At 38.8% G+C, this 72089-nt stretch overlaps 4 protein-coding genes across 4 annotated transcripts; 3 read left to right on the top strand and 1 right to left on the bottom strand.

The window, feature by feature from the left end:
• The first annotated feature begins 7932 nt into the window (after window positions 1-7932).
• Window positions 7933-13187, top strand: FGG (fibrinogen gamma chain). The gene is made up of 9 exons (XM_026088253.1): window positions 7933-8004; window positions 8098-8142; window positions 8588-8771; window positions 8885-8978; window positions 10482-10612; window positions 11265-11398; window positions 11508-11692; window positions 12361-12635; window positions 13000-13187. Exons 1-9 carry the CDS (start codon window positions 7933-7935, stop codon window positions 13185-13187), a joined length of 1308 nt encoding a protein of 435 aa, XP_025944038.1.
• Window positions 13188-20408: 7221 nt separating this feature from the next.
• On the top strand, window positions 20409-27289 carry FGA (fibrinogen alpha chain). Its single transcript, XM_026088263.1, has 6 exons — window positions 20409-20459; window positions 22201-22326; window positions 23385-23568; window positions 23860-24005; window positions 24979-26050; window positions 26434-27289. Exons 1-6 carry the CDS (start codon window positions 20409-20411, stop codon window positions 27141-27143), a joined length of 2289 nt encoding a protein of 762 aa, XP_025944048.1. The 3' UTR covers window positions 27144-27289.
• A 5938-nt stretch (window positions 27290-33227) lies between these two features.
• Window positions 33228-40497, bottom strand: FGB (fibrinogen beta chain). Its single transcript, XM_026088258.1, has 8 exons — window positions 40423-40497; window positions 38449-38652; window positions 37025-37208; window positions 36202-36429; window positions 35459-35572; window positions 34842-34964; window positions 34372-34657; window positions 33228-33456 (listed from the first exon to the last, which is right to left on the bottom strand). Exons 1-8 carry the CDS (start codon window positions 40495-40497, stop codon window positions 33228-33230), a joined length of 1443 nt encoding a protein of 480 aa, XP_025944043.1.
• Window positions 40498-48578: 8081 nt separating this feature from the next.
• On the top strand, window positions 48579-65516 carry PLRG1 (pleiotropic regulator 1). Its single transcript, XM_026088214.1, has 15 exons — window positions 48579-48673; window positions 50226-50332; window positions 50565-50707; window positions 51340-51393; window positions 53018-53111; window positions 53473-53563; window positions 53751-53852; window positions 54550-54642; window positions 54974-55123; window positions 55239-55340; window positions 55840-55942; window positions 56612-56720; window positions 57838-57977; window positions 60867-61060; window positions 62093-65516. The coding sequence occupies exons 1-15, from the start codon at window positions 48665-48667 to the stop codon at window positions 62150-62152; spliced, it is 1551 nt and encodes a 516-aa protein (XP_025943999.1). The 5' UTR covers window positions 48579-48664; the 3' UTR covers window positions 62153-65516.
• Window positions 65517-72089: the final 6573 nt, after the last annotated feature.

Raw genomic sequence — 72089 nt, 5'->3', positions numbered from 1 at the left:
AATGCAACATTCAATGAGACATTGACATAATTCTAAGTATATGATGATGAGAGGCGGTTTTATTGGTGTAAAAAGTAGCCACATTGAAAACATTTAAATAAATACTTTTTGAAAATTGTTGATAAATACGGAGTCCAGTTAGACGAAATTCTAATTGCAGTTAGCAGTGATGCCATACTTTATAACCCAGGAATATAAATAAAAGTTCCACTGAAATCAGTTGCGCTGAGATTTCACACTACAAAGCTGAATTTCTGGACATTGAAAGACAAGCCTACTCAAATAAACTAAACTACCCTGCTGTGGCCAGTAGATGGCTGTGTTGTCCCGGCTTCCATATCCTTGCCTCCTATGCGACATAATTCCCAGCCACAAAAAATGTCAGTGGGAACTGTCCTCTATTCCAGTCAGCATCAGGTGTGCTGTATGTAGCATACACAAAGACAAACGTATGCATTTCTTCCCAGATAAACAAATACAGTTTATTTATATTAACATATAAAAATGCACATATACACACACTGACAAATGCATATGCATTGGTGTAGCAGTCTTGGGATGCAGAAGGGACCTTCTTCTTTTAACTCCTTTCAAATATGTTTGTAGCATGGATTTTGACAGCAGCTGCCCATGGCTCTATGATGGGTTGGGTCTTGCTTTGTCATAAAGCATCTCAAAGTCCTTGTGGAGCATGAACACAATTTCACCAACCTTTGCATGGGGTTGTTTATATATGTGCGTGTGAGAAAATTAATATACAACATATATAAGATACTATATAAAATGCTAATAAGATACATAAGATGCTAATACACACCTATGACTTAATTTGTCTGTCAACCATTTAATTAAATATGAGGAAAGGGTTTAAGATTGTTTCCATTACTTGTAACGGTACACTGAAGAGCTGAAGGGGTCAAAGATGGCATTTTGTTGGTTTCCTAAGCAAGTGCTTTTCTTACTYAGTTTAGGCTTGTCCTTAAGTAAGTAGGCCATTTAATAGGTTGTTAAGGCTCTGGCAAAATCATCCATTTTATCAGTGAGAATAATTTATACACTCCTTGGATTCTCTCTATCTGATTAGACAGATGATTTTCTTTGGATCTTCAATAATTAAAATAATTATAAAGGCAGTGCAGGTGCAGGTTTATGCAGGGGCGTTTATGAATTATGACTGGTGCCTCATCCCAGATTAATGTCATGTGAGGTGTCTTGGTTTTATCATGAGGAGGCAGCTATACAGCTGCATATCCCTACACTGGGGCCACAGCTATACCCAGCAATATATATGGTGGTATATATAGTCCTAGAAAACCTCCTCTTCTTATATTTAATACAGATGAACATAGCTGTGGAGGTGATTGTGGGTTATTGAGACAACTGACAACTGATGTTTCTACTGAGTATTTGCCCACCCTCTAGTTTCAGCTGTTTATCTGTTTAGTAACCCTCAATACAGTAGTTCCCTCCTTTCCAAGTACATGCCCAGTCTCCCCTTGTGCCCATGTAAACATTTTGCACCCAGAATATCCTTTGGTAAGGAGTTCCCAAGTCTGATATCTGTCACATGAAAAACCTGCTGCTTTCGTTTTGAAGCTGGCTCCTACTAGCTTCCTTTGCTATTCTCTATTTCTTGTATAAAAATAAAAGACAGACATGAAATAAAAATAAAGAGCCAGCCTGCGCTACCCAGGTTGCTCTTGATTTGGCAGACTTCATGGTGGCCCCTCTGAACCATCCCTTTTCCCAGCTGAAGTGTCCCAGCTGACTCCACTGTTCCCTGCTCCGTGATGTTTCAAGTTTTAATCTTGAGATTTTGGTTTCTTAGGTGACTTAATACAGATTTTAGAAAAAGTTCATTGCTCACTGAGGACACTGGGTGGCACTGGGTGGTTGTCAGCGAAGCCCTGAAGAAACTGCAGTTAGGAACAAGGGTACAGGAAATTAATACATGGAGCTGCTGGTAAAAGCTTAACGCTTAGTGGCCTAGTTAGGGGATATTAGCAAACAATAATAGACTCTATGACTCTGTCACCTGGTAAGGATCACTGCCCATCAGCTCTGTTGCCTAACATACAATTTTTAAGCCTAAACCAGGTTTTGAATTCCTTTGCTCATAAATTATGAAAGGAAAAAAAAATCTTTTGGCCTGAATTGTTATGCTAGGTGGTACTGCTGCAGAAACATAAAGGTTACAGAGTAAAACATAAAGATTAAAGAATATTCTTTCTTTCTTGTTCACAGTTCCAATGCAGGTCTGTCTAAGATTCACAGTGTCCTACAGTGACCCTGAATATATAGGTTTACTTTTATTATGTTAGTGCCATTAATGTTTCAAATTTTGGCTGGTATTTCCCTCCCTATAAGCAGATTTGTGCACTAGTATGGAGCACAGATGATGTGTAAAGGAAATGAACATTTCATTCTCCTACTACCATGATCCTGAATTAATCTTGTTCACAGCTAATCCTGGAAGTCAGGGCRGACATTTGAAAAAAATACGAGAGTTTGTTGTTCCAAATCAAATACAGTTTCCACATATTTTTCTAGGACTTTGCTGACAGTCAGACTTCCTCAGGTTGCTAAAAAGTACAAGCAAAGTATTTCACAGGCCAGGTTTTTATTGTCAAATAGATTACATTTTTGCTATGTTCCCGTTAATGTCACTGAAAATAAGTTCCTATCCAAAACAACAGTATAAACAGTTACCAACAAGTATTTTAGTTTATTGAGARGGTTCTGCTTAGTTTATTGAGGCTTTGGCCTCTCAACTGATTACAAAATATTCAGCAAATATTTGAATTTATTACTTATCTTATTACCATAAATTAGGGCAAATCTTTGTTTAACAAATGGAGTTCACTGCTCTTGTCCTCAAGGTAAAGTAAACATTGCAATCTCTTTTTTGCAGATAGTCTAAAACCCAACCTTTTCTAAAGGAATCAACAGCTGAAAATGATCTCTGTAAATCAGTAAAGAGAGGGAATTTGCAGTGTTGCATCTAATGCCCCCAAATAAGGTACAAACCACCCAAAACTCAATACCGATGTTTAACTGTTCCCAACCTATTGTTTGGGTTTTTTAGCACGTTTCTTAGCTTTCTAGTGTTTTCAGGTATAGCATCATATGTTCAAGTGAGAAACCTTGACTGTGACAAAGCAAGAAAACAATCTTCTGTACTCATGGATTGTATTGGTTTTGTTCCTTTATATTACATTTCTGTTGTTTTTAGAGATATGTTCTCTCTTAATTCCTCAACATTTGAATGAAGTTTAAATAACATCTAAAATGTTATTGCATGTGAAAGCAAGTGTTAAAAGGAAGACTATATGATTTTAAAAAATAAACCCATCAAACCATTATCCAAACCATTAAACAGCTGACTCATGGACCTGAGGTATTTTCAAAAACAGTTAAATGATAGGGCACCTGGATTTTTGGCCTTTTTAATTGTTAAATACTTCTGAAAATTTGTATGTAATTACATTTATAATCAAAATAAGAACAGTGTATTCAAGTAATGAAGCCATATAAAAACTCTGTTATTCTTTGTAGAATTCAAAGGTGTTTCTTCAGAGTCTTTTCATGGCTATATTATGTAGAAAAAGTGCTGGAAAAAATAACCACGAGAACATTAGTCAGAAATCAAAAGGCATTTAGCAGTCATGCATCAGTGTGGTTTCCCTGTGCAGATTTAAAAATACATAATATTCCATTCTTATTTAAGAATACATTCTAGTGGGAGTGAATGGGAAGCGGAAAGCAGTMGAAAGCCTCTCGCGTGCAAAGCAAGTGAGAGCCGATTGTTGCTGACTCAGGAGTTCCCTGGGCCYTTCACTCCCAGAAGTGTGAGGAAGCGTGTTGGCTGGAGAGAGGGGACTATTGAATTGGCAAAAATGTTGCCCTGTACTTTTTGACCAAAATTTAAATACTGAAAGAGAAAGAGAAAGATGACATACAAAACTGTGTTTTTGGTTTTTTTTTCATTTTCACTTTTCTATTTCTGTTTGTAAAGCGGTTGGTTTTCTAGCACACTAGCAGCATAATTTCAATACTACACAGGTTTTTAATCATCTCTATTTCTCATTCTGATTATCAACTCACTCATTGACTGGCCTGGCAAAAGAGACTGTGCACACCAATCTGTATAGCTTAGTAGTAGTGCAAGCAGCAGTAATGTATATTGGTGATGGGTTGCAAAGTAAAATAGACATTTTTTTCGGTATTTACTTTCTTTTCAATATTTATTTTTGGTATTTTTTTTAGTAAGAAAATTCACTTTAGGAGCACCTGAAAAACTGTGCAAATCCGACTGAAGTCCACTGAACTCTTTCAGTTAAACCAATAACAAAGCCCTTCTGGAAATGTTAAAGTATCAGTCTAGCATTTCTGAAATTGTATGTATTGATTGTTCAAGTTTGATTCATAAGGGCACATGAGTATGAGTCATAAAATTTGGAAACAGTTGTTTTTCCAAGACAGTTGTAAGAATGCCCTGGTATTCAGGAACTAATTTACAAATATAAACACATTTCTTTTCCTGTTTTGTATTTCTGAGGAAAGATTTACTATGAATAATAGGAAGGTATTGGATAGTTTCCCAGTGGCTCTTTGACAAGAATAATAATTGACTAATTGAATTACCGCTGCATTTATATGGAGGTATGGAGACAGAGAAGATGAGGGTGTATCTGACGAATAAAATGCTACTCACCTATTGAGCTACATTAACAAGGCTCTTCTAAACAAATAATGATTCACCTTTACTATCTACTCAAAAAATAAATTGCAAGAAAAAAGGTAAACTGCATTTGAGAATTCTTCCTTCTGTCTGTGCTACATTAATCATTCCTAATTTGTTAGCAAATCAGCAAATAAACCTACCAGAAAGATAAAATTGGTCATAAAATCAACACAGTCAAATTATGTTGGGCACATAGCAGAGTACAACTGGATCTCTAGAACATTTGTTTTGGGTCAGCTATTTTGCAGCCAGGACCAACCAAGAGAAAATGTATGTAAGGCAGAAAAATGACTACATAGCCGTTCCACGAAGAATACGTATTGTTTTCAACCTAATGAGAAAGTAGGAATAAATTATTTCTAAATCATGCCCAGTGAAACCGTAGAAGGAAAGAGAAGGAAGCAAAGATATGGAAGGATTAATGACTCAAGGCTAAATCATGACCATGTAATCAGCAAACATTTTGTGAGGTTTAAATATCTGTATCTCCTGCTAAGAAGTACAAGAGGTTGCAACAGAAATACAACTAGACAGCACTTATATAGTATACAGGTATTTGCTAATCATTAAAGAAATGTTTCAAAATGATTCCTTTGTGAATGTAGATCTATAAACTGATCCTAGAAAGTTGCCTAATATAAGCAACTTGCTGAAAATTCCAACTTCTAACCCATTTGTAGGCATAATGATCCTCTTGTTTTCCAAAACCAACTAGCCAATTATCTAGAACAATGAAACTCTAACAATGTCTTTTGTTACCTAAGATATTAATGACTTGAGTAAAAATTGTTGCATTATACATTGAAATTATTTCATTACAACCATCATCATGTTTTAATTGTAAGATAGACATTTTATCTCAAGATTAACTAATAGCTATCACTGGCAGTACTGACTTTTACCATCTTTTCTGAATCCTGAAATTCCTGCCTAGGAATGCAAGACCAAATTTTCTATGCTCTGCTGCCAAGTACAGTTCTGAAAGAGTCTCAAACCTATATGTACTGCTATTAGTGAAAAAAGGAAAGGGTATGTTCTGGACACTGTTAAGGGATAAAAGATACCGGAGTTGTGTTATGTGGTTCACCTATCGTGTCGTGAACATTGTGTGCCCATCTGTGCTCTTGAGTGCATGTTTGTGGTTGAAGTTTGTCCAGTTATTTTGGGAAGTTCATGCCAGTGACCTACTTACACTATAAAATCTTATCTCATGGAAGCCCGGTGGTGCACAGCCGCTGAAATTGTGTCTCCAGGACCCTCTGGCCCCAGCAGCAGCCTCGCTCCAGCAGATGACCTGCAGCCTTCGAAGCAGTAAAGCAAGCTCAAGCAATGTGTGAGCAGCAGCGGCAGGGAGATTCTCTCTAAGCTCGGTGGGACCTGATGGTCCTTTCCTGAGTCCATGTTAACAGCTCCAATGAAGCAATGATAGAAAACACTACAAGATCAGGTTGACTTTTTATCCATTTTTATTTATTTCATCTTCATTATGTAGGAAGCAGAACCAACCAATGCAAGATTTGGAAGCATAGACTTCTAGGGTCACCCCTTGGAAAGGATTTATGGCAGGCAGGCAGCTGACTCACTGGTCATCAGTACAGTCACTGAAGAGTTGGTTCTCCCATTCACAGTGCTTCAGCTTCCACTTAAATGTCCCATAAGTTTGATTTTTAGTATCATAAATGCTCATATATGATTCTGGTAGTGTGTGGTTGGATCCTCAAACATGATGGGAACTTTCCAGTTGGCAGATGAAAAGATGATATACTGGCCAGGGACTCTGCATGTTTCACAACATAATCGTATCTAATTTCATAATAATATAACATCTAACTTTTATACTGTGCTTTCTTTTCTGTGTCTTTTAAAAAGCTTGCAAAGAAAGCTGAAGATCAATACGCCTGTACAGAGGTGAAGTCATTTGCCCATAATCACAAAGCCAGCTGGTAACAGATCTAGTAACGACACTCAGCATTCCTGAGACCCAGTCCCACCTTTCTTCTCATCATTTGGTCAACCATGCACTGAAGTCAAAAGCCTCAGTCAACACTGCCCCATCACTCGTGATATTGCATAGGCACAAATGCAGGCTTTCTCTGAAGAAGCTCTAGCCTAAAGAGAAGATTTAGGTGCAGAACATGATTAGAAAGATATTAACACTGGTATTTTACAGAGAGTGCCCAGAAGCACATACAGAAAATAATTTGCCTGGGATAAAGTCTGTAGCAGAACAGGGAACCTGTCACCAGTCCTCTAGGTGTATTGAATGAGGCAGAGTACAAATGTAAACTCAGTCAGCCTCTGCCTCCAGGGAGGCAACAATTTTATCTAGAAGCAATATGTTTCTGCAAACACTAGTTCCAGACTTGTGGCAATTGGAAAGGAAACCTTCCTGATCCTGATACTGACAACATTAGTTCCCCGCAAGGAAGCTTTGATCAAAGTTGTTCAAACAGACCCCTTGGACTGAGGGATGGAAAAGAGCCACATTTTCATTGCCTGTGAGAAGCACCATGGGCTTCTTTTTCCAGATATGGCACTGCCCAGTGTGAGTTCATATCTTTCTCTGCCTCAGTTTTGTCATTTGCAAAATAGGGAGAATGATGGTCCCCTTTGCAAAGCATGTTGAGATCTGCTGAGGAAAAGTACTACATAGCAGCAAATTATTCTTTGCATTTATTAGGCTATTGATCGGTTAGTATTGATAGTATACTGATAGTTTGGATAGATTGCATTTGCTAGGCTATTGGTAGTTCTTACACATAATTCAGAGGGTTAGTGTGCCCTTATGCTCATTAAATAAAACTTTCATCAGGCCCCATTCCAAAAACATGTGCGAGTTTTCTTACTCCCATGTTAGTGGAAGTGGAGTCTCCGTGCCCTGTTTCACCTTTCTGCCTGTCTTAAGACCACCTGGCTGGAACAGAGATAAGGTGGGTGAGTGGGAAGCAGGTTCTGAAAATGGGAGGAGGAGGAGATGTGTGCAAATTCCAGGAATTTACCTCAACCCCCCACCCCGCCTCTTCCCGCTACCTCCCAGTGCCCACCCCCAGCTCCAGCCTGCTCCGTTAAACTGCTGCTCTGATGTGCCGAGGACCATAAAGGCGCTGCCCGAGGCGTGGGGTTGAACGTTTTTGGCTGCTGCCTGCACTTGCCCAGAGCAGCTGGCAGCGTGCGGTGGGGTGGACGCGATGGTGCTCAAGTTGGGCAGCTGGGCGCCTCTGGGGCCTCTCTTCTCCCTGCTCTTTTCGACTAGCATGGCGGTAAGTGGAGATAGAGAGTGTTAGGAAACACGTCCGTGCCGAAAATGCTGTCAGAGAAAAATCACTGAAAATGATCTCCTTTCTTCTCTTCAGTACATTGCTACCAGAGAAAACTGCTGCATATTAGATGAGCGATTTGTAAGTATCTGAATATTTTTCTTCTGTGTTAAGAGGCTAACTAACACTTTGCCGCACTGATTATGCTTTTGTATGCATTTGTAGCTTTATTTGAGCCTCGTTGCTATTTTTTATGCTTGCTAAATGCTCTGTGCTTTAGACCCATTATTAATAGCAGTACGCATTTGTTAAAAATGCACAGGAAGTTGCACCATTGATAAGAGCATGTATCAAGAAGACACTAAAAGTAATAGCATGCACTATTTTCTGTTATGTGTGTGTATGTATACATGTGAAACTAAATTGTCCCTATAAATTCAAATACTGCAGACAAAGTGGCAAATGCCTACCCTTTTTTGTCCACAATCATTTGTATAAACGGTGACTGCAAGTTTTCCTGCCCAAATGTTCTGCTGTTTTTTTTTTTCTCCTGAAACATTATCAATTATTATTCTTTCCTCTTTAGGGTAGCTATTGCCCAACTACCTGTGGCATTGCAGATTTCTTTAATAAATACCATCTCACTATGGATAATGAACTGCAGGAAATTGAGAGAGTTTTGCAGCAAATCATTAACTCCACAGTATCAACAGAGCAATTGATTCAACACATCCAAACCATCAGTCCTCCTGAGAAGCAGACACTTCCAAGTGAGAATATAAAAATAACTACGCCATTGAAAAAATTTCATTTATGCAGTTTGCTTGTTTTTTTCATTTGCTTAATTAGTTACATTAATTTTACATCTTTACCTGTTTTACAGATTCAGTTGATGGATTTACTCAAAAGTCCAGGAAAATAATCGAAGAAATTATCAGATATGAAAACACTATTTCGTCTCATGAAAGTACTATACAGTAGGTATCTTCCACCTTTTGTATCACAGTCCAGATCATTTCCTTTCTCTTCTTTTATCAACTGTAGTTAAGGCTTTCTCAGAAAGATTTTCTGTGCTCATGTGGCCATTATGCCCACATTATTAATAGCTGCCTTGCAAGCCACAATGTGGATCTGATATTGCATTCTTTGCTCATCTACATAACCCTTTAATTGTGCAAGAAATGCAAGATGAGAATCTTATGAAGGCTGGCAAACTTTTTATTTATGTTTCATTTGCTATGCCAAATATTCATACCAGTTTTGTCATGAAATTTGGAGATTTTATTAACGTGAGTTTGTGCTGTAATGCAGAGTGTATTGAATATCTGTACAATCACTGACCCTGGCTAATTTTGCTGCATATATCCATGCAAATTGGCTCTTCATTCCACTGATATAAATCATAAGTAACAGTGACATTCTTTTGTAAATCGACTTTGTAAGTTAAGATTGAAAAGATCATTAACTTGTCTAAATGTTAATGATACATTTTTTGACCTGACTGTAGCAATATCTCCCCTTCTCTATAACATATCAATGATGACTTAGGCCCTCTGACTTTTGCATCAGTTTATTTGCATAATCTATGTTTCACAAATGTRTCCATAATTAAAAAGCATAATTTATCATCTACTTCAGGAGAACAAAGAAAAACTTTCAATAGAGTTATATTCATGTATTAATTACTGGTTTGAGCTTTGCTGATTAGGGAGACAAAGTCAAGTCAAATTTGGCGTAAGATCAAGCGCATGCTTTCCTGTTTCAGCCAGTTGGGAACGAAGTATTGAATACAGGGCAGGAACAAGTCACAGCAAAGATAAAGGAAATGAGGAACCTTTTTTCTCGTGGTAATCTAACAACAGAAAAAATTACAGCCTTTGGAATAGAATTTTGTATTAAAAAATTATGCCTATGTGAAAGTTAAATTCCATATACTTATTGGCATATGTATTTACACAGGGCAAGTGGGTGGCAAGCTCTAATCTCACTGCTTGGGAGATCATAAGGAGGACAGAGCCTACTGATACTTGAACAGCCTGCTGAGAGGCAAACTGGAATAGTGGTGCTTGCACTTGGGTGAGCTTGCTACTCAATCGTGCTTGGTACTCACTCGCAGCCCGTGAAAACCATGAGAAGAAAGGGGCCAGGGAATGGCAGGGCATAGGCTGAATCTTTTGCACCAAACAATAGCTGACAGTGGAAAATTCATTTTCTTGCAGAGCACTAGCTGAGGGGAGCTGAGGGCTGTAACGCCTGCTCTGCTGCTTGTAGAGGAATGCAATGGCACTTCTCTGCCTGGTGGTAAATGCAGAGGCTGCTTTCCTTTCTTTAGRGGTACCTCAACTTTAAATACCAGTGCTAAGAAAGGCAGCCGTTTTGGAAGAGCATGCCAGATAAGTAAGGCATGTGTGTGTTGGAAAATGTTTATTATTGTCAGTAAGAAACAGCTGAAGCAACAAGCCATTTTTATGTCTTTCCAGACAGTTGACAGATTTACATATAACGAACAGCAACAAGATCTCACTACTAAGACAGAAGATTGCTCAGCTTGAAACACACTGTCAGGAGCCATGCAAAGATACTGCTGAAATAGAGGAGACAACTGGAAGAGGTGCACAAAATACTTCTTGTATGGTGGAGGGATAATTCAGTTACAAGTACTGCCAGTAGGCATCATCGTGCTGAGTTATTTGTAATCCTGCGGGCCACAGACTTCTGCAAAGATGTATGAGATTGCAAGCTATGCCACTTGCACTTGGATCAGCATGAGCRATAGGTAGATGCTCTGCAAAAACGACATTCAGTTGGAACAGAAGTCGTACTTGATCCTTTGGCCTAGTTAGCCAAAATATGACCAGCCCAAAATGTATGCTGTACACCAGGGAGGGGAGGAGAGTTTCTGTGGACATAGGAAAAACAGAACTATCATTGTCACATTTCTGCAGTCACCTGAAGAAAATGTAATTATTCCATTAGCACCAAACGTGCCGTTTTTGTTGCTGTAGAAATTAATGCAATGATTGCATTTTACATTTAAGTTGCTTAAACTGTATGTGAAACTGAAGTCCTGCTCATCTTACACAAGTCCTGTGAACTTCAGTAGGATTTTTATGGTTAAAGGGTGTAGACTGAATAGCTAACTTTGCAACGATGATATTTAGATGAATTCTAATTCTTGCACTAGGAAAGTTATAAGATCAAATAAATATGAAGACAGAACAGTAGCTAAATTAATAACAATCCTTTGAATATCTTTACTGCAGATTGTCAAGATATTGCAAATAAAGGTGCCAGAAAAAGCGGTCTTTACTTCATCAAGCCTCAAAAAGCCAAGCAGATGTTCCTAGTCTACTGTGAGATTGACTCATACGGCAATGGGTGGACAGTRTTACAGAGGGTAGGTCAGTTGTTTAGTAACAGGAGCAAGCTTATTGCTTCAGCACTGTGTTAATTTACTTACACATGATACATAACATTTTTGTTGAGACTTTTTTTTTCCCCCCCAGAGACTGGATGGGAGCCAGGACTTCAGGAAAAATTGGGATCAGTACAAGGAAGGATTTGGACATCTGTCTCCAGATGACAGCACAGAGTTCTGGCTGGGCAATGAAAAGATTCATTTAATAACTACACAGTCTACTCTGCCATATGCCTTACGAATAGAACTGGAGGACTGGASTGGCAAAAAAGGGTATCTGCTAATGAAGCTTATGAAAGTGACAGCTTAAAACACACTGTTGTGTCAATTCATATAGATTTCTGAAAAAATGATGGTGCCCTTAGGTCTGCTAATACATGCATAGGAAACTTCATCAGTTCCTGAATCCACAGCTGTGACTGTAGTCGCTGCATGTGACTTGCTGCCAGACGTGTGTGTGTCTGAAGGCCGTGCACTGGCAGCCCTAGTTTATTTAGCAGAATGAATCTGTTTCTTCCCTTCAGAGTTTCTTCACATCTTATATATAATGGTTAGGTTGTTTCCGTTTTCCAGGAAGTTAGCAGGGCGTGCTATCTTTGCTATTTCTTGAGATATCTATTCCTTTCTCCAACTGTGAATTTCCTCATGAGCTAAGTAAGCCTAAACAGTATGAGCCTGGGCTATATATATGCATATATAACATAGATCTCTGGTACATCACTGAGTTGTAGTCAGAAAACATGTCTAATGCTGGAGCACAAAAATTGGTTAGACATATTTCATTGAAGTGAGGTATGCAATCTTACAAAGAACAACCTCTTTTCAAAATTACATGCTAGGATGGCAGAAATGCCTTTCCTGAAATGCATTGCCTATGTATTTTTCAGTCATGAATGTGGGAGTGCAATGTGCTCACATTCACCATTATTCTTTGTTAACAGCACTGCTGACTATGCTGTATTCAAAGTCGGAAGTGAAGAAGACAAATACCGAATGACCTATGCCTACTTTATTGGTGGTGAAGCTGGGGATGCCTTTGATGGCTTTGATTTTGGAGCTGCAAGTGACAAAGCGTCTACCTACCATAATGGCATGCAGTTCAGTACCTATGATAACGACAACGATAGGTTTGAAGGCAACTGTGCTGCGGAAGATGGATCTGGATGGTGGATGAATAAATGTCACGCTGGCCACCTCAATGGCAAATACTATATAGGTAAAACATCTTCTAAATACCTATTTTTATGTAGAAAAAGTAACCCAGCAGTTCTACACCACATTCCAATGACAAAGAAAAATGTGTCACTTCCATTATGTRTGTGTAGCCATCTGGTTTCCCCAAAGCTGGCATCRCTCATTCTTAGCAATAGCTGTTAATAGTAACACCAGTAGTAGGAACTTCTGGCTGTCTTCCAGTCTAAAGTGAGAAAATCAGTCCTGACAGGAGCAAACTGGTGGGATAGGGGCAGGGAGCAGGACCTGCTGGTGTGCCCAAGAGGTGTCAAGCACCAGAAAGATGCACAGACACATTAATCATTTCAGAAACCAATTAAATATTTTGCTGCAACTACTATTTTTAGATGGTGTGTACACATCTGAAGATGCTGGTCCAGCTGGATATGACAATGGGATTATCTGGGTAACGTGGCGTAGTCAGTGGTACTCCATGAAGAAAACTGCAATGAAAATCATCCCATTCAACAGACTGTCAGTAGATGGACAGCAGCACAACTTAGGCAACACCAAACAGGTTCGACCACAGGGCTGAGGAGATATGTAAAATGACAACCTAACAGAGTTATTGTTTCAAATTATAGAACATATACAGTTGAAGTGTTAAGCCCACTATATCTAAGAGAAGTCAGCTTTGTTTACCATTTTGTCACAGAAATACTTGTAGTTTTGTTTTAGTATACCTACCTCATTACTGTTTCTTTTAACTGACAAATAAAAGGATAGTCTTATGATCAGAAATAATTCTTTGCCTTCATATATTTTAAATGCTACATTTTTAATTTCCAACTAATATAAATATGTATGAACACTATCAGCATGTCATCATAGCCCTGTATATTCCATCCTTCTTTCAGAAGAAAATTATAATGCTCTCTTTTTTTTTTTCTGTTGTAGGTTGGAGATGCATAAATAGACAATTTAACAAAGACTTACCTGAACAGGGAAAACAAATCTTATACCTGTGGGACACAGAACTTACCTAACCTTCTTCAGTTCTGTTTTGACCGTAAAACACCTTTGACTGTAAAATGTCCAAGCCTTTTTCTTGTGCAGGCCATTACTTACCTCTGTACATTGTTATTTTTTCTGTATCAATTTTCAATAAGTTTCTGATTGTTACAAAATTCTGAACTTGCTTTTTGTGTTYTACTGTTGGCCAAGCAAAGCTAAGTAAACATTATCATGGTTGGAAGGTTACTCTGATCAGATCTGTTTGATTCACTTATTCCTGAATTGCACACCAGTAGTTTCTGCTGTTTTTTTAGAGGTGTGTGTTGGAGCTATTTCTCCATAAAATGTTGCTCATTTCCAAAAGTTTTCATTCTACTTGCTGATGGAATTGTTGATTTGTGGCACAGATGAAAACAGCAAGTTGGAAGGGGCCTAGTTTACTTCTGAAGGCCACTTAATTGAGCTTACCATCAAATAATGCATACATTTTCAATCAGTATATGTTAGGAAGTATCCTATCAATGACCAAGAACACATATTTTACTCCAGAGCATAGAAATTAGCAAGTTTCTCAGACAGTAATCAGAATAAAAGTCGCAAGTTTGGTTCGCTACCTGGTGCATAGTACTATACTAAATCACTATAGTAGTACTATACTATACAACTGTTATTCCTGAATACTGCTTTTTTATCATAAATATTTAAAAATAAATAGAATTTGACATTTTTAGTGTTAGACCAAAAAATGTTCACGTTTCTGCTAGCAATTCATTGTATTTTACTTGCATTCTCTTTTTTTTAATATGATAATTCATTCACGACAAAGAAGTAATACCATGTAATTCACATGAGCAAACTCACAGCACAGATCAAGAACACCAAAGAAATTTCTGGGTAAGAGATGCATTAGCAAATCAAATTAGGTCTGTAGATAAATTGCTAGACAAAAAGTATATTCAGAACTAGAATAGAGAAGCTGTTATACTTTTCAAAGCATCAAGTTGATACACTAAGTGTAATATATACACTAAGAAATAAATATGAAGTGTTTCCCAATCTTCATTGTTAGCTACTATTGAGAGGCCAGAAGTTTGCCTGGTATTTCTGAACAGCACATTGGAATGGCTTATTTTAAAGACAGGGTGATGTTACACTAATAAGACATATCTTAAAGGCAATTTAAGCCATTTTGGCACTCTTCCAGTTCTGGTGTCCAAGGTGAATAGATAGGCTGTGGCTGAGCCTTCTTCCTTGGATCTCCTCAGAGTCTCCTCAGCACAACAAGCTGCTGTCCTTGCATCATTTTTACTGAGGTTGTTTTGACTTGACTGAATTTTACCCTTAAGCTGAAGTGTAAGAGAAAGGCAGATTTCTCAGGAATTTGTCAGAAGATGATACAAGCCATTGCTAACAAAGGGCTAGCATTGACTTAGCAACTGTTTGGGTGAGGGACAAGAAGGACACAACTGGCCCACCATGTTTGCATGCTGTTGCATCTGTTCTGTTGCATCCATGCACCCAGCCACACTGCGTGGTTCAGTGCCAGGCCAGACACCCAGGTCCTCACCAAGCAGAGCACCATCTTCCTGAATGTTTTATGTAGTGAGGCCTCTTCCATGGTTCCTTGCAGTTGAAGAGAAATGTGTAGAGAGGCATGTGGGAAGGATGGGGAGCTGGGAGCTGGCAGGCCTGGAGTCTGAGCCCGGTTCTGCAAATAGCCAGTYGAGTGGCACTGGCCAAGTCACTTCCCCTTTCTGTTTTCAGTTTATCCCACCTCTGACATGACTTTAAGGTTGGGGTTGTTTGTATATTTGCAACAAAGGAATTGAAAAGTACTCCTTTCATCTCTGCCACTTTGACTTATATGTCCAGATTCCTCTAGGTCTAAACTGTGTCTCTTCCAGTTTAGCTTTTGGTTGCAATTATTTATTTGATGAGAATCTGCCTTAACCACACACGTTTCTTTGATGTGGGCTGTCATTTTATGGGTTCTTTGCAAGAACTAAGCTTGGTTTATTCTCCCAGTTGATGTGTTTATTGGTGTCTTAAGGTCTCACAAATAATTTTGAGTTTCTTTGGAGAAAACTATTTGCTCCAGCAGTCTGGAAAGGCAGATCTGTTGAATGCAAGAAGCCTGATCTTTCACAGCCTTCCTATGCCAGAGCTCGTAAGAGAGTCTGTAGGATCACAGCCTACAGTTATATTCCCTGGGTCCTAATGGAGACTGGCAAGAATCATGGTTTTCGAGACCCTTTTCACTGTTATGGCCCCTGTAGCTATCAGAAAGGAGTCTGAAAAGATCCGTTTCTTCTGAATCTCAGAGAACTTTTGCCTCAGTGCAGTTTTTTGCAAGTAAATACATTGCATTTTGACTTAATGTCCCTAATTTGTATTCTGAAAGGTCTTGTTTCTCTTTTCTAAATCTTTCTAAATCTGTCTTTATTGTAGATCACTCTCAGAACACAGCCTATAGTGAAAGCCCTTTGTACTTATAACAAGCCTGTCCCCCTCTGAGTTTATAAAAGTTCATTATAGGATTTGGTAGCTACAATGAGCTTGCCTTTCTTTCACACCTTGTGCTTGCAATCACTCTTCCTATTTGCCAAGGATCACTGTAGCATCAAACAGGAATCAAGAGCAGAAATATTCTCTCTTTTGCATGCTCAATGCTCCTTCTAACAGGAAGCAGATCACCCCAAAACAACAAAAAAAAAGGTGAATGAGGAAGTGATACATGCAGAAAGAGGCAAATAAGGTGGACAGAGTAGCGGACTTGCTGGGTAAGGAAATTAGGACTGAGAGAGGAGAGAGAAGGGACTTACTAGTACTGACTGGTGTGCCAGTGGGAGCAGGCAAGAAGACAGACTAGAGGAAAAGGATGGTGCAAAGCAGAAAAACATTGACATTGACTTAGGTGCTGATGGGAAGCTGAAGCCTCCAGGGCTGTTGGATGCAGAGATGTGGGACCAGATGCTGATACTGGCTGGTAACAAATCCAAAAGAGATAAGTAGGCTGAGGAACACGTGAAGAGAAACTGGAGCTGAGAGCTGGGCCTGAAGGAGGACTGAAACTAAGACACGGAATCCAGAGGAGGGGCAGGAACCAACAGATGAGAGGAGGATAAGGCACCTCTAGGAAACTGGTAATGAGGATTGATGATAGAAGAGGAGACAGGGACAGTGCTGAGTCAACAAGAGCTGGCTGCCATCTAGGACACATAAATCAGAATTAAATCCCAACCTCTCAACTATTGCTGTGATGACCTTCCAAGAGCAAGGCAGCTTGACTAGCAAACTGCACCCCTGTCCTTTAATCATGAATTAAAGTTAAACCCAAAGTTTATCTAGCTCTTAGCCTTTTAAAAGACTAAAGCCTTTTAAACAAACATACGGAGAAGTGACTGGATGATTGCAACATGAAAGCAAAGGTACAGGCTGAAGGTCAGGCCCAGATCCAGATCTTACCTGGAGAGACTGAGACTCTTTTACCTCAGCTTCAGTCAGCAATCCCCTTCAAATGAAGCAGGAGAGCTTTCTTAACTTACCTAATGTTTATGATTGGTTACTGGCTTTTTCCAGTCCTTCTAGCCTCTGGTGACTGAGTTTTACTTGGATCTGAGCCTAAGTGAGTGTTCTATGTTTGAAGGTCACCAGAGAATTTATCCTTCCAGCAGGGTCAGAGGAGGCCTGGCACATTTTACTACAGCATCCAGTCTTACACTGGCAGCCTGTATGCGTGGAACCAGCTAGCAAGTTGTCTTATCCTCTGCTAGTGTGGTTGATATGCTCAAATTGCAAGCACCCGGGCATCCACAGAATGGTATTGATTTTCGTTTTCTTCTATATCCTTCATTCTTTTAAAGCCTTATAAATTACAGACAAAAATAGAGAGTGTTAAAGATCACACAATCAAGCTCTTAGGAAGTTGGAAAAAGCCAGAACTAAGGTGAGACATGCCGCCTGAATTATGCTTATTTATCCATTATGGTTCAGTCTTAAAGATGTAATCACCTAGTCTTTTTTTCCCATTGCATACTTGCCTAACCAGGTTTGAGACTGGAAACTGGTTGCAAGATAAGTAAAGGATGCTTTTGATTGGAATACATGTAGTGAGTAAGAGCAGGCAGGGCCCAATTGTCTCTTACTCATAGCTGAAGGTTACCCTGCAGAATTAGATAGCATTCCTGCCCTTGTCACCATGTTTCTGTGGGACCACAGGCAAGTCGCTCAGGCTTTTCAGAGCTGGCTGCTGGATATTCCTTAGAGACCCTAGAGCTAAGCACAGAGATATAGCTGTTGTCATTGTGATCTGCAGATGTAGCATGCTCTGAAGTCTCAGAATATCAAAATCGATCCCCCAAATTAATACCTACTTTCAAACTTAGCCTTTCTCTTTCTTCTATAAAGCACTGAGATAGCTGAGTGATGAGCACCACAGGGAAATCCTTGAGGTTTTAAACGGTCTGCAGAGCATGAAAAGAAAATACAGCTTTGGGCATCTGCTCCTTCATGGAGCACCAGCCATGCTAACTGTGATCAGAAGGAGGGAGTGATTATGTGGGAAAAACATCACATGTGATCATGTGATAGAGCATAGTACCCTAATGCATACACAACGAGGGCACGTAAAGGTTGTATGGGCAGTTCTATATCTATTTGTTACTACGGAGGGCCTGAAGTTGAGATCTCTGAGTGGAGTTTTGTGTCTGATGTGGAAGCTGAGTAGGAGCTTGCTGGCTTGAGTGGGAGACTTTCCGTGGACTCCCATAGATTTTGGGCAAAGCCCTTATTACTCTGCTCTGTAAAATAATCAGTCCTAATCCTGTAATATTTTCTCTCATTGTCATTGTTCCCTCCTTTAAGCATTTTATTGTTCTCTAAGCTTTTTATAATTCATTTGTAGTACTGTTACAACAGAATGAACAAAACTGCATAGGTCTTGGAGTGGGGAGGCAGGTCTGATCCTGCCAGTGCTGAAGTTAGCAGTGGGGCATTTTGGTGTGTAAGTACCTGATGTGCTTTCAGTTAAGGAGCTGCCTTATGTACATTTATCAAAAACACAGCCCTGGCTAGCTGCTGATCTTCAAGCTGAGCAGAGGTAATCTGGTGTCTGGAGATTTGTTGCCAAACCTAGCTGGGCTGTTTTGTTGCTGAAATCAGAAGAGGTTGGTTGCATCACAGCATTACCAGCACTGCATGGGATTTAACAGAAGACTTTACAGAGCATGCTGTAGGGAATGGAGATGAATGAAACATCTTGTTTCAGAATGTGCGGCAGATAAGATTAAGCATAAAATAAAACAGAAACTCCTTGTCATGCAAAACCAGATCCTGGTGGTGTACGTGTAAATCAGTGATGTAAATCAGTGTAGCACAATTCTTTTGAGCCCTTCTGCTTTCTGCTACCTGGAGGAATGACTCATTATTTCTGAGATCAGCATAAGTTCTCTTAAGTTTAAAAGGCTTTTCCTAGGTAAGAGAACAGGGCCAGCATGAAATACAAGGCCAAAAATGGGAGGAAACAAATGATTCAGTCTAACTTCAGTGAGCTTTATGGGGAGAGGGATCAAGCATTTTGAAGGCAGAAAACAAGAAGAAAAGCAGAAGCAGAGGAAAGGAGGATAAAAGAAAACGTAAGAGACTGCTGGAATGGATCCAAAGCTACAATCAATTATTTTGGACTAATTATGTCCTACAATGCTAGAGTCGAGTTTAAAAACACCACTCTAGGTCAGACTATGATATAATGTTGCAACCCTTGGATGATGGCGAGTTTTGTGAATTTGATGCTGTTTTAAAAATCCAAGCAACAGTTTTGTTCTTTCAGCTGATTAGTCCCTCATGTGCCCAAGCAATGGYTTGCTTGCTCATTTCTGCTCATAGTGGTGGCAACTTATGAGAAGGGCAGCAGCTTCAAGTGTTTGACAGTCAAGTGCAATATTCCCCAGTAATCATASGGTTTGTTAGAGAGCTCACAGCAGCAGCAGTAGTACATTATCAAGTGCCACCTACAAAATACATGATCCCTTTAAGAAGATTTGAATATCCTTTACATTTGTTCTGGGACATTTTGAAGTATCACTATAATATGCTCTTCATAAATATGTGTTCAATTCAAACTGTTCATTTTAAACAAATCTCACTTTCTAAAAGCATATGCTGTTCATGTAAGAGACAGCATAACACTAAACATGTCATATGTTAAATAGCAGTAGAGTTCAGCTCTAGAACTGGATACACATTCTAGCAACTGGACTGAGCTCTGCAGTCCTCAGGAATAAATTTCTGTTGATGACCACATGGTCACAGACAGCCTGAATTAACATTTCATAGACTATTACTTGCTTTGGTAAGCCCAGGGGACTTCACATCAATGGTACATAGACACACAGAAAGGACAGGGACTTCCTTTTTTAAATATCAGCTTTTTGATTATATTGGTTAAATATCAGGTACACAGAGTGCGTGTCTTTGAGTGGTTAAGTACTTCTGGATCCTATTAGGTCCTGTATACACCTTAGTTCAACATCCAGTTACCAGAAAGTACGCTTTAGACAGATTCCTTCCTGGAATACATGGTGTTACCAACCTGTTGGTGTTGTACAAACTTATTGGAGTAAATAACTTCAGTAACTTGTGCAAGAGACATTAGGTAATCACCTGGGGGCATCTGGCATGTTTTGTCTGCAAACAGAAGAGAGCATAATGATTAATCTCAGCTCTGCATTAAGGTTTAAATTGTACCAAAAGACAGGTGAAAAGCATCCTCTCAGTCAGAGTTCTGTTCGCTCTTCACCTGAAGATGATATCAATGAGGATCCTCTGTGTGTTGCTGTGCCTCTGCATGGCCTGGGTATGAGTTTGCTTGCTTGATTCTTTTCATGTCTTGCTGATTTGGAGCATGAACATTTATTTAATATTCATTAACTAGATAGATGTATTTTGGTTGTTATCTAGCTCGCAAAATTCAATGCACCCACAGATGCATGAGCTTACTGTAACCATTTCACTACTGGCCTTTCACATCAGTAGTTTYGAATATCCGGTTCTTTAGTTTTGCTTAATTCAATTTTGCTGAATCTGCCTGGCTTCAGGAGCAGCAAAGCAGATACATTAACATGAATCAATAGATTCATAGATGGTGCTGTAAGTCTTAAAACTTACTCACAAGATGCTGATGTTTCCAGTCGGTTAGGAATTTTTGAGTTTATTAGATGAATTCTACTTTCCTTTGGACTGTACATCCCAGTTTTCTTCAGCAGGATTTTCCAGCTACAAATGACACACAATACCTTTAATATATAATACACATAAAAAACCCCAGTAATGTCTGTGGCAGCAACATCAGGTTAAACTAGAGCTAAGCAAGAATTGATTTGTAAATAAGGAAAGTGGTAGTTTTGATTTTCATCTATGTTAATTTAACCTTGTTGTTCTCTCCTTTAGGTCTCAGCCCATAATCTTATGCTAGATTCTCTTTGTGACTCTTTTTTGAAGAACATAAGTGTTCTAACAAATCACAGAAATTACAGGGAGCAGATCTGGCAAAACAAAAGCAGTTTTACTGGAGCTGTTAATGCTGAAAAGGCATAGACTATATAAAAGCAATGCTTTTACTTGTTACTTTTAAGAGCCACTTGGGCCAGATCCTCAGGATGAAGTAAACCAGCATGAATCTGGTGGTTGTACTAGTGATGTGCCAGTTCCTGATGGCTGAAGTTCTGGCTCTAAGGCTAGAATTAGGAAAACTGTCTCAGAATTAATTACAAATCCTTTCAAGCATTAATTATGCTGCTTGAAAAGAGTGTAAAGTGTGCAGAGAAGTCCAGTCAGATCCAGTTACATTGCAAGTCCTAAAATGGTCTCCCTCACCATTTTAGAAAAGGGAGTATTTTGCAGCCCTTTACTGCACAGTAACACAGCGAGGAATCTTTACAGTGTTTTGGTTTAGAATTAGTTTGTATATACGCACTTTAGCCTCTTGGGTTACAACAAAATCTCAGTATTTCTCCTCTTTTCTATTAGCACAGTAGAATCCTTCCAACATTATCATTATTATTTTTATTACTGATGTTATTACCTTTATTACTCTTTAAGACAGGCAATACAGTGCTACAAGCTTATAGATAGCTTCTGTGATTAAAATCAGAAACACTAATGGGACAATCCTACTCATTTATTTTTTAAGCCCAGTTCTGTGCAGACTGAAGGTGACAGAACGAAAATAGAAATTGAGGAATATAATAGTAAATGTTAATAGAACTTAGGGACTGTAAAATATTTCCTTTAAGTTAAAGCAAATTGAGTGAATATTATGTTTACACAGAGTACAAGATTGCCATGTAATGGTATGACCATTAAATACCCTGGGCATCATCCAGCTCCTTAGATAGCGGTGTTAATGCGAAGAGAAGGCAAGCCCTATTTTGACAAAGCAAACGGGAGTGTGTCTTCTGAGACGCGCTGGGAACAAAACCTGCGTGCTGCCTGGTGGTGCTACCCACGCGGGGTGCCGGGTGCCCGAGGACTTGGGCGTCTGTGCCCTCGAGCCCTGCGCCGCTAATCTCAGTGTTGCTTCTCCCCCGCCCCGGCAGGCGCAGGCCGACCAGAGCTCCTTCGAGAAGGAGGGCGGCGGGGTGCGCGGCCCCCGCTTCGAGCAGGTGTCACCGTCGGCCTGCAGGAGTGACAAGAACTGGCCCATCTGTGCTGACGACGACTGGGTGAGCACTACCCCGCGCCAGTGGTGGCCATGATGGCAGCGGCGGCAGCCATGATGGTGGCGGCAGCCATGGCGACGGCGGCCATGGTGGTGGCAGGCAGCCGTGGCCCGCCTGGGCCTCACCAGGCTCTGGGRGGGCTCGCACGGTGCGCGGGGGCTTGACCCCTCCTCAAGGGGCCAGTACCGCCTCCGGGGTGGGCTTTCCTGGTGTGCGGAAGTGGGAAAGGGAGCTGGGGAGGCATGGGGCAGCGGCGAGGGCCCATGGCGCCCCCAGGGCCTGGGGCCGGCCCGGCAGCGCCAGGCTCCCCCTCGCTCTGCTCACCAGGCCACTTTTGGAGTTGGTAAGGAAAAGACACCGCAAAGAAGCACRTGTGACAAAGAACAGAAATGACTAGTAATAACTTACATTTCAGCTGTTACTTTTTAGGAAGTCTGAGGGGAAAATGTTCAGTAAAATATTCATAAGGATTGACTGAATGTTTTTGTGTATAAACGGTTAATTTATCCCTTTCTTGCCTTTTACATCTCAGTCCATCTCTGTGCTACATTTATACAGGGAAATCTTGCCAAAGAGCTTTAATGTGTAAGAACATTTTGCTTTCCTGAGGAAAATTTTGCTTACATAAGTTGGCCTCTAACATCCTTGCTCAAACTGGACAACAGATTTATCCTTCCAGCAGCTTTTGGGGATTTTTCTTGTTTTGTTTTTATTTCACTGGCGAGGAACTGAGGAAAGGGAAAGTTCAAGGCTTGTTTGTCGTCCCCCCCCCCCCATTATGACAAGTTTCTGCTGATAACACTTCACTAACTCCATCACACCACTCTTACCGGAGTGGTAAGAGGTAAAGAATCAGCCCCAAGGTGAATTGCTCTAAATCACAGCAGTCCTTGGCAAAGTCCTTGGATGCACAGGAGGCAAAATCTGAAGAGAAGAAGCAGAATCTTGCCCTGAATTTTTCCAATGGGTTTTCAGTGATGGCCAAAAATCTGTAAACATAACAGTAAAAAAGGTATACTTGTTAAGATTTCAACACTATTATCTACCTCCTCCAATTTTAGGGTACAAAATGTCCATCAGGTTGCAGAATGCAAGGACTGATTGATGATACTGACCAGGATTATAGTCACAGAATAGACAAAATTAAGAAGCTGCTTGCAGATAACCAAAACAACTACAAAACATCTAATCGGATAATTGTGGAAACCATAAACTTACTAAAACCAAAGCTGGACAGTGCCCAGCGTAAGTATGTCACACCCAGTTTTATTAACTGTTGCTAAAATTCTATGTTTTTGTGCGTAAGCATTATTTAGTGAAAATACATATTTCAGTGGACTTCATCATCAAAAACTAGAATAAACACTAATATGAGACTCTTAACTAGTAAAAACTAGTGTAATTTTTTACCTGCTCAGTATTATGAGAAGTATGTTCTTAATTACATATTTTACTTTATATATTTTAAAATACACTACTATTTTAGGAGAGAAAAATTACACATGCATAGCTGACAGTGATGGGCTTCTGTTTCAGAGATTGATGAGAATTATGGTCACGTGACAGCAGAACTGAGAAGGAGAATTGTGACATTAAAGCAGAGAGTTGTCACCCAAGTAAACAGAATTAAAGCTCTGCAAAACAGCATCCATGATCAGGTGATGGAGATGAAGCGCTTGGAGGTAGGTAGCTGTTATGCAATTTCCATTATTTCCAAAGTCTAGCTACAGAAACAGGGTCTACCCATTCTACCGTATGTGGTGAGCTGTGCTCTGTATGGAAAAAAAAAAAACTTGATACAAATCTCACAGAGTCTGACCAGTTGAAGCAAATTCCCAAATGAGTTGCTCTTTCTGTGGTCTTGTTTTTCTTTTTCTGCTATGTGGGAACCAGTGTGAGTTCACACAGAGTGGTCCTGTCTGCTGCTTTTGCTTTGAGACAGGCAGCAAGGATTACTGATGTTACATCTCCTTGTAACTGGCTCCGTACAGGGCATTTCTCCTCCTGTGAGGAGCTTGCAGAGCAACTAGGACTGGAGGGACATGCCCTATCCTTCTCTGGTGCTGTCACCACTGCCCACAGCCTGTGGTGGCATTAACAGCCCAGCTTTCCGGACTGTGGCTGATTTCTCTGATGGTATTGCAAAGAAAAGTCCTGTCACAAACGGCAGTTTTGCTCAAAATCCCCTTTTGACCCCTGGCGCAGAGGTCCAGCTTTACCAGTCATTAGGGGAAGCAGTTGGGACACCCAGGACACAGGCCTCTCAACAGGGCCCCAGCAGGCTCTGGGGCAAGTACGCTGACTCCCCCGCTCCTTGGAGGACCCCTTTTCGCCCCTGGCCCCCAGTGAGCATACCCAGCTCTGTGGTACTCCCACCAAACCCAAGAGAACTCCCCTATTCTCTGAGAATTAAAGGGAGCAGAAAATGGGAACATGCCATAGCATACGTGTCCATGGCACTTACCGCTTTGTGCTATTGCACGTCATCTTTATGGTGGAAATGAACTAGGGGAAGACTTCAAAACTGAGCTTTGGAGAAGCTCAGCTGTAGATGGCATGTACCAGGGCAGCTGCCACCTTTCCACTTAAGGGGTACATTTGCTTGAGAAAGTCAGGAAAGCCCCCTAATCAAGTTATTTCTCTCTGTTTATGTAGGTGGACATTGATATTAAGATACGAGCTTGCAAAGGATCTTGTGCTAAAAGTTTTGATTACCATGTGGACAAAGAAAGCTATGACAACATCCAGAAGCAGCTTACCCAGGCCAGCTCTGTCAACTTGCACCCAGAGATTCAAACAACTACCTTGAGCATACTGAAAATGAGGCCAGTAAAGGACTCAAATGTTCCTGAGCATTTTAAGTATCAGACTGTACCAGAAATGCAAGCTCTGAACATTTTTAATAACATGAGGCAGATGGAAGTGGTGTTAGAAAGACCAGAAATAGACACAAGCACCTTCCGAGGCGAGAGCTCACATCACGTGACAGGATCAAGGGGAGACGGACCTTCACGCCCTAGCATAGTAGTTCCTCCTATGCACGGGAGAGACAGCCCTAGTCTGGGACACAGAACCTCCACTGTCCATAGATGCACCACCACTGTCACCAAGAGAATTGTTAGTGGCCCTGAAGGCCCTAGAGAAGAAGTAGTTGAAAAAATGGTTTCCTCTGACGGCTCAGATTGCTCCCATTTACAAGGAGCAGGAGAGGCTAGAGGGGAAGGGAGCAGGTACCACACCAGTGGGACAGGTGACTTCCACAACTTAGAAAGGTTTTTCCCTGGTCTAGAGTCATTTCTTACTCCTGGGTCTGCAACCACTACTACTAGGTTTTCAGGTGGATCTGGCAGCCCTTTAACTAGCAGCCATGGAACTGGCACAGCCAGTGGTCGCTTAGGTAGTGGAGCAACTAGTCATTCAGAGACTTATGGGGGAAAAGACAGATTTACAGACTTAAGAGAAGGGGAAGAAGATGATTTTGGAAGACTTCAACCATCTGGATTCCCGTCAGGCAGCGCAAGTCACTCCAAAACAGTAGTGACCAGCGCCTCTTCTAGTTTCAACAAGGGAGGCTCCACTTTTGAAACCAAATCGCTAAAGACCCTTGACATAACTAAGGAGCTAGGTGAGATGCAGCATGATCAGAGTGCAGAGGATACCCCAGACTTGCAGGCACGCAGCTTCAGAACGAAAGGAGAGAAACACGGGACAGTCTTCACTGGGAAAGGTACACATATGCATCAGGGAGATGGATTTTGAGGTAGCGGAGCAAAACTCTGTCCATATACAAACTGACACATTGGTTTTAGATACTGCCATAAGTCAGTGTGATGAAAAAAATGCAAGAACAGTGTCTGTTTGTTGCCACCTTGAAAACAAAAAGGAAAATATATCGTTAATACTCTGTTATTACGTAGACCATGTCATCTGCAATTTAAGAAGTATGTAAAATATATTTGAATTCTTTTTAATGTTGCCTGTCACTATGCCTAGTGTAGTCCAAGACGTTTAACAAATTTTCCTCAGAACTATTGCTACTTGGATTCCTGTGAACCTTTTATTAAATTTTACTGATAACTCCTGTCAAACCAGATCAACTTTTTTTTTTAGACTGTGATGATATCCGCCAGAAACACACTTTTGGTGCCAAAAGTGGCATTTTCAAAATCAAGCCAGCAGGATCCAATAAGGTTTTGTCAGTTTATTGCGACCAAGAGACCACTTTGGGAGGATGGCTATTGATCCAACAGAGAATGGATGGATCAGTGAATTTTAACCGGACCTGGCAAGACTACAAGAGAGGTTTCGGCAGCGTGGATGACAAAGGTCGAGGAGAGTACTGGCTGGGCAATGAAAACTTACACTTGCTAACTCAGAACGACACTGTCCTTCGAGTGGAATTGGAGGACTGGGATGGAAACGCTGTATATGCAGAGTATATTATACAGGTAGGCTCTGAGTCAGAAGGATATGCCCTTGCTGTGTCCTCCTACGAGGGGACTGCCGGGGACGCGYTGATCACTGGCTGGCTGGAGGAGGGCACCGAATACACATCCCATGCCCAGATGCGGTTCAGCACTTTCGACAGGGACCACGACCGCTGGGAGGAGAGCTGTGCGGAGGTGTACGGGGGTGGCTGGTGGTACAACAGCTGCCAGGCAGCCAACCTCAATGGCATTTACTACCTGGGGGGCCACTACGACCCCAGGTACAATGTTCCTTATGAAATCGAAAATGGAGTGGTGTGGATACCATTTAAAGCCTCTGATTATTCCCTCAAAATTGTTAGGATGAAAATCAGGCCCACAGAAACCCTGTAGAAAGACAGGCTTTTAATATATATGTTAAGACTACAAGATTAGAAGCTCTTTTATACACATATGTGCATGATGTATCTTTACCCTATGAAATTGAAGGCAACCGGACATACCTGTGGCTTAAAAAATAAACACTGTTTAATTATTAACAAAACAGTTCTTTCATCTTCTTTTTAAATGCCAAAGCTTTTCATGGAAATGTTGATTTTAAAAATCTTTGTATATAAACCTTGTCTGCAGGCTTTATATAGATGCCTTAACTAGACTTTGGTAAACATGTCTCTGATAGACACACTGTTTCCTGCTAGCATATTTTACACATTTTCACATGCTAAACACTTCAAAGGTCACAAACACACAAAATGAATATCCCTAACTCATGCCTAGATAAGCAAGTGTTCCAAAAGTGGAAATGAACTTTATGAAAAACAATATGTTGTGCAGTGATTTTCTAAAATGCAGCCTGAGTGTATCTTGATCATGATTGGGAAAGAGATTCTTGGATATTTTCCTTTTGGCAATCAATAGTAGGTCTACTTCCTAAATCAATAGTGACATCAATCAAAGGAAAAAAAAATAAATCAGAGTGACAAATTCCAGCGCTCTTTGCAGCATGTCAGCTGGAGAAAATCTCTTCACAGCCTGGATTCCTACTTAATAACATTTGCCAAACTTAATCATTTACTTCAGCTGACGAGAAATATCTAAAAGTTAGTGATACTCTATAAAATTTCATCTCAATTTTTTTCACAATATTTTAAAATTTAAATGTCAATCCTGCACCTTCTTCCTGCGAATTGAAAATCCTTTTTTTTTTCTCTCTAGGTTATTCAGCATTAGCAGCATAAGTGATTATGCAGATGGACGGTTTTGTTATTGCTGTACTAGATAGACTAGGATATACAAACTGCACTGCTCACATTTCTGCAGCTACACCATGTATGCAGCACTATGCAGAATAAAAGGTGTTCAAAATAGATCCTAATACAGTTCATTGTTTTATGTGAACACAAGAGAGAAATGGGGATTGAGATCTGGCCATGCAAAACAACCTGCAAGGGAAGATCCCTATTTTAATAAAGTAAGCAGATATACACTTGAAACAATGTCCAGGTTTAGATCTTTTCAATACAATGGTACTATTTTACCTGATCTTTTTTATGTTACACTTTCAATGTTGAGATTCATATTTATAGATTACAGATAACCAGCCTTTTTGTGAGGAATGAATAAGGTATTCCTATTGCAGCATTTCCTCAGCTTCTACATTTAATAACTTACCAGTATTTCCCCTGTATATTAACAGTTCTTTTTATAAACTGATTAGCCCAGCCAGTTTAAATCCTTTCGCAATAAAACAGCTTCAGTACTGCTGTTTAAAAACTGGCCTTCCGCATAGTGAAAACAATGTGAAAAGTGCTAGCAGCTCACACCTTGACTTGAGATCAAAATACTCAGAATTTAAACTGTTTTACGTTGTTTAAGAGCATTAAAGAAGTCACATATTTAGAAGTACATTCACCATGAACTCCTCTTGCCACTAACATGAATCATGAAAGTCTTCTCAAATTCAACAGTCATGCTTTTGAGCGTGACTTCCACAGAGTCACAGAATCACAGAATCACAGAATGGTTGAGGTTGGAAGGGACCTCTGGAGATCATCTAGTCCAACCCCCCTGCTCAAGCAGGGTCACCTAGAGCATGTTGTACAGGATCGCGTCCAGGCAGGTTTTGAATATCTCCAGAGAAGGAGAYTCCACAACCTCTCTGGGYAACCTGTTCCAGTGCTCTGTCACCCTCACAGTGAAAAAGTTTTTCCTCATGTTCAGATGGAAKTGTCTGTGTTTCAGTTTGTGCCCATTGCCTCGCGTCCTGTCGCTGGGCACCACTGAAAAGAGTCTGGCTCCATCCTCTTGACACCCTCCCTTCAGATACTTGTACACATCAATAAGATCTCCTCTCAGCCTTCTCTTCTCCAAGCTAAACAGGCCCAGCTCTCTCAGCCTTTCCTCATAAGAGAGATGTTCCAGTCTCCTCATCATCTTCGTAGCCCTTCGCTGGACTTGCTCCAGTAGTGCCACATCCCTCTTGTACTGGGGAGCCCAGAACTGGGCACAGTACTCCAGATGGGGCGTCAGCAGGGCTGAGTAGAGGGGGAGAATCACCTCCCTCGACCTGCTGGCAACACTCTTCCTGATGCAGCCCAGGAGACCATTGGCCTTCTTGGCCACAAGGGCACATTGCTGCCTCATGCTTAACTTGGTGTCCACCAGCACTCCCAGGTCCTTCTCCGCAGAGCTGCTTTCCAGCAGGTCAACCCCCAACCTGTACTGGTGCMWGGGGTTATTCCTCCCCAGGTGCAGGACCCTGCACTTSCCTTTGYTGAACTTCATGAGGTTCCTCTCTGCCCACCTCTCCAGCCTGGCCAGGTCTCTCTGAATGGCAGCACAGCCCTCTGGTGTATCAGCCACTCCTCCCAGTTTTGTATCGTCGGCAAACTTGCTGAGGGTGCACTCTGTGCCTTCATCCAGGTCATTGATGAAGAAGTTGAACAAGACTGGACCCAGGACTGACCCCTGGGGGACACCGCTAGCTACAGCTAGGGAGCACAGAAGCACAAGAGCAGCTGGAAATGGTTCTCAGCCAAAACTGCAGATGGTCTGGGTTCTCTTTCACTCTTTTCCACACTTTTACCGCACACCTAGAATGGAATACACTTGATAAACAAAGCATGCACTTTAGAACTGACTTGTAAGTGGGAACTGACCTCTTAAGCTTTGATTTTACGGAAGCAGATCTTTCATCCAGTTGATGAAATCTAGGTAGTTCACCATATGGCTTCAAAATAAGACAGTTCATGATAACTCACCAAAATATAGCTCCCAAAACAGGCTTATTTGGGAGCAGAAACTATTTGACTAAAACAAAATGAAATGAAACAAAACAAAAGAACCCAGACTCAGCTTCCTAGATTTCCCAAATTCATCTACCTAGATTTGTGCTGACCTGTCCAAGGCTGTATTAGGAGATTAGCCTTTATTTTACAGTGACCACTAAAAGGTTATGACTGTAACGAGCACAARCAAAATTAGGAGCCTCTGTATGACAATGGTACGTTATTCTTGCTTTTAGTATGTTTCTCATCACATGCCAGGTAAGGATTCATATGCAGATAAGGTTTTTAAATCAACAACCTGCTAATAGTGTGTGATAGGGATTTTTTAACAAAAAGCAGCCTGTTGCATAGAAAAACTGTTATACCAGCTATATAATTACACAAGAATGTGTTGTGTTTGTCTTTACACCTTATGACATAAAATTATACAACAAATATTCACTGTGTTTAGTTTTTCTGTGTTTCTATTGAGAAATGAGCATGAGCAGACTTTACCTCAAATCTCACTGGTGAGCATTTATCGTACCATTTAACAATATCATCATGCACTGATAAAGACACTCACTTTTAGTCCTTTTTCAGCATTTCTCAAGCTCCGTCACTGTCCAGGACTGCTGGAGAGTCTGCTGAAAAGCCAAGACATCTTTATAATCATGTGCAGAGAAATGTCTGTGTTTTTGGAAAAAGCGCTTCTGCTTTATGCCATGTATTTTTGTTCCCTAGCTGCAGTGTAAGCCTGGCTGTGGGGACTCCAAACATTTCTAGTCATGTAATGAGATGCTGCCATGATGTCTCCTCCTTGTTACCCCAGACACCACAGAATAAATCAACTGGAGAGGCTGCAGATGAGATTCATCTGCCATTAGCCATCCAGGTTCCCACCTTCATGGAGGCAATCCCCCTCTGAGAGGTAGCTCATCCTGTCTACTTTGGTTGGGAAGTTCTGTCCTTGGGACAGCCTCTGCTCCTGATTACAGAGGCAGCTTAGACCACTAGCTTCAACAAAATGCTGAAATTTTAGATAAGTGAGATGAGGTGCATCTCAATTTTAGACTGTCATCACAACCAGATAAAGAAATGGGGAAGATGTGAAGGGCATCTCTACTGGCARAAAATCTTGATCTATATACAGAGAGCTTGGTCCAAATCACAAATGGAATAAACAGAGGTATTTAGGAACACAGAATAAAAGGATGAGTCTGTCTTTTAGACTAAGATTGATACACCTCTGTAATTTCATTAGATACCTCTATTAAGAAAGTAATCTCGTCATGTTTGTGTTAAGCACTYGTATTTATTCTTCACTAGTAGTGCACAAGTGGCTAGAAATTATATGAGGAGAACGTCTGTTTAAAGGTTTTAGCCGATTTTAAGAAAACATTTTAGCAAAGTTGCAAAACGTTTCTCAGCATTGCTCATTTTAAGAGCCTGCCTTTCCTGCTCAGTGGATCAGAGGGCAGCCAAGGACTTTGCAGGCACAGCCGATGTCATTTAGAGTACTGAAACCCAGCTGCCTTTCTGCCCACAAAGGAAAATATTCTTTTAAAAAATCTGATTTTCACAAAATACAGAGAGTTATTCTACCTCACCATCTTTCTCTCTTACTCTCACCACCCAATCTCTCTGTTTCCTACAACTATTTTTGTATCTTGCCTTAAGTATGTCCTTCACTTTTAGGTCGTGGGCATTTTACTAGGCCTCAGCACAAGCAGAACATTGAGCTGGCAGTGGAAGATGCCCAGAACAGTTCCCTGTGATGTGGCTGTAGCAATGAGCCCCGAAGTCCCATGGAAAATTTGCACCGATTATCCCCAGTAAATGGCAGGGATAAGGGAAGGGGATAGCAGACAAGGGCTGGGTGGTTTGGAAGGACAGCAACCCAAAGGTAGGCAGGGCCTGAATATTTTTTTTGTCCCAGAGCCTAAAAACCTCTCAGCTGTCCGGTACACAGTGCCTGACGAACGGAAGTGACGCCATGCTCAGTTTTGGGTTCCTCAGTACAAGCATGGCATTGACAAACTGGAGTGAGCCCAGGGGGTGCTACCCCAGCTGTTTGCGAGCTGGAGAACATGGTGTCCAAGGAGAGGCTAGGAGAGCTGGGTTCATGCAGCCTGGAGAAGAGGAGGCTCCGGGTGCGGTCTCACTGTTGTCTTCAGTGTCTCAGGGGGTTAGAGAGAGGTGGAGTCAGACTCTTCTCAGGGATACACAGCAACAGGATGAGACACAACGGGCAGCAAGGGAAATTCTGACTAGATATATGGGGAAAAAGTTCCCATGAGAGTGAAGCGCAACAGGCTGCCCAGCAAGGCTACAGAACCTCCATCCTTGGAGATATACAAAACTCAGCAGGGCAGGGGCCCTCAGCAACCTGATCTGACTTTGAAGTTGGCCCTGCTTTGAGCAGGAGGCAAGATGATCTCCAGTGTTTCCATCAAGCAAAAATTATCCTATGATTGCTCTAGTCCCACAATAGCAATTGTGTGAAAGACATACCAGCCAGGTCTTCCAATACTGTGTTTTATTCAATGATAAAAGACAATGGGAAGGGGGAAGGAATAAGATGAGGCACACTATGTGAGCCAGGTTCCAGGAAAGGACACATTTAATCCAGCATATAGAGTTTGAACAAAGCAACTGGTGACCTGCAATTTTTTAGACATTATTTTTTTGCTTTATTCCTTCTCAACTTGTTATACAGGTAGTAGGCATACCTTTTGATATAAAAGGAAAAGACATTCCTTTACTGTGCAGAATGTGCTTGCTTCTCCCCAGATAATGCATAAGTAATGAGAAATTATACGAAGAAAACTTTACTTTTAAGGCTTTATTTAATTTTTAGAAAACATTTTAAAAATAGTTCTTTCCCTCTTCAAATGCGGTATGGAACTTTTTTGTAAAACAATGAAATGGGTATTTTTATCATCAGTGTTATTCTATACTGACAGCTGCTAGTTACTTCTGTCCTGTGAACAAATGAAAAATGGTACAAAATACACTTGTGGTTTATTTTCATGGGTCAGATTTTGATTTATAGTTACCATAGCTTTTCGCTTTACATCACAATATGGTCATACATACATTTTGTCATATTTTGTTCTCATACAGAATGACAAACCTGAATATCATGCCTAAAAAGTTAACCAGGCATGAATATGAAAAGAAAATCTGTGACTGTACATTTTGAAAATTGTTATTGTGGAAAGTACGGTCTGATTTTCATGCTCATCTTCTTCAGGGAATACCATGACCCCTTCCAGTTCATCCACACAACACCATCATCTGTACCATGTTTTGCCATATCCCAGCTGTAGCTCCCTCCCCAGTAGTATCTGCCATTGGGGTTGGCTGAGTGGCAGCGATTGTACCACCACCCACCACCATCTTCTTTGGAGCACTGCTTTTTTGGATCTGCAGTTAACCTGCAGGGGAAAAAGGAAGAGTTAGCAATGACAGATGAACCATAAACAGACAGTTCAACAGAGTGCATACTCGTGTCCCTGTATTGATATTTTCAAACCATAGCAAATACTTAAAATTCTCTCTGACCTTTCTGTAAAAGACTGGCTCTCACAAGCATGTACTATACAGTGCACTTGGAAAGTGAAATCACTGAGAAAAACAAGTACAGTCTTACCTGCATTTCTTTTGGAATGCTATTTCAGTCTAGCAGTTGATAGCTACATCTATTTCCAGCTGATAAAGATAATTGTAATATCAATGCAATTTAAGGATGTAAAACAATATTAATTGTATGTCTTTCCCAGTCCAAACAATTTCTTTATTAGTAAATATGTAACTGAGAAGTATTAACACAAAAACATAGCACATATCTTAGAGATACTTAACAACTGAGCTCCTGTCTTCTGAGTAGGCACAATTTTATCTTTTAAATAGGATGTGTTATCTATCTGTTTCCTTAGGGCCTATTACTGTGTTACAGGAGTCAGTACCAATATTCCTACTGAGGCATGACTGTGGTCTCAGCATCTCTAGCATAGCCTCTGAGAATGAATATACTGCATCCAGATTTGCCAATTTGTCTATAGTTAGATGGAATCAATACAATTCAGTGTGCTTGCTTCTTATTTGGCTGTGTAGTGGTACTAATCTAATATATAGTTTCACCTGGGAAAATTCTGCCCTTGGCTATGTCAGTGGAACAGTGTGAACACTTGGCTGGTAAATTGCAGGGAGAAAACATATTTTAATATACCATAACATTCTGTGAAAACTAACAGCAAACTAGCAAAATACTCTATATCTAGTTCTATTTTAAGCAGAGAGATGTACAATTCAATAGTTAATTTTTTAAAATAGCTTATGCAAGTACATACCATCCATCATTGTCTCTATCATAAGTACTGAAGAACATGCCATTGTGAACTGTCATTGTCCTGTTTTCTCCATGCAGCTGTGACGCTCCTTCCATCAGAGCATTGCCTGCATTGCCTTTGTAGTTACTAACTGAAAGCTGATACTTGTTTCCTTCATTCTGTATGGTGAAACCTCCATAATGAGCTGAAACTTTATCACCGTTCCAGTCCTCCATTTCAATTAAAACTTCAGTGGGCCCTATTTTGGTAAACTGGCTGATTTTTTCATTTCCAAGCCAATATTCACCTGAAAACAAAAGATGAGAGCTCTGAGAAATCAATTTCACACTGTACTTCAAGGCAACTTTATGATTTGCCTATAGGTCTGCTAAAGTGGACTAGTTAGTTTTAAAAAGTCAAAGAGCTTCAAGAAGCATGAGAAAATAGTTTTAGTGACAAGAACTCTTCATGTTTTATGTTGACAAGTTTACCTGGTGTATCACAGTAGTTCTTCCCTTCACTCTTCGCAACATTTCCAAAACCCTTTTTATATGCATCCCATATTCTCCCAAAGTTAACGCTGCCATCTTGGCGGCTCTGAATCAAAGTCCAGCCTGCAGGAACAACAGTATTTAGATTAAATTGCTATTAAGAAAGGAACATAGAATGTTAAGATACAGCCCTTCTCCTGTCCTCATCTCTAGATGAGCTTAGCATATGGCTTCCTGGCTTCATGAGTAAAGGTGGAAAAATCAGAACTTGAAGGAATGCCCCAATCTGATGTCTACCACACAGTGGCAGAATGAGAAATGAGCCAGCTCCTCCAGGTTTGCCCAGACATTGTCCACTCTAGTCATAATAAGATACATTTTTATCTATCTACCCCTTCCCAACAATTTATATCCAGTTTCACTGAAGAAATATCCTACTGTGCATCTGAAGATGACCAACAAGACTTTTTTGAACTAGTTAATTAGACTTCACTCTCAAGTAATTAAAAAAATTATAACTCCATATTGGTTTGCATAAATGACAATTACTAGTATAAATGATTTTTGTAGCATTCATATTAATTAATATTTTAACAACATAGTTATTTCACACCAACCTCCACCTTCTGTCTCCATGTCACAGTATACTCTATATGGTTTGAGGAAAACATCAGGCTGGATGAGGTACATTTCAGATGTCTCACCTCCCTTTCTGAAAATATCCTCACATTCTGCAATTATAAACCAAAGTGCCTGTTACTGAAAGAGCTCTGAACTTCTGCTTCAACAGTCTTCTTATCCTTGTTTGCTGAGTGCATGTGAACAATTTTAAAGATATATCTAATTCTACTTTCATTTTGATTTTCATGATACATCACATTAAAGAATCATTGAAGAAAGAACAGCGTATTTGTACTGTTCTACTTTTCCACAGAGTCATTTCTAAAAGTTCAGCCCAAGTGATTGAAGAGTGTATATTTTTCAATGACTTTTTGAACTAGACAGATTCATTAAAGAAAAATCTATTGGGGCACAAATATAATAATAACAAATATATCACCTCCACCTTACAAAGTCCCCAAATCACAAATTTCTTAAAGTTGCTACTGGCCACTGTTGAAGACAGATTTGGGATATTTGATTGAAGGATATTTGACAGATTGAAGGATATTTGGTATGACCAATAGAGCCAGCCAAAAAAGACTTTTTCATGTTGGATCACTAGCCATCTTTTCTGCTATCCTAACTGGCGTCACAGGCTTCAGACAAATGTTCATGCAAATTGAATGATGTATCTATCACCCGGTACAGTAATGTAAATGTGAGAAGAGAAAGATGTTTTCAAAGCTAAATGAGGTACCTTTGCCTGAAACCACCGGGATATTACAGGAAACAACACAAGGGGAGCGGCAGTAGTCCATCTGGGTTGCAATAGCATTTTCCAGTTTTTGTATCTTTTTGTGTAAAGAATCTACAACTGCACGAAGGACCCTGAGACTTGATGGGATATTATTGTCTAGATTATCCTTTATGTAATTATACTGCATTTCCACTTCTTCATTGTACTCAGAAAGTAAACCGTCATTGTCTAGAAAACCAAATAATAAAAAAAAGCTCAGTTTTTGACATATTTTCCAGTTATGAAATAATGAAACACAGTCTGTAAGCATAGTTTGAGAAGTCACTTCTTTCCTTAGCAGGGAAGAAGGATATGCATGCCTTTTCCTTACTTTTCTTGTTTCTACAACATGCAAAGACTATGCAAAGATTCTTGGAAAAGGGATATACATGCATTGCTATGTCTTTGTGAGCTATTAGATTTATCAGTATTGCTATTTTCTGCCAAAGAACTATAATTAAGCTTCTTTCTAGGAAGCCATGGTGCCAAGCCAGGAGCTGGACATAAAGGAACTGGATGTACATGGGAGAACAGGTAAGAGAAAAGGGGGCTGCTTACATCTACAGGCCTCATATGAATCTTACCTCAGTGTGAGATCCATTTCTTTTCCTCTCTCAGAGTATTTTTTAAGATTTATGATGATATAGTCATGGAACCCTAGTTTGCTAGATAGTTGCTCTACTGCATCTTTAACTTTTTTAAGAAGTCCCTTTAATAAATAATGATAGCAATGTCAATATAATCGTAATACTGTTTACATTAGTGATTCATAAGAATAGCATACCTTTTATTTGTTTTTGTCTCTTTACCAATTTACCATCTAGAATATTCACATATTCATAGAAAGTTGTAGAGCTGTCGGACAATTTGGTCACTTTGTCTTTTAGATCACGAACAACTGATTTCACAGTTTTTTCCTGTTTTACCAGTGTAGTTTGCAATTCACATCCAGTTGGACACAGCACACCCTTAAAAAAATAAAAAGGGCTGTGGATAAAAGCCAAGACAAAAAGAGAAGCTTCTTATCCCATCAATGAGTGGCTATGCCTTTGAAACATAGAATAGTTAGTAATATGAGGTCATGTATTTAATCACCCAGATAAGAATTCAAGATATTCAACTTCTAGGAAGAAACTGCAGTCGGAAGTACAGGAAGGAGCCCTGAGTTCCCCAGGAGGATTCTTTTGATGAAATTCTTTGGAAAAGGCCTCTCCACACTTTGGTCTACTATCTGCTTTTCACTTTTCTGCACTATTCAATGTTCACCTGGTGCCTGTGTATGTATGTATCCACCCCCTTCCTCTTTCAGTAACCTCAGAGATAAGAATCAGCCATGTTCTGTACACCTTGGTTATATATATGTTTCATAGAAAACAGCCAAGTACATTTCATTAAAAAATGATCAAAACTGAGCACTATTTCTTCAGTATCAAGCACTGCTTCGTGAAGGATAAGCGTCTCAAAAAAGGGTGGGAAATCCTGAAGTCCTATGAGAACCAAAATCCTCAGACAGGGTGGAATTCTAACATAATCATGTATTAACTGAACTTTAACAGAATTCATTTGTTAGAAAGCTCCACATTGAAATAATATGCTCTCAGACACTAAGATGCCTTTCAGCATGGTTACAACTTTCATTTTCTGACAGAGAACAGAGCTGAGATAGTATGGTAGACTACTGCAAGGCAGCAAGGAGTCTGCTAGATCTCAGCATATTTGTATGCTTTTCCATAGGAGCTAGGGCAGCGACTGAAGATAGACTATAATTCTGGTTTGAAAAAATTTTAAGATACGGGAGGGGTTTTGCAGTCCCTATGGTGCCTTGAGATTACCTGAAATTCAAGCCAGCCTTTCCGTAGAACTTTTTCCCATCTTTCTTAATAGTTACCTATGCAAGGCAACTGGGAAAGTGCAGGCTAACCCATAGATACTTTCTTTCAACATTTAAGGCTCAAATCTCATTGTCCCTTATTCCATATAGGTTGCATCTGACTCTGTGACTAATCCCATGGGCTCTATGGCGTTGCTCTTCTGAATCAAGTCCTACCGAACTAGAGCAAAAAGAAGTAAAGTTGGGCTGCTTCAAATGAATGACAATTTCTCCTTTATTTGACTAAGAAAACTCTCTGTTCAGTACACCAGAAGAAAAGCACAGACTATTATTAGCTGCATTCATTTACATTTCCAATAAAACAGGGAGACACCTACCAGCTCATCTAAAGGATGCTTGCAGCCGCCAGCATCAGGATAAATGACGGGACCTTTCTTCTCACCCGCCTTCGTTTGCTTTGGTGGCCGGGGCTGATAGCCGCTTCCACTGATGGGAGGTGCCACGGGTCTCAGCGTTGGGGCCGCTTCCCGCCTCTTGTCCAGGGGTCTATGGCCTCTAGCCTCGAGCTGAGGGGCCTCTCCCTACAAAAGCCACAGAGAAAGAAAACTCTCTGAATTTAGGATTATTRTTATTAAATGCCATGCACAGGATGAAGAAATCCATTCAGCATCCTTTAGTATTTTAAACAACAAAGAAAACCAAAGCAAAGGGTATCTAACTGATGGAATTAAAAAAGCAATATTGGAAATACTCTACTGACATTATGTAAAAATAATTGTAATGCCTTCTTCTCCAACTCATACCCTCTCCGACTAGATCTAGCCGATCTAAAAGGCCTTCAAAGCAAAACCAACACAATATTTCAATAGTTCATTCTGACCAAAAATTAAAGTTCATGTAGTTCATAGCCACTATGTACCATGAAACTTGAAGTAGTAGGATTAAAAAAAAATTAGACATTCATAGGGCTAAGAAGAATATTCACCATGATATTTTTAGTGTCCCTCTCTTTCATTGGACTACTGTAAAATTTTCAAGGTCTCAGAAAATCAGGCCACAGTCAAATACATCTTCAGGTGTCAGGCTATAACCCAGCTATTAACTGCCAGAATTAGTAAAATTATTCAGTAACATCTCTCATATTGGGTTTCTTGAGCTTTCTCTGATGCATGTATTCCTCATCACTGTCAGAAACAGGAACTATAGCAGCTCCCAGTGTCCCATACTGTAGGATGCATTTTGAGAGCAATAAGGATTTATAAATTCTGTTTCCTAAAGTGAATTCTACTCCTGTGGATTTTCAGTTCTATTGATAAACAGAAGCATTATCTTAACAATTTTATTTATTTGAAAAACTTTCATCTTAAAACTCAATTTGTTAGTCTGATAGGCTGAGCAAGGAAAACAGGCCTTGTCCCTATGCATTTGTTCGAACTAAACCATTTGAATAAATATTTATTTGAACAACTGGATCAAAATCTTCTACTACCTCCAATCCCACTGAGATTTAGCTACAAATAACAATCACTTGTAAGGATCCAGGGTCAGAGCCTTAAAACAATTCCAAAAGTAGGCAGCATACAAATCACAAAATTGCTGAAAATGATTTAGTATAATAGCCTTATCAGTAATCAATGCATAAACACAAACACTTATGTTGTATAACAGAAAATAATCTTATTTTTGATCGCCCTGGCCTATTCCATTTTTGTGGGGATTTTCAAAATATATAAAAAAAACCCTGGGATTCTAAATCAAACTTCCCATTAAAATATTTTACTTAAACAAAACTAAATACAGATTAAATTGTTATTTTAGATCCTCATTGCTTGCCCTTTTATTTAATAATTGTTATCTTCCCATTTCAAATGTAAAGCTATATGATCTGGTAGTAAATTCTCTTTTGATGCCTACTGAATCCATAGAAAAATTTTTGCTGTCTTTGAGACAGGACACCATTTATTACACGCTTCTACTCTCTTGCCCCTGACAAATTCATTTTCTGTAACACCAAATGTCAACATTGCTAAATACGTATCTTTAAATTCATTTAGCTAAATAACTAATCTTACCAACTTACAGTCTTCATTCCCCTACAGAGAAAGAAAGGAAATAGAAAGAAAATATATCTAAAACCAGAAAAGAACTGTTTGCAGTTACATATTCATGAAAAAATAATACAAAGGTTATTTCTTTGAGTATGAATGGAGCAAGAACATGCACTGCATTGTTTTTTTCCACAGTTCCTAACTTAGCTACCTCACAGAAGCTGAGAAAACCATGCATGCAGTTAAATAAATTAATTATTTTCACTCTTATTAGTATTAATTAATTAATATCAGTATTACAACCTCATCATCATAGTCATCGAAAGCCTGGGATTTAACGGCAGAAACACAGAGCAGGAACAGCAGGAGCAGTTTCATGATGCCAGCTTGCTTGAGCAGCTCAGTGAACTTCTCCCACCAGCGGCTCTGACAGTGAGAGATCCTCTCTGTTTATATATATATGAGCCTAAATTCCCACCTTGGCAATGATAGGACCAATCCTTTTGAGAAGTCACTCTCTTTCTGTTAATATTTAACCTTTCTCTTCACTGTGTGCCTGAATACATTCACTATTGAGCAATATCTCTGGACAAGTCTTATCTACATGCCCCAGAGACTCTTGCTGCTGGCATCAGATTATTTAAATCCTTAAAAGTACCTCCTGTTCAGATTACACAAGGTTACTATCTTCTCAAAAATCACAAGTCTTTTAAAACAGCTGAAAAGGTGAACATCCAAAGAAAAGAATGTCAAATGTCACAGTTTGTGACATCTCCTTTCTTATTTTCTTCCTACTGAAAAATGGACTGTTTCAGAAATATTACATTAAATATGAAAAAAAATTCACTTGGTACAAAATATTAAATTCTTCTAAATAGTTCTGATGGTACCTGGATAGATATGCAAGCCTTGGTCTCTTTAAGTCCTGTAAATCAGAATAAATTGGTGTTCCTCATGGTGAAGCTTTAGTAGCTCAGTGAATATTCTGAAAAATTAATTATATAAGAGTCATGTTTTATTCTTACCTTCATTGTTTATGAGTATTCTAGTGAGCCATGTGACTTGCAGCAAGATTCATAGGAATAGTACATTTCAAGCTATTGCTGTAAAGCAAGTTACACACTTCTGTGAAATTTCACACTGCATTACAGTTGTCTAAATAATGAAAAAGGAACTGTACAACATATCCAACAAATCCAGCCTAAATTAACTAACAAAAATGAGCTTTGAATATTCCCAGTGACCTGCTGACAAACTACAGATCAGAATTAATTTACAATTTCTGCAATCGTGAAACTTCATACAATTAGTTTAATTTTAAAATCTGAATAATAAAGTAGACCTGCTCAGACAGCTGACAAAGAGAAAGAGACTATGTTCATTATATTAATAATTTTGTGTGAAAAAATTGTTTAGCTCTAATTAAAAATCAGATTAATACAACAAACAACAATTAAACACTTTAATTACTTTAGCAACACGACATTGTAAATGAATTAAAATAACTAAATTTTACATACTGATTTACTGCTTTCCTCTATTTAGTACAAAAACTTTTTCTGTAATAATCATTATTTAAATATGTTTAATGATCTTTTAAAAGAATATGGTGTGAAGTTGCTTGTAATCATAGCAACGTAATCAAACATGCTTTCTGATGCTTTTTAAGAATATGGCATATGGCTGCATGGTTTTAACATTTCATTGTTTGCATAACCTGTGGTTTTTTCATACATTATAAGTGATCATATTATACTGAATTAAATAAAAGGTACTGAGTTAACGCACTTTTCTGAAGCCATTCATATTAATGTCTGAAGAGAAGCAAATTAGGGGCTGAGGTTCCATTTCAAAGTTGATGGGCTGGGAGATTTTGTGATAAACAAAGATGAGAACAACTGAAATTGCTTGTTTTAGGCCTTTTTCCTGTATTMGTGCTTTTGTCAGAATTCTTGTAAACTACGGAGATTCCTGAAATATAAAAGCTGTTTAACCTGACTAGTTTAATTATTAAACAGCTTTGACCAAAATCAGCCATGGCTCAAGGAGCTCTTACTCCACCGAATTTGATCCCTTCCACCAGAACATCCCTAACATTACTACATTTTGAAGAAGACAAACTTCCCTCTACAGTTGCTAAAGAAATCTGCCTAAGGCCACAACAGATGTCTTTACCATGTCATTTCCACTGTAAAGACGCTAGCCAAGATATTGCATGCCACCCATTATCACCAATTCTGGGCATCTCACAACCTTAAATGCAGTTATCCCCCCACTGTATCTCTGAGGGAAATCCAGTCAACCTCATCCTATGTACTGGGAACGGACAAAACGATGCTAAACTGCTGGCCTAGAGTTTACAGGTAGCTTGTGGTACAGCAGAGAACTAAAACTAGGTCTCACTAGTCCTGAACTAGAACTTTACCCTTAAATCATCCTGTCTTAGTACATGCAAATCTTAATTAAATATTTGTCTTAAATGCTTTCTGAAACCACTGCCATATTCTACAGTAACTGGTACTTATGGTGTCCTTCTTCAAATATGAAGTATTCTTGGGTCCAGGAAGAATAGAGAGATGCCTGTACGGACCATATCCCGGACTAAATTATGGGGGGTTGGCATGGAGGCCAGAGTGTGCTGCTGAGTCCTGGCATGGGAAATCCCCGGGGCTACATGTGGCTTCAGTGAACTTCCCCTTTGAAATCCAGCCTTTGATCCTCCCAAGTCCAGTACTTATCACTGGCTTCCCCAAGAGTTAGTTGGTTGTGTTTCCCTGGGGATTTACCAGGAAGCACAATAAATTAACGTGTTTATACCATACAAAGGCTAGTTCACAGTTTTGTGTCAAATGATACCATAGAAAGGGGATTATGCTACAGTTCATCTGGCAAACTGAGGCCTTGTCTACCCTGCAAAGGTTTTGCCTGAAGAGTTTAATCAGCAAAGCTGTACCTGCATGGCGACACAACTCACACAGGCAAGAAAACGCTTTCACCATGACAGTCTAAATCTGGAACCACGAAGAGAGAAAGGTATATTGGCAAACATATGTATTTATATCTATATAATGATTTTGGCAGCATAACTTGGTCAACATTGGTTATAACATGATTTTTCCTTCACCCACGTAAGAAACATCCAAGGATATTGTTTCTTTCATTCTTGTAACCACTAAGTAAAGTAAGAAGTAAATGAAGCCTTATAAAGAACTTTGAAAACTTGGCTTAAGTTTCTTCTAAAAATGATATCAAGGAGGCCTTCTCTTCAAAGCAGGAGACCTATTCTGTTTTCCTTGCGTCTTCCTTTCTACATAATATCCTCTGTCTCATATGGTTAGTGAGAAACTGCTCCTGGACTTACGTAGTAATGATATATCTACAAACCTGCTATGAGGAATTGTAATAGTAAAACAATGATCCTATGGTGTTCCAGGACCTCTTTTTGTACAATACTATCGACCGTGCAGAAAGGATACTTGTTGGCAGAGGTGTATGTATGTGTTTTTAAGAGTGAATATTTGTGCACTGCCTCTCGTGTTTGTTCTGTTGGTTTGTCTGTCAACAGTGCAATGCTCTTTACACAAAACCCCAGTCGGACAAGTCAAGGTCACTGAATGATGGACCTTCAAAGCTGAATGTGCCCTCTGAAGCAGTCTTGGTATGGGAGGAACAAAACTTTCTTATGCCACAGATAAGCTATAATGTTTACTAAATTAAATTTAAAAATACATCCAGCTGTTAGCAGTTTATTTAGAATGTCTTTTTAAACAACCAGTGTTGCAATAAGGTCACACTATGAAAAGAACAGTGAAGAGTCATATGTTAATCTCTGGTGTCCTTATTTCTGCCTTTTACTGGTAACAAATATTACTGCAAAGGTTTTTCGTAAATGAGAATTAATGTTATCTTCATATCCTGGGAGCAGGCGGGTTCTTAAACATTAATGAGTGAGGCTATTCACCTTGGTCTTAAAAACAGCACACAATCTACTAGAAACCTTTTCTAACTGGTGATTTGCAAAAAATTACACAGTTAGTTATTACAGCTGTAGCTGATATGCAAGAATACATCAAATATGGCATATAATAAAAAAACTGAATAAAGTTAATATTCTAATTAATATTGTTGACATGATTTAATGAAGTTCTGGGACTGAATTTTACCTTGGACTAAATCTGCTGGAAAAGATGAAAATATTACAGAGATTAATTTGATCTCTGATTTTATAAAGCATTGCAAGAACACCAGGAAATAAGCAGAGATTTAAAAGTTCTGCAGGGAAAGTTTACTTGTAAAAAATTGAGAAAAAAGACAGGGCTATGTGAACACTAATAATAATAGCAATAAATGGCACATCTGAATGAAATTTTTTTGCAAAATATAAATGGAGGATTTTTTTTTCAAGGACTGATACAAAAGTCTGCATTTCAAATAAGCTTTTCTTTAAAAATGCAATAAAAAGTAAGCCTGATTTCTTTTAAAAGACAATAGAAAGGAAACAAGCATATCACAGTACTTTATATATTGGCAGAGATTAGCCGTTAAACCAATTCTGCACATCAAATTCATCAGTCAGCCAACCAACCAAGGATACACACTTCTCGTTGTATAAAAAAAAGTTTTAAAAAAATTATTTGAAATCCCTGGCTCCAAATCTCCTTTTAAAACCTGTGTATCTTCAATTGATGGAATTCTGAAAACAGACAGCTGAGAACGCTCTGTAGCCCACACTTATCTCCAAAATCCCTGCTGGCAGCCTTTTCCATAAAAAAACCAAGAGATTGAAAGAAGTTCTAGAGCTGTTTTCAGGGATGCGAGAAAAAAAAAAGAAACTACATTTGAAAAGCCCATAAGCCAGGCAAATACTTCATGCTCGCTTCGATTCAGGGTAGATGCCTTGAGTAATGTTCACTCGCCCTTTGCTGTTATAGACGAGCACAAACATGTTCTGCCCACATTAGGCTCCATCTGAAGCAAACCAAGATTTAACAGGGGCATGGAGAAGCAAGCTGTCCTTTGGGGGCCTCCTTCTCTTTAGGAAAGAGAGGCTAAATACTAGGCCATAAATGGAATTTACACCAGAGCCAAGAGAGCATGCTTAGGCAAGCTGAAGGCCCCTTGCCCTCCAGCAGAGATACAACGATCCCCTCCAGCAGCAACCTCTCCAATTCACCTCTGATTTCACCAGCCCAGGAGGACACAACTGGCTTGCACCAGAGTGACCTCCTGCCTGCCCCACGGAGTTTGTGTTCCAGTTTGCAACCTAAACAAGGACAGACAGGGCTTCCCCTCCTTGAGGCACAGCTCTGGTGCCGTGGTCTACTGCGGTCATCTCCTTCCTCAGAAACCCGCCAGCGTTCCCCGGCTTCTCAGGATGGACTGTCAAAATAGGTCCTTGGGTTAAACATGAAACGAGGCTCCCAGGCTCAAAACAGAGATGGCAATGGTCCTCCACTGCTAAGGGCATAATGCAGTGGACATCTGCTACCCATCTCCCATCTCAGCCCCAAAACAGGCATGAAGCATGCTGTGGAGCACATTTATGGCTATCACAACATCTCAAATTACCAAATACAAAACAACAGTGTGGCCACCAGGAATGATCTATCAATTCTGGAAAAAGAGGATGGTTATTATGCAAAACAGAAAGGCAATTTTTGTGCTGGAAATAATCCCAAGTTTATGCCATCCTATGACTAATAAAGAGAAGAGGTTTGAACCACAGGTATTTCACTAGATTTTTTTTTAGACCAAATCCATTCTCAATCTGTTCACAACTCAGCCACACAGACAGCTGCATTACGTGGCTGGTATATAGTGGTAAAAAAGAGCAAACATGATGGAGGGGCAAAGACTACAAAAGCTGGCCCAATGATAAAAAATCCACTTGCCAAATCACAGTTTGAGCATTGCAGGAAAAGACTTCCTGAATTTAAGAGCAGATGAGTACATGTGAAGATGATAGGGGCATCTTTGCAATTTGTACATATATATTTTACTTATGAAGGTAAGTGAATAATGTGCTGGATTATACATTTTGAAAAYGTGCTGCAGGATACACCTTAAAAAAAGTACGGACTTCAGCATTTTAACAAATTACAACTTGTCATAAGATGTAAGGATTACCAGCTCATATAAAACTTTATTTTCCAATTAAAGGTAGCATTCCTATGGACATAAGTTAAAGATATCTTTCCAAAAGAGAGTTATCAGGTATAACTGTTAGAATATTACATAACACTAATTTTTTTCTATAGAGGTTGTATTTTAGCCCTGGAATTAAAATATTTTTCCAAGTCCACCTCACTGTGTGTGGTTTCATGAAGAGGCTTTAGCTTTGAGAACGCATGAAGAAAATAATAATTAAAATATGCGACTGCATTACACAAAACAATTAAAAATGCCATGAAGTCCTATAAAATCAAACTGACATAAACAATACTGTATCACCCATTATAGGGAATCATTACATATATTCCATGATCATTCTCTCAAGGTTTTAGTAAAACACAGTGTATCTTTCAGAAAGCTAAATATTGCACTCTGCTGTTCGGCAGCTGTAACTGCAGTTTGCATAGTGTGATGTTAAACATTTCTTAGTTATAAATGTTTATAGTAAACATTTGTCATTTCACCACGGGAGAATTTACTAGTCTGTGATGCCGGTGATTGTGAAGGGTTGCTTTTAAGCCCCCACCACGAGCGCTGCMGCCTGAATCATGCAAACAGAAATATCTGCATGGTCACACACCTTTGCTAACTCTGAATCTGCCACAGTCAGACTTGATTGTATGATTAAAAATCTGCAGTATCAGCTAATCCAACAAGACTGAATCAAGATGTTATATCAGTCTAGCTAATATAACTAGCATAAAATATTTGATTGTTCTAAGTTAAGCTTTCAAAACGTTTCGTGTGTGAATGCTGATGGAAATATATTTCAACTWTTCTGTAGAGTTCATTACATAGCTTCACACATACGCACACATGCATGCATAGACATGCTGCCTGAGTCATTAGCTGAGTGTGAAGATGGTTAAAGGCAGCTCAGGCATCTGATCTTAAGTAAGATATTTGCCTCATGTTAGCCTGATCAGAGAAAGACTAGGGGCAATCACCCTGGAGTCACTCAAGCTCTCCTCTTCAGAAGTATCATAAGCTAACAAGGCAGATAGGCATGGCTCTATCAGATGTTGTAACGTAGCAAAATACTTGCAGGGCTTTTTAAAAGTGGCTTTAAAAAATGAAATGGAGTCATTCCTATTTAACTCTTTTGCAGATACCAGTGGCTAGGTGTTTACCTACCAAAAAAAAAGCCCTTCAAAGTCTGCAGTCCTTTAAATCAATGGTTCTTCAGGACCTGCGTGGAGGGCTGCGAGCCACAGGAGAGCCGACACGGGTAGGAGCCTTTGGCCCAATGGTGGCTTGGAGGCAGGACAAACAAGGGGCTTTTTTCAATTTTTTTCTAAATCCTGCAGCCTTGAAGTCAGACCCATAAGCCTGTACTTGCTGAAAACATCCCTCTTTTTCTTAAATCTAGGTGCTTGCTATTCTCTTGGCATACAGTTTAATTCAAATACGTAGATCAAAAATCCCAGGGATTCGGCCTGCAACTTGCACAATCAGTTCTTTTTTTGCAGCACTGGGTAGCAAATATTCTGTTTTCTCAACTTGATTCTTAACAATTTTTCCTTTACCTCACATGTGAGTTTTTGTTCTTAAGCACTGGCTTTCCTGAGCCCTCCTGCCTCTGCCCCATTTCACACCATTGCCCAAGAGCTGGGGAAAAGTACTTTTTTCTGCTTGGGCTTTTGCTCATTTACCTCCATCTTGACTGTTCTCACTCCAGTGATTTTTCTCTCCTTTTTTTATTTTTATATATATGGCTGAAGAACCATTTTTCATTTCTTTTAATGCCATCTGCAAGGCCTAATTCAACTCAAGTTTCAATATATTCCATTTTATCACTAGATAAAACATCACTAGACAGCCCAATCTCCACAACTCATTAAGGAGGCTCTTTCAGGCTCTTTGCAGGTCTTGCTTTGCTGTGCTAAGGGCTGTTTCCCTACTCCTTAGATCCATTTTGTGGTGGTTGTTACCCTCCTACCTCAGCAGCCCCTGCACTGAGGTTTTTGCTAGTGCTTGGTCTAGCACTGGATCTGCAAGATCCAGATTTTTTTTTTTAATTGAAAAAAGGAGATTTGACTGCTGTCAGTTACTAGAAACTCCCCGGCGATAACTGTGCGGAGCACAAGCCTCAGTGGCCGCCCTACCGCACCTCACTGCCCCAACACTCCGCTCGCCCCGAGCGGGACTCAAATTTGCAGACCCCGAAACGGGAAATGGCGGGTGGCGATGCTAAGCCCCGCCCACAGTTGCGTCACCGCCGCCAAAGGCCCGTTCTGGCCCCGCCCCTCCCCTCCCGCTCCCCGCGCGCGTGCGTGCTCGCTGCGCGCCACTTCCGGTGCGGCGCGGGGCAGGCGCCGGATGTGCCTCCATAGTGGACGGCGGCGGGCTGCGGCCGTCGGAGTTGGCCGGCGCCATGGTGGAGGTGAGGCGAGGCGGCGGCGCGGCTCGGGGCGACGCGGGGCGAGTTGGGCCCGTGAGGCAGCTGCGGGCGGGGGGGAGCGCCGGCCGCGGCCCAGCCCTCGCTCCCCGGTACGTGGGCGCCGCTGCGGGGCTGGGCCGTGGCCCCGAGGGCAGCGCGGGAGGGTTTCCTCGCCCGCAGCCTGCGCGACTGGGGCCGGGGCCGGCGGGTCGGCTGTGCTTCGCCAGCCTGGGGCCGGGCGCGGGCCCGTGGAGGTGGTGCTGTGCTCCCCAGCCCCCGCTGGCTTTCTGGCTTTGTCAGCGAGGCAGGAGCGCGGCGGCGGCAGCTTTTTCGTGAGGTCTTGGAGGTGATCCGGGGCAGGAGGCCGCCGCGTCTGCTGGCGGCGGAATAGTTAGCGTGGTGCGACTGCCGTATGCCCCTAAAAACAAGGAGCTGTCAGGACCATGTAAGAAAATGTAGGGGTTGCTGCCCTGTGCCAGACTGCTAGCTGTTTTTTTCAGTGTGGTAACTCTGTCAAAAACATTGCTAGATGCTTCATAATCTTTCATTCACAATGGGGAGAGTCTTTTGTAATGGGGAGGCATTCTGTTACTTAGCACTCACGTTGTGTTTACAACAGCTACTGTTGTTGAACAGTAGTTCTCTCATAATTCTTTGTTCTTTCTTCAGTTTGCATGAAACTCCCAACCCATTTCCCAAAAGTATTAACATGGCTTCCAGTTTATTGCTGTTATTTGTGTGACGTGCAGAACAAATACAGTCCTACCGAGAGTTCTGTTTTCAGTACACTTAAGTAAGCAGGCTCACATTCCTAATGATTTTTTTTTTTTTTTACCCTTGAGAGGAAAATATGAAAAGAAAAACTGAACTGTGCTGCTGATATGGAGTATTCTGTGTAATCTGAAAGTTTTACTGTTTTGCTTCTTAGTCCCTGAGTGGAATTTTAATATGTTTTGCTTTTGAAATTTATTAAATAACAAAAAACTAAATACTAAATATTGGTATTTATTAAAAAATGATTATTAAAAGAAAACAAGTTTTGTCAGGTTTGATTTCATGTTGTTTTCTCTCAGTAATCTGAAGAGCACTGTGCTTACATGAAGTGACACAGTGTATGCAGAAGTTTATGAATACTCTTGCTCTTTTTATGGAGATAGTGAAATAGAATATATAGGAATGTTTTCAGAATYAGTTACTTTATTGCCTACATATAAAAACAGAACTGGCAAGTGTGAAGGAAAATCTTTCATGTGTATGTATTCATCATGTAGATGCCAGTGCAGAAAGTTTGATCTAAGTTTTTGGCCTGCTTTTCTCACTCTTGGTGGTTTCCAGGAAAGGAGGAGTTGAGTAAACACAGAATTAAAACAATTAATGTATGAACTTTAATTTTTAGCTTCCAACAAGAATGGTGTTTTCTGCGAACTAGATAGTGCCATATCATTTAACTCTGTCAGAGCCTGAAGTTGCTACTCTATTCAGCTTATATTGCTGTTTTCAATTCTTTATTCAGTTGTGGCAAAATGTACTTAATTATGCATTTCTTTATTTTTAGGAAGTCCAGAAGCATTCTGTGCACACACTTGTGTTCAGATCTTTGAAGAGAACCCATGATATGTTTGTAGCTGATAATGCCAAGCCTATACCATTAGATGAAGAAAGGTATGTGCTGCAATCAGTGAATTACTGGTATGTCTCAAAGTTTTTTAAATTATGATAGTGATCGTTCTAGCCAAGTCACAAGTTCAGCAGTTTGGATAGTATTACAGTGTGGTGTTAAGGGAAGAAAAATTTGAGGATTGTAAAGTAAGTGGTATAAAATGCTTTCCAGAATATTTCAAAAGTTAATAACAACTCAAAGATTAGACTTTAATATGCTTTGCTCTTCCAACAGTCACAAAGTAAAGATGGCAGTCAAGCTGCGTACGGAGTATGGCTCAGTGTTGCACATGCCTACTCTGAAAGAAAACTTGAGAGAGAAAGGAGGCTCAAACACTGGGGATCCTTATGGACATAAACAATATTCTGGAAATCAAGGTTAGTTTGCTTGTAATGGTATATTTGTGTCTTGTTTTGTAAGAGACAGTCTCACTGAAGTTAAATCTCAAGACTATAATGTTAATCTATCATGGATATAGAAGGAAATCATAATAGCTGTTTTTCATTGATATGAAAAAAGGAGTAGTAGAGAGATTTTTTCAGAACGCTTTATTTGGGAATATTCTGAGAGTGAAGAATGTTGAGAGAGATTGAAAAATCTTTGAAGAAAAGAAGAACTTGTGCTTGCGTTTTTCTTCTCCGGTATCACACCATAAGTTGTCTTGACTAGCTTATGTGTCAAAGATCCCATGCTATATGTGAAATATAGGTTCGTTACGTACTTTTCTACTTCAGAAAGGCATCTTTGGCAACATAAAGATTTTTCTTTTGAGAAAGAATCCCTTTTAATAACAGGCAGTGGCATCACCATTTTAAAAATGTTATTTTACTAGTCGGTTCTGGAAAACTGGGATAACCAAAACAAATGAATTTCAAGTAAGTGTAGTATGTTACATAGGATTAGTTCTCTGTATGGCCTGCTCTGATTTTCCTCAGTCTCCTGCTTTACCATGTCATTTGCAGTGTAGTGTAAAATATAATTTTTAATAAGAAATTCCATTGTTCTTTAGGACAAGAACTTGAATATATGGTAACTGGTACACATCCATACCCACCTGGGCCTGGTAAGTAAAATTTTGGGAGTTTTTTTGTTGTTGTTTTGTTTTTTTGCTTTCCTGTATAAATCGGGCATCATTCAGTTTCTAGGAGGCTTCTTGTTGTTGTGAATCCGTAATTGATAGTAATGAGAAATGCTCTTTGAATCTTTCGTAGTATTGATGTAGGGGGTTTTGTGGCTGATAAATGTTCCAGATTAGGAGGTACCAGGAGGATTTAGATACAGGTGGAGCATCTTTCTTCTCGCTAAGCCTCAGTGGATGTGTGCTTGTTATGGGGCTGTCATTTGTTTCTGGGATATTTCACCCCCTGTGGCAATATTTAAAAAAAAAAAAAAAAAAGGTTCTGGGAATCCCACCTCTGATGCTGTGGTCCACTGTCCCTTGTAAAAAAAATTCCTAAGACTGACAGATCCCTGCTTCCCCCACTCTTGTGGCAGAGCTGCTCTAAAACTTTTGTTGTGAATAGAGAGCGGGGGGACAGCTAGAAGGAAGTGGAATGACAAGGAGAAATGCGCTGTGCATTTCATCACTAGAGCAAAAAGATGTAGGTATCACCACCCTTCCTCTGGGAAGGGGGCATTAGTGTCAAATACTTCTGGTGTCATTTGGTTCAGTGCATGTCTGGAAGGGTTAAGTTTCTGTTGTTATATTGGCCATTGCTTGTTGTCACTTTTATTGATCACTCCTACTCTCTCTTTGTGACAGTTTAGTTTTGATTTTTGATCTTTTACTGCTAACATTTAAGTTTATTTTAAGTGTTGTGGGAAATGCTTTGCGACTTGATGTAAGTTAGAAGGTGTGAGTGTTCAGTAGACCCTCAGTCCTTAACAAACCTGCATTGTTGCCTTTGACTGTGGGGACGAGACTGACTCACACAAGTTTTCTCAAGTTCAGTGTTCTTTTAATAAAGCCAGATATGTCAAGGTTAAAAATGAGATTTCCTTGTTGTTGTTCTACAAGCACATCTCGCCCAAATGTTGTCTGTCTTGTCAGTTGCCAGAACTTTAGTCTGGGAAAGAAATAGAGAAATGGGCATGAAATGTATTCACCAGTCTGCCCAAAACTAAGCTTTGGGAGGAAAAAAGTGATCAGCTGTCCTTAGAATGAGGATATAAATTATCAGTTGTAGTCTGAAATTCTGACTTAAATAGGACTAAATCTTCTGTAGTTCTGCCCCACTCCATGGGSCACATAGGGACTACATAATAATAAACTGCACTAAAGAGCATAGTTAGCAAACATTTTTCAAATTATTGTTTCTGTCTGTGATCCCAGTAGGAACTGTGATGTTCACAGTTCCACAGTTGTTGAGGCTTGATTAAAAAAAAATTTAGGCTTCCCTTGTTTCCTCTGACAGAATCATACCACTTCTTACTGTAGAAATTGTGTACCTATATATATATGTAGAATCAAGATGGAGAGAGTTTGGGCCAAAATAAAAAGAATTATTTCTGTAGGTTTGTGACTCATCTGTGAATAATAATGGCACTGAATGACAAGATTTAATCTTAGAGGTGTGGTAAGCACTTTTACACAGGCGTATGTGTATACATGTGTTTGTGTGTATAATACACTTCTCTGCTTTCTTTTTAATAGAGTTGTCTTTGCTTTTGCTGTGTTTTCTTTTAAGGTGTGGCTCTGACAGCGGATACTAAGATCCAGAGGATGCCTAGTGAATCTGCAGCTCAGTCATTAGCTGTAGCACTTCCTCCTTCTCAGTCCAGGTACTACTGTGTTGCTTCACTAACACTTCTGTAGTTTATGGGAATTTCAAGGAAAAATGCAGATGCTGGGATAAGAACTCTTTTTTTCCCCAGCCAAATCTTGAATATTATATTTCTCTAAATTGTTTTTAAAAAACTATTTTTAGCATGGCTGGGCATCGTTTTTCTGTACACTRTTTGTTCTTGGATGTCAAGAGAGGCAATGGACACAAGTTAAAATATAGAAAAATCTGATTAGAAGCAAAGGAAAATGTTTTGCTTTTTTTTTCTTTTGGTTATGTGTTTGAACACTGTACCTTTCTGTTCACTTTGTGAAGGAAAAAGTTGATTCCAATAAGTTAACCTTTTTCACTCAACCTAGGTTGGATGCGAATCGGACAGCTGCTGGTGTGGGTGACATTTACAGGCATGCTGGAATGTCTGAGCGCTCGCAGCCTCCTGGCATGCCCATGGTGAGTTTGTTATGTATAAGGCTTCTGCTGTCAGAGTAGGTAGCGTTCACCAGATCGCTTCCAGATTCAGTTGAGTTCTGACTGAATAAGTTCAGTCAGTTTTGAGATGTCACAACAAGGAGGCTTTAGGCTTTATATGAAGAGATTGGTTATAAAGCATAAGAGTAACCTTCCTTTTAATTTGTAGACTGTGATGGAAGCTGGTGGAAACAAAAATTCTGCATTAATGACAAAGAAAGCTCCAACCATGCCCAAACCTCAGTGGCATCCACCTTGGAAATTGTACAGAGTAAGTTATGAACTTATGAACACGCACACAAAAGTAAATGAATATTTCATGTTCTATAAAGACTTCAAAGCTTAGATTTTAATTTCTATTTCTCATTCATGAAATGAAACAAAATGAAATCGAATGAAAAGTGATCATGACTAAGTTGTATGCATACTCTCTCCTTAAATAACAAGATTAGATTAGAAACTTTTTTCATTTTATTTAGTAAATTATGTTGTGAATATTATTGATTTTTACGCTTTTGTTTATGTAGATTTATCTGTAGTGTGATAAACTTTTTAAAGAGTTTATCTTTTCCAGTCAGAGTCTTTGGCAGAGGAATCATTTTTTGTTATTGTATAGGCACTATACAGCAGCATAAAGAAGCTGCACTTAAATACAGTCCTTCTCTGTGAAGTCTCAAGTGTTGAGCCACAGTATTATGGACTCATAAAGTATTAGAAACAGTGGCTTACTGGTGCAGGGTTTTTCCCCATTACAAGTTCTGTAGGTCTGGCTTATGACATGTTAAATGAAGAGGGACTACTAGAAATTTACTAAAGTAGAACTAACAATCAAGCTCTTCTCAGATCTGACTTTTCGGGGGAGCATGCACTTCTTATCTAATACAGACAAATTTCAGTGTTAGAGAAGGAAAATTATATTGACAGATATGTTTATTTCTGATTTTTGAAAATTTCTTGTTTTTATAAAGGTTATCAGTGGTCATCTGGGCTGGGTGAGATGCATTGCAGTAGAACCAGGAAATCAATGGTTTGTTACTGGCTCGGCTGACAGAACTATAAAGGTAAGGGATTGGAAGAAATTACTGACAAATTAAGTTGTCTTTCTCGTGCTATTTAGAAATGTTTTCAGCCCCAGAATAGTCAGCTACAGAATGTGTGATTTCCTCCCCCCCCCCCTTGTTACCTAGTCACAAACACAAGAGGATTTGTGGAGTATTATTTCTTCTTGAGATCTTATTCATCATATGGTAGTAGATAGCAAACATTTATGTCACTGTAATTCTTAGTTATTAACTTCAATCGAACCTGTTAYTTTTTTACCTAGGCTATTTACCCAGGCTACCAGTGTGTAGCTTTATATTAATCTGTCTCAAAATACCTATTTTGATGCAGATTTGGGACCTTGCTAGTGGCAAATTAAAATTGTCTTTGACGGGACACATCAGTACTGTACGAGGGGTGATAGTAAGTGCAAGAAGTCCATACCTGTTTTCTTGTGGAGAAGACAAACAAGTGAAATGCTGGGATCTTGAATACAATAAGGTAAGCTTTGGTTTCTTTAATCAGAGTTAATTGGTAGGGGCAAATATAAAAATCAAAACATTTAAAATATTCCTTTAAGTATTCATTTAAACTTTTTTTTTTTTAATTCATCTAGGTTATCAGACATTATCATGGTCACCTAAGTGCTGTCTATGGTTTAGACTTGCATCCAACAATAGATGTACTGGTGACATGTAGCAGAGATTCAACAGCGCGAGTAAGTAGAACTTTGTTTTAACACCTTCCATTTATGAAAGTAAATAGTTAACAAAGGTTAAAGACATATCAAGATTAAAATACGAAGGTGATTTTATGTTAACTTTGTCTTCCTTTGTAGGTAGAAACTTAAGCATTTGATTGTACCCCAAATATAGACAAATGCAGTATAATTTCAGGAGAATGTTTTACTTCTTAATTGGGTAGGTAGGCCATGTTATATATAGTCACTTAGTTTCTTGTTTTTAGAAGATGGTATAGCTTTATGTTGGCTTACTTTGCAGTAAGTTATCTATATATCATACAAATTGAGTACCAGGCTCTCCACTCCCCTTGAAATTTGCCATTTGGGGCAGTTCTGTGGTGATAAAAAACAAACTAAATACTATGGGTTTCACCTGTAGAACTATTGCAAGAATTTCCTACAATCAGTGACAGTACCTAAAATACATTGAATATGCAGCTTTACTTGACCTCTGTAATTTACTGTTGTTTCACAGATATGGGATGTGAGGACAAAAGCCAGTGTGCACACACTGTCAGGACACACAAATGCAGTTGCAACAGTGAAGTGCCAAGCTGCAGAACCACAAATTATTACAGGTAGAGTGGACAATAGTGGTTTTTCARTCATGTAATCTATACAACAATCATAAATATATCTGTTCTGTAATCATGTGATGAAGAGTTATCTCTCTTAATTTATTCAGTTTATTTCTCTTGTTAGTTTTCTGTTAAAAACAGGCTGTATAATGATTATTGTATACTATTAATGGTATGCTTAAGCAAATATACTTGCGCATTGCTTAAAAAGAACTTTGTTTTTCTGCATTTCCTGTGTTTGAAGTTTAAAATTTTTGTTGTAATGTGGATTGAGTCTTTGTATTTTGTGTAGTCTTCTGCAATTGTCCATCATCCAGTTAAGTGTCCAGTTCCATGGTTAAATATGAACTACTTCTTTCTCACTCTGTCAAAATCCAGCTTTGTTTTGTAACTACTTCATTGTTCTTGAATTTCAAGTTGCATAAAATATTCCTTATATCTTTTAAACATTTCCAGTAGTGCTGAAGACTGTTAACACCCAGCATATTTTACTTCTGAGGTGGTATTAGTAGTAAAGAACTCAGGGCTCATGTGGGATGTTTTCATCATTTTTTCGTGGTTAAGATACAGTAATGTTGTCTCTCTCTCACATAATCAAGTTTGTCTGTCTTATGAAAGCAATCGAATTAGTATAATAGCTTTTACTATTTTTTGTCACTTTCATTGCAGGCAGTCATGATACTACAATAAGGCTCTGGGATTTGGTGGCAGGAAAAACTCGTGTTACTTTAACAAACCACAAGAAATCTGTAAGAGCAGTTGTATTACATCCAAGACAGTAAGTTTTCCTCATTCCTTTAACCTTTCATAGTCTGTAACATTGGGCAGTGACAAAGTCAATATGAATGATTTAAAATGATAGGGCAGAACAGTGTGGAAAAACTAATGAAAGAAGAGCTTAAAATGCTTTAAAAATGTACCTATTAGTAAAATATTAGTTCTCAAAAGCCTTTCATACACTGATTCCATTCTCCAAGTATTGTTGTTGGTGTATGCTAGTAATTCCCAGAATTTCTTATACTCTGCAGAACTTCTTACACATGCTTTGATGCAGTCCTTGAGAGATCAGTGACACTGGGCTTCCTAAGACTAATAATAATTACATAATTGAATGTTAGCAGAAAGTGAGGAAGTTCTGTAAAATTGCCTCTTTGTGAATAATGCTAAAGGGGACAGCAACTACTGCAAGGGGTTTTTTTTGAATCTGTGCTTCACTGTACAAGATACTTCAATACAACTGGTCTTGCAGAGAAACTTCTATAGGTAATTAATCTTTGAAGCAGATGATGGCAATGTACTGATTTAAGATGCTATATTTTGTTGCATCAACAGTTTTCTGGTCTGATAAATCCCCATAAAAACAATCGGTGAAAAAACTGCAGGATCTATTAAGTAGACAGCAAATTGCTTTAGACATGGTGGCAGTTGAAAATACTGCTAAAGGCTTTTGTACATGCTACCCAAATGATCTATGTAAATGCATATGTTTAAATGAGGGAATACTTTTTTTTTTCTTTTCTCCCTGATACCTGATGGTGCCATTATACTTGAAAATTTGCCAGAATAACTATGGACAAGAACGTTAGCTTTTTACACTCTCCAAAATTTAAAGTGTATTTTTAATGTTTGTTTGCATATTGTCATCGTATATGGCCCAGGGGAGCCTTGTGATTTATGAAGTTTAGATAATCTATAGAATGGAAAGGAAACAGAATTATGTAATTACTGTTCTTGTTCGTGGTTTTATAAAATCACTTTGTATTTATGCAAAGTAAGTTTCAGCAGAGCTGCTTTAATGTTAAGTAACTTTGCAACTAGTTCAGCAGTAATTTTGATGAAGGGCATTGGCTTATCCTTATTTTAAATTCTGATTTACTGTCCTAATCTTCTTTCAGTTACACATTTGCATCTGGTTCTCCAGATAATATTAAACAGTGGAAATTCCCAGATGGAAACTTCATTCAGAACCTCTCTGGTCACAATGCTATTATCAACACACTGGCTGTAAATTCAGATGGAGTTTTGGTCTCAGGAGGTAAAGTGAGAAATACTTACTGATATTTTCTTTCCTTCCTGTTTATATGCCTGGAGGTCCTTAGACAGAGATGCTCATGGAGCCCTCCTTTATCTGGCCTACAAGCCAGCTACAGCCCACAACTTCATTTCATAGGGAGTAGTAGTGTAACTTTATTTTCTTTGTTGTTAACTGAATTGCATGCCCAAAAATGCATTTGAAAGTAGTTTCAGCCCGCAGCAGGGAAGAGGTTTCCCATTCTCAGTTGACTATTGGGCATGGCTCCAGAGTCCATCCCGTTGGATCTCCTGAATCTGAATCACTAGTGCCCCCTCACAAACAGACTGGAAATCAGAAGTAGACTRGGAGACTCCTGACTCCTTGGTGGCTGCTCTTAGTCACATGTTGATGCAGTGAGAATGGATAGAGGACACAGAAAATCCTGCTAGAGCCTGCTGTACCATTTAAATCTTAACTCTCCCTGTTTTGTATGCAGCACAAATGCATTTGTTCTGCTGTCTAGAAGTTTTATTATGTGCATTTTCTGATGTTATCTTTGTATTGTATTAGATCTTAGCTTAATAGCTCATCTTCAAACTTTATTTGGCTCTGTGAATCAAAACGAGGTTACTCAGCTATATTATATATGCAAGCATTCTAAAGCTAGGAAACTAGCCACTTTGCTCCAGTGCCTCCATATTCTCTGGGAGGATTTTGTGTCCGTTCCGAACACATTGATTTAATTTGTCACTCAAAAGCTTTGTGAATTAATATAATCATCTGAAACATTCAGAGTATTGTTAGTGGTCTTTGGGCCCTAAATGTCTGAGAACTACTGGTTTACGTGCCTGTGTCTGTTTTGTGGGGGTAGGAAGAGAAGCCTGAATGCTTCTTTACTAAATCTGCTCATGAATAATTTTATAAGAATCTCAATTACCTCGTATTGCAGGTGGTATTTTTCTATAATGCAGTTACCCAAGCATTGTAACAAAATTAGTATGTTGGGAGTATATGCTACTAAAACCATATTTGATATTTCTGAGAGTTGTATGTTTGAACAAGATAGTAAATGTGTAGACTTTTTTAGTGACAAGCTTTTATGAAAGTAGCGTATAGAAATCTCAACTGAATTCAAATCTGGTTTTCATTAGGGTACTCTGCCTACATAGGGTGATAGTAAGGTTTTTTAAATTGTAGATGCTATTATAAATGGAAAATGAACAAATAATATGAAAAGTACTAATTTCATAGCTTGAGAATCGAGCTCTAGAGAAAGAACCCAAGATCATGTGAGAAATYGCAGTTAAAGCAGGAAGTTGAACCCAAATGTTTGACTGGTCTTAGACCAGTTGTTAAACAAGATGGTCCTAGTAGAGCTCTAGCAGTCATAGGAAAGTAAATTAAGAGGCTTGTCTGTATTGCTCCAAATTATTCCTAGAGTCTGAGTTTTCAGCCCTTGGTTTTACTTCTCCAATCTTTTGGGTAGTAGTAACCCAGACTGGGACTTAATTCACGATATCGTACATGAGTTAAAAAGTTCAGTTTAAGATTTAGATTCCATAAGTTTGCAGTAAGCAAGCTACTTATTAAAAAAAAAACAAAAAAAACAAACAAAAAAACCCCCCTCATATACACTTCAGTGTTTGTATACAAAGCATAATTGTTCTGAAAGCTGTTACTTTTTGTTAAGTTGCTCTTTGGAACACTGAGATTTTTTCTGTTCTTGGTCCCATTAGATACTCCAAATCCCAAGCCTGCATTTAATACTGTAAAATGGAAATGTGTTGAGTAGGGGCTGGAAGAGAGCTAATTATGTTGTCAGCTTATCCTAGTTATGATTTCAAGTACATATAACACTGTATCTGCAATCTTAAAATCAGGATAAAATTGTATTTGAGAACATGTGCTTTCATAGTGAAAGCAAGAACTTTACAAAATACTGAGGTTTTCTTCATACTTCATTCTGTATTATTTTTGAAGGCGTTTCTAGAAGGTCCTTGCAGGATTTTTTTTGTGTTAAAGTAATTGAGGCTTTAGAAAACCTTGTTCTTTCTCCACATCGGAAGATTGTTTTTCTAATTATTTTGTGTGKGTGTGTGTGGTTTTTATTTTAAGATACTGTTTAGATACAGACTTTCTTACATTCTTATGCTATCTACAACTTCAAAGAAACTGATGCTGAGTTAAAATAATTTGAGGTTACCTTAGGTATCTTATCTTAGAAGCATACTTCCTGAAACAACTGGATTTCTTGTCTAGTTGGCATCAGTGGAGAAATGAAAGTTATAATAGGTCTGGTTCAGCTAGGGTTCTTTTTGGYGTTGTTTATTGAAACTGAAAAGGTTGTTTTGAGAGCATCCTTCAGAACAGGAAGTTCAGATCTGTATGAATACCCTTAAGCTGGTGCTACTAGCAATAATGGTGACAGTGGTTTAAACTAGTAGCTGAAATAAGCTGAATATTTGTAGAGGTTCTATGTCCCTTGCTGACAAATTCAGCAGTGAATGTTTGTGATCTGTTTAACAGGATGATATCTCTGGTCAATTTTAGTAGAACTACTGAATAGGGAACTGATTCAGAATTCCAGTCCTTTCTTTGCTTCCAAACCAACTTGCTGTAATTGCCTTGTGCCTTAGTATGCCAGCTCTCTGGGTTTTCCGTTGCAAAGTTTGATGAGCTTCTGCAGAAGCTTCCATCAGCCTTCCTAAACAGTGTGTGAGTGACCTTCCTTCTTATTTAAGAAGGAAACGAGCAGAAAACAGGAAACTACTATGCGACATGCTGAGCTATTCCACATGAACATTATAGTTAATGTGTTCCTGACGCGTTAAACAGTTGTTCATGACACTGTTTTTAGAAAAATAGTAGAAATTAACTGGTTAAAATTATAATCATGTTTCTTTTTTGCAGCTGATAATGGTACTATGCATTTTTGGGACTGGAGAACTGGATATAATTTCCAGAGAGTACATGCAGCTGTACAGCCAGGTTCTTTGGACAGTGAATCAGGAATATTTGCTTGTGTTTTTGACCAGTCAGAAAGCAGATTGCTGACTGCTGAAGCTGATAAAACCATAAAAGTATACAGAGAAGATGATACTGCGGTATGTTGAAGTGACTTTTTAAATGTATTTTCATGAAATCAGTGGATTTGGAACAAATGACATATATCCATAGGAGCCATGCATATGGATTTGTTCAGTTAGTCTTGTCATTAGTGTTTGAAAAGAATGAGTATGTAATTACTTAGAGGACAGCAGCAGCTAGTTTCTGAACTGATTTCTTACTTACTGCTATAAGAAGTCTCAGGTCCATCTACTCTTCTGCAAAAGTCTTTGTGATGCAGTTTGGAGACATCTCATTACAATAAAAGTATATATTTAATTTTGAAGCCAGTAGGGGACTGTATTTATAATCATTAAAAGATAGGAATTAGACAAAGATTGTTTAAAATTTGAAGATTTTCTGTATATGATTTCTGTATATGATCTAGATTAAAAATCAAAGGTAGATGACTAGAATTCAGAGTAAGCAGCTTAGTTCCAAAATACTGTGCTAAATTCTGAATCAGTTTACTAATGTACTAGATGATAGTTTACTGTATAGTTTCTCTGTATCAGACTGTGTCTTCAACACAATAAGTCTTCAATATAAAGAACGTAAGCATTTGTATTAAACCTAGGGATTTTTTGCATTGAATTAGACTTGGAGTAACTCTGAGCTGTAAAGGAAAAGGAATCTTTTATCTGTTGTTTATCCACAGTTGGGCAAAATGTAAAGATCAGGAAATTTGCCAATACGCGTATGGATATCACTAGAAGGACTGGCTGTGGAATTCCTATTCCTGTACTTTGATCACTAATATATTGTTTCTGAACTGCCATTGACAATCTTGCTTTTACTCTTGTCAAAAAAAAGACCTGAAGTACAGACCTTGTCATGCACTTCAGACAGTGGGATGAAGTAAAATAAAACTTAATTTGGGTAAATAAATCACATAATATAGTAGTTACATTTTAATGTTATGTATGAAATAGAATGTATATCCTATGTAAGTAATATTTTAAACTGAACCATAATTACAGATAAATTTCTAGCTTATAATATCCTTATGAGATTTTTCTTTTTCCCTTCAGACTGAAGAAACTCATCCTGTCAGCTGGAAACCAGAAATTATCAAGAGAAAGCGATTTTAATACGGCTACATACATACGCTATAATTTTGTTTTGGCTTTCCTGAAAGTATTCAGTCACATTATGTTCTGCCTAGAACAGCAGAGCAGGAACTCAGCTAAAGTTACTGCTTTTTCAACATGTTTTATAATAAATTTTATTTCTCTTTGTTTTTGTCTTTTTTTGGTATGATCCCAGCACACCAGTTGCAGCTGTTAACTGTTTCGCTTTTTAGAGCATGTATAGTTCATGAAAAGGGTAGGTGGTTACTTGATTTTATATATACACTGAGTGCAAGTCTAAAAATATTATGCTGAGCTGGGTTTTGTGGAAGACCTTTGCCTGACTGCAAAAAGTTAACTGCAAATTCATGCATAGAGACCATCTACTGGCAATTTTGAGTAACATTTTTAAATTGTAGGCTACTATTCTTTATAGTATATATGCTAAGTATCTACTGTAATGGAACAGTATATATACTAAACTATGTAATAATAGACTAATCAAGGAAGAGGCAGAACTATGTAATAATAATAATGTAGTTTGCTTAGTAAAGGTACTCACTGAGCATTGGTGGAGTTCTGTTATTGAACAAAACTGACTTTCAAAGTGCTTCTCTCCCTAGGAAAGTTCTCCTATGCAATTCCTCATCTTTGCCGATTTCAATTCGGAGTGAACCTTCTATAGCAAGGGCCACTGTCAAAGCATATGGTTTACAATAAGCACCAGGTTAAGACCAATTGACTTACCTTTTTAGATCAACTGTCTTTTGCTTTTTCCAATTATTCAAAGCATGTGTGATGTTAGATTATAGGAAACTTCTGAAACTGCTCTAAAAGGAAAAGCTCTTAAGTCATTCCAGTCTTAATTGTATTTGCGGCTGCCTCCCCACTACCTTATTAAGGATTTAAAAAATATTACTGAAAGATGATTAATACTCCTGGACGAGCAAAACTTTCATTCTGTTTGCAAAACAGTCATATAATGGGCAATAAACACGTAAGTCTCCTTGCCACAGCTTATCTGTGATGTTAGCGCTGTGCTGAAGCACTTTCTGTTGGGCAGGGGGAAAAGCAGGAGTCACTCAGTCATTCAGTTGTTGGCAACTTTGCTAACATTGCTAGTAGCTGCAGTGGCGAGTTTCATGCTGGGTAAACACTGAGAATTGTTTTGTGGCCACTGGATTGATAGTAACCATTTCTACTTTTTGCTAGTCTGACATCTCTTTTCAAATCTGTGAATTATGTTAGAGAAATCACATAGTTTGCTGCAAGTGCCTGGAGTGCCCCATTTTGGATACTTCCAGTGTAACTTACCAAAAGCTAGTAAAACTAAGTGTTGTTCTTATTATAAGGTTATTTGTCTTATTAATTTTTTTTATGATGCACAGGGATACTCTTGTATACATCCTTTAAATACTTTTAAATGTTTGACAGTATCTTTTTAAAACAGTTAATGATGCATAAATAACTGAATTTTGGTTGACAGCCATTATCTAAAACATCTTCACAAAATAGTCAGATTTACACACATTGACTTGTTTATTGCTGTTCTTTAGCATACATTAAGTCTTGCCTTTCAGATTACTATATTTTAGAACAAAATAGCAAGAAAATGGGACTGGTGATGTTTTTACAATTTTGGAAAATACAAAAGCCCCCAAAACCCTTGGAAAAAATGGATTGAAAAGAAGCATTCACTTTAAAGGGGTACTTTCAACTATAATAATTTAATTTTACTTTCAAAAATCCCCTAGATATTTTCAAGGTTTTTTTTCTTTTGATATTTAGAAGTGTTGTTGTGGCGGGGAGGAGAACATAGATTATAGTGACATGCTTGCATTCCCCTTTAACCTGCTTCTGTCTGTGTATCTACATTGCCTGCAGTCCTTACTCATAGTGTCGTTTTCTTGCCATCTCAGAGTATGGAGAAAAGTATGCAGGTTGTGTTGGATTAAATCCCTCTTATTTGGTTGATACACTAAATTTTTTAGATCTTTACTACAGCTGTTTGCCATTTGAACTAATGTAATGGGGAAAAATGCAGGTTGTAGCCTATGCATTTTATTTTTATGCTTTTATTCTGGTGGCTAATGCTTCATTTCAGAAATGTGTGAACTATTTAGTGTTTTGCAGAATTTTGTGGCTCACTGAAATCCTCTATAGGACACCAGAGTGGGGAGGAGTAACTTGCTTGATAAAAAGATAAGTGTATTTTTGTTGCGGTGGTGTGTGTGTGTGTGTGGGGGGGGGGGTTGTTTGTTTTTTAAGCATCTTTATTTCTTTTGATAATTTGAAATCAGGAAAAGGAGATTAGAGGTTCTGGCTCACAATTTGTGCTCACCTTCTCTGTATTGGCGCCTTCCTTTAAAAATTGCAGTTACTCCACTGTTTATCCCATTGAAGATGATCAGGCAGTCTCTTGCAGAACCTGTGTTTCTGCACTGGAGTTCTGCAGGAATGTAGTAGCACAGTGGCAGTGGTGTTTTTGGCATTCTTTGTGGTGCTGTGGATACAGATTTGGTTTGTAAATTAAAGGCTGTGTCACTGTTGTTTGGGATTATAGTTTTTGGCTTTGCAATATGCTGTCCCAATTTTAAGTTGTATTGTATTTTTTAACATTTGATTTGCATATTTATTTTCTTACCAGCAGTGTTTTTCTTCCACTTGACAGTCTTAGTAATGTGAATATCATTACATGTACCTCTGTATAATTAATTATTTATGACACATCAAGATTAACATACTTGTTTAAGTGCTTCTCTAGTGCAAAGTAAGCTTAGGTAGTGAGTTGTGTTAGACATAACTGATCCATATAGATGTATGGTGAGATTAGACTTGTCCATGTAAGTCATAAGATGAAGCAGAACAGGAGGATCTGGTCCACTGTTTATATTTTCCATACTTCTGGAAAGTGTCATGCTGCAGTGTCAGTTACAGTAGTCTTGAATTGGAATCTAATCTCAGAACATAATTATTGTCATTTATTTAATAAAATTTGATGTTACCTCCTGTATATGATCAGATCATGCCCATTTCTACCACAAACCTTAGGTTTTGTTTTATACTGTACATAACTACAGAGAAGGAAAATGTTTTTTTGATTGTAACATACTTCAAAAGTGTGTAACTGGTGAAAGCGATAAATTTTAAGATCACTCTTTGCTGTATAAAAGAGCATCTAATGTAAGCTATGCAGCTAGAATGCTGTCATTTGCTGGCAGCATAAGTTGTGCAGAATAGTATGTATTTGGCATATTGAAGGCTTACAGAAATGAATCTTTAATAGCCAAGTCTCTTTTTGGTCCTGTTAGATAAGAATTAGTGCTGTGTGCCTGATTTAAGCAACAGCAATTTAGCCCTCAATAAAACCTGAAATACAATGTGATTTCATGTCATTTCTTTTCACTGTGGGTTTTGTAGTAAGAAGAATATAAAGCAACTAAATGTGTGTTGACAGTTAAAGTAATTTAGGATTCAAAATGACTTCTTCCCATAGTGTACAGTAAAGAATATTTTTGCAGATCAGCTGTAATGGAGAGAGAAAAAAACTGATTCCTGTTTTATGAAAGGCTTCACATCTCCTTGAAGTTCAGGGATTAGCAGAACTAATGTAGAGTTATTAATGAATTCTGTTATCTTTAATGAGTTTTTAAAAAATGTTGACGCTTCTYTGGAGTTAAGTATGAGGTCTAGGACAGGTTCTGAATGGGAGCTGTGGGAGGGGGGAAAAAAGCTTAGAGTGAGAGCATTTTAGATATGTCTTACTGGGAACAAGTTAAAGGTGTATTTCTGCCATGGCAGAAATGGAAATTTTGGTCACAATGGAATCACTGGGAGTTTTGTCATTAATTTTGAATTCACAATCTCGTTCAGTGTGGGGTGTTTTAATCTAAAGTGAGTTGGAAAAATTATCTGTGTAACACATTATATATGTAGGTATTCACACAAAACTTATTTTTTGAACCGAGGGTTTGGGGATTTTTGTTTTAAATGCGACTTCTAAATCTTTGTTAGTATACCTAAGAAAGTGGTAAAGATTTTGAAAATTAATGAATACCAATAAGTCTAATCAGCTGAAAAAATTGACCTGCAATTTGTTCCGTGAAACTTAACACTAGATTAGCAGGACTTGAAACTAGCATGAATATGACTTTTATGGGAAATGTCCCATGACTGCTGCGGAAACATGCAATTAACTGAATATACAACCACATAAAAGGTGTTCTATTGTACAGATTAATATCTGAAGCAACTGCTACTCTATGGAGATTACAATAAATAGCCTTCTGCTTTTTCTTTTAGAGAAGCAGAAAGTGGAGATGTTCAAAGAACTAAGTGAAAACATCCTTTTACTTGATAGCCATTTTTGTTCAAATAGAATATGCGGTTAGTGAATCCACTTCATTCCTTTGAAGCACACAAGTTCTCAGTTGAAATAAGCCGGAATGCTGCATGAAGAAAGAGAAGCTTTTTGACTCATTTTTATCTGTAGTTCCAAGCCTTGACAGGCAGGGCACCGAAGAGCTCACTGGTGGTGATTTAGATGGAGATCATCATTCTGAGAGACTTGATATGATGCTTCCTTAATTGTAGCAGCTAAAAATCAGTTTTCTGGCTTTTAGGTCTTATTGATGCCTTATGAATTTAGCTCAGTGCTTAATAGATCAGAAGTTGGCTGAAAGCTGGCAGAAAAGTTAAAGATGGGATGGAAAATAAATTGTTGTTTGTCTAAAGATGATCCTTCCAAGAACTTTGATGCACAGAGGCAAATCTGCAGTTCTTGTCACTATATTCAGCAAGCTTCTGTAAGYAAGCTTTGTCTGCAGGGCTCTCAAAATGTAATTACCTCTATGAAGACTTTTCCRCATTCATTTTTCTTATGCTTCCTTTTTTAAAAAAGAAAAGTAAATAAAAATACACTGGTCAAGGGTCATTCTGTATTTTAACTTCAGTTATGTGTCAGAAACTTGAAAGTATAAGCATTCACAAATTCATTTTGATGTTGGAAGCTACACAAGACCTTTTCCAGCAAAATGCCATATAATTAACCAAAAGAAACTTTCTTTAATAATTGGCGTGTGTTCTAGCAATTACTGTAAAGCAGCTATCAAAGGTATTTTTAAAAGGGCAAGAAAAACTCTCTAGACTTTGCTTTAGATAGGAACTGTGGAGGTTCTACATACAGTTTTGTTTTGTCAAGATGTATTTTTGAGAAGCCTCTAAAGATTTTGATGTGAAGGATGTGCAGGATAAACCCTTCAGTGTTACTATTATCCCAGTACTGTCTGTATTGAAACTATTTAATACCAGCTTTGTAATGTCTAGTTGTGAACCTTTTTATTAAGTGACATATTAAGTTTCCTTCAAATGCATGTTGTCACCAGGCTTTTATTGTTAACCTTCCTTTAGGGTTTTCCTTTTTACTGTAAGGAATATACATGTCCCAGATGTGTAGCTAAAGCATGGATTAACTGGAGCTATTGCCTGCAAATTGGACCTCAACAGTTGAGGTGATAAATCAGCTAATGTTAGGTAAGGAAGAATGAAATTACTGACAAGAAAACAACAGTTGAAAAGAAGAAATGTAAGTTTTGCAGACTTGGAAACTGTCCTGTGTTGTGTTCTGCATTGCCCCCCCCCCCCAAAAAAAAAAAGAGGAAGATTACTTATGCTTGTGTTCCAGAAGAGCAGCTAATGTGTTCATGAAACACTTGTTTCTGCCAACATTTTATTGCAACCTCTCTTCATTTTTCAAAAAGTGGAAGACTTGCAAAAGACACCTCACTTGCCTTTTACTATTTTTGCTGCAATAACAACTTGGGGGGGGGGGGGCTTTTGTGTGCTGCAATCTCTATTTTCCAGCTGATGCATTGTTAAGAAGAGGGCTGAAGGGTTAAGCACTTCAGAGCAAAGAACAGTTAATACAGCATCAGTATGAATTATGAATACCAAGAGCTACAGTTAGAGAAGGGAAAGATTTCCTGGGAACCAGATAACTTCTCAGGGAGGTGAAAAGGACAGTAGAAAAACTAAGATTAGTGAGATCAGAGATGTGACATCTGAAAGGAAATGCTTGAAAGAGGACTACATTTACCTGGCAGGTCAGAGGAGAGGAGATATTTCTGGATTAAATGGATGTTGCACGGGTAGTGATGCAGGAATGGAAAAGAAGGGAGTGCTAATGTGGTTATAGTCAATGGTCAAAATGAAAATGTGGACATCCTGATGCAAAACCTTCTGCCAGCAGCCAATAAATGTATTTCTGAGAAATGCTGGTATTGTATATATCATGTTCCAGTATGTTCATACTCTGAAGTATAACTCAACATTAGAAAGCTCTGTTGTACATGAAGAATTGCAAAGCAATGCAAAGTTAGGAGTCTGGAGACATTTGCTGCTCCAGTGGGATTTTTACAGAGAAAGCTCCTGAGAGTATAACTCTAAATAAGGCTTAAGAATAAAGCTTGAAGATTGAAGCCAAAATTTGCATTGTGAATAGCTCAAAACAGATAAAATAGGCTAATTTTGTAGTTGATTGAATGTAAGGATTACCTTGTAACACTGAGTTTGCTTCTTTCTGACAGGCAAATGGTGGAGTTATTGAATGGCATGAGTTTACAGCCAGGGAGCATGGTGCTGACAGGACGTGTTGTTGTTGGGAGACTATCATGATAAATAAGGGAGTAGCTTGAGCAATCAGAGGAACCTCTGTGCAACATCCAACAGCTGGATTTTCTAAGAAAGGACACCAAGAATCTTAATGTGACTTAACTATTTCCAAGTAAATCCCCTTGACAAGCAAACTTCYTGCAATTGACAACTAGAGATCTGCTCTCAATAAAGTAGTAATATAGAGTATGAATAGAAAAATTCCATACAAAAATCTGAACATGGCTTCAGCTGCCAGATGAGTCAAATTTCATGTCCTGTAAGTATATTAATTCTTTTCTGCTCATTCAATTTCTCTTCTTCCCGTGCAGCATGGTAATGAACATGCCTCTTTCAAAGAAAGCTTGGCAATGTAAACCTACTGGAATCAATCAAATCTGCTAATGACTTTGTTCTATTTTGAAACTAAAAATCCCAGTGAACGAGTCTTATTATTCCATGTTGCTCTAAATCAATGTTTAACAGGAAATTCAAAAGTAGCTAGTGAAGCAAACTCACCATGATAGCTAAAGGAAATTATTATAGATAAAAATGTTTGCTGCTAATTAACATGAACACAGTGAAATGTAATGTATTTGTCTTCCTGAGCAAATCGTGTGTTGTTTGTTTGTTTGTTTGTTTTTTAAAGCTTGTAAGTAAGGCTGTAAATGTCCTTTAGTTATGTAAGGAGGAAGAAAACTGTACTCTAGGTATTCTCCACTTTTTAGTGGTGTTGGTATGTATGGCTACCAGGTCAATGGCTGGAGAAAAATTGCATCATTCAACAGGAAGATCATGCTTAAAATGGCAGAGTGTGCTTCAAAGTATCGCACACTGAAGGAAACGTCCATGCACTTTCCAGTAACATAGCCCTATGTTCTCTGGCAATGCTTTTCTTTAAGTAGTGTTCTCTCTCTTAGAGGTTTCAATTTCTTTTTTTTTTTTTGTTTTGGTAACTGTAACCTTTAATGGGGAAAACATTGCTAAGAAATTGGAAGTTATCTCTAGCCTATATCTTCAGCCTGATTAATTATGACCTAGTAATTCCTCTGTTTTCTTCTTTTCCCCAAAAACTTCTCCTGGACTTCTTTCAGCAGCAAAATCCCCAAGGAACCTGCAAGATACTCAGCTGTTCGGGAGAGCTTAATACTGTACAGGAATAGCATACAATATTATGGATTGTTTTTCCAGGTCCCCAAGTGACTCTGTGCCTTGCTGCATCAAACACAGTGACTGAACTGTGTGGTGGGAGCATTTCGTGGTGGGAAATTATTTGTGGAGAAGGGAAAGGAGTGACTGACTAAAATCTTATTTTCTCTCCTGACATGCAATTTGATGTTGACAGATGACTGTTCTCCCTCTATCCTTCCTGCTTTATTTTTCTTGAGTGATCCTTCTCCTGATACAGCACACTGTGTATAAAATGCTCTGGTAGTTGCTAGCAACACCCTGCAGTGTTTTTAACAACAAAATCTGACAACAATCTTCAGTTTCTCAGCAGAATAAAGGCAACTGGTGAAGTTTAAGACTGAATGGGAGAGACCAAGGAAACCCAAACTAAAGTTAGGGAGAAAGTCAAGTAAATTGTTCCCATGTGCTATTTCTTTAACCTCCTGTTCTCCTCAGCAGTTTATCTGCCTCAGCTTTTTCTAGKAAAAGTTGACACTGACACAGGACGAGTCCTGGTGTATGCTTTATATTGGTGAAGTTGAGCCCAGTAATATGTGGTGGAGGAATGCCAAAATCTATCTTCTAGTGGAAGGCTGATTTCCTTGTGATAGAAAAGTGTCTAGTTTGTCTCAGTGTTTCATGCAGTACTCCTTACTCTTCTACTTAATTTCTTAAACTCCATAAGTATTTGCTATGAATAGAGTACTAAAGTGATCCAGTATTTCAGGTAATACAGGTCAGTGGGTGGAACTTTTAAATTTGTTGTAAAATTGAAGCCTCAGAAATATTCCAGGAGATGTAAGACTTAAAATAACATGGTATCTCTTACTTATAAAAAAAAAATCACAAACAAAAAGCCACGATCAGTAATGGCTGCAATTGTATCTCCATCCATGTCTTTATAAAAAGAAAGCCTGAAAGTTTTCATTCTGTTCAAAGAGAAAAGAGAAGGAATGAAAAAAATGTCTGCATGCTATTCTGTAAAGGTAGGCCTTGCATCATGTTTATACTGGGGAAGACCATTTGAACCAACTATGATGAGAAACATAACTGATATCTGTACAGAGAGGCAAGTCATATCTAAAAAACATAACTAGTGCTGATTATCTGCAGGAGGCACCTTACAATTAACCACCAGCAGCCAACACGTTTAAAAATAACACAACTGTTGTCATTCATACCTCAGGGGAGCATTGTGTTTTCATACTGTCCTAGTTTAAGACATGTCAGTTCACGCATTTTTTAAATGTGGTGCATTTTTCTGGTGTAGACAGGGCCTAAGTAATATGTGGTGGAATTTAGGAATGTTCCAGTATGGACAATGTACTTTGCCAAGAACAGAAAACCATCTTCTTTCATCTTTTTTTTCCCATGGTTTTTGTTGAAAGCTTTTCTTGAACATTCTCACATGCAGTTTATGTGAAGCCACTTCTCTCTCAGCGAGACTCTGCCCCTTCCTCCAATTTTGTCCAAAGCCTGCGTATGTCTTGTTTGTTCATAAACAGATGACAAGAATAATTAGTTGCTTCCTATAACACTCTGCACCGCCCTCCCAGTGCACCAGAGATCAGTGAGATGGTGCATATGCACCAGGAAGGAGGAACTGTGTAACTGTTTTCTCTTTCCTTTGGTGGTTAGAGGTGAGAGAGGGTTCACCTGCCAGAAATGCTGGAGCTGTGTTTCTGGGGTCACATCCCCTTCCAAAATTCCATGTGGGTTTGTAGAAGCAAGAACTGAAGTGCAACTTTGTTGCTTGTCCTGTCTGAAAGCATTGCAACAATAAAAATGTTTCTGATGTATCACGTACCACAATAAGCATTGAATTCAGAATTGCATATTCACGTTTCCTTTCCAAAGAATTTGGTGGGGGATTTTTTGCCTTTAAGATGGGACTGGGCAGCATCAATCATTCACTCCATTGGGTTTCTAAATTTTGTTTGATAAGATCAACTTAGTGCAGAGAAAAGAAACTTTACAGCTGAATATAAGGTGTAGCCAGCTTGCTCACTACCTCCCTATGGTAGTTATTGTCCTTAGCAAATAAGTAGTCTGAGTGGTGACTGTGTGGCATCACTTGGGTCTGTTCCTATAGTCCAGTGGCTTGAAAAACATATTTCTCACAAATTGCATCATCTGCAGT

This window comes from Apteryx rowi, unplaced genomic scaffold (assembly GCF_003343035.1).
Source record: "Apteryx rowi isolate R43461 unplaced genomic scaffold, aptRow1 scaffold_76, whole genome shotgun sequence".
Lineage (NCBI taxonomy): Eukaryota > Metazoa > Chordata > Aves > Apterygiformes > Apterygidae > Apteryx > Apteryx rowi.
This window is presented reverse-complemented; position numbering and strand designations above follow the sequence as displayed.

Bases quoted from the DNA above. Each gene is read 5' to 3' on its own strand.
- FGB (XM_026088258.1), bottom strand. From the start codon at position 40,497: ATGAAACTGCTCCTGCTGTTCCTGCTCTGTGTTTCTGCCGTTAAATCC. The intron at 34,965-35,458 runs GTTGGTGTGAAA...TTGTTCCTGCAG, and splicing joins CATGGAGACAGAAGGTGGAG to GCTGGACTTTGATTCAGAGC. The intron at 33,457-34,371 runs GTATGTACTTGC...TTTCCCCTGCAG, and splicing joins GATAGAGACAATGATGGATG to GTTAACTGCAGATCCAAAAA.
- PLRG1 (XM_026088214.1), top strand. The intron at 55,124-55,238 runs GTAAGCTTTGGT...TAATTCATCTAG, and splicing joins GGGATCTTGAATACAATAAG to GTTATCAGACATTATCATGG. The intron at 56,721-57,837 runs GTAAGTTTTCCT...ATCTTCTTTCAG, and splicing joins GTTGTATTACATCCAAGACA to TTACACATTTGCATCTGGTT.